Source organism: Miscanthus floridulus, chromosome 18 (assembly GCF_019320115.1).
Source record: "Miscanthus floridulus cultivar M001 chromosome 18, ASM1932011v1, whole genome shotgun sequence".
Classification (NCBI taxonomy): domain Eukaryota; kingdom Viridiplantae; phylum Streptophyta; class Magnoliopsida; order Poales; family Poaceae; genus Miscanthus; species Miscanthus floridulus.
In genome coordinates this window covers 111077124-111149212 of record NC_089597.1, presented here as the reverse complement: position 1 = coordinate 111149212, position 72089 = coordinate 111077124, and the positions used below count along the sequence as shown (strand labels likewise).

General features: G+C 47.4%; 2 protein-coding genes and 1 pseudogene across 2 annotated transcripts; 2 read left to right on the top strand and 1 right to left on the bottom strand.

Annotated features, from left to right (window-relative positions):
* Nucleotides 1-12281: 12281 nt before the first annotated feature.
* On the top strand, nt 12282-13568 carry LOC136524379 (F-box only protein 7-like). Its single transcript, XM_066517777.1, has one exon. The coding sequence runs from the start codon at nt 12282-12284 to the stop codon at nt 13566-13568; it is 1287 nt and encodes a 428-aa protein (XP_066373874.1).
* Nucleotides 13569-31518: 17950 nt separating this feature from the next.
* LOC136524377 (F-box only protein 7-like) lies at nt 31519-32805 on the top strand. Its single transcript, XM_066517776.1, has one exon. It carries the CDS (start codon nt 31519-31521, stop codon nt 32803-32805), a length of 1287 nt encoding a protein of 428 aa, XP_066373873.1.
* Nucleotides 32806-60764: 27959 nt separating this feature from the next.
* LOC136519870 (protein STRICTOSIDINE SYNTHASE-LIKE 10-like) lies at nt 60765-61706 on the bottom strand (annotated as a pseudogene).
* Nucleotides 61707-72089: the final 10383 nt, after the last annotated feature.

Genomic DNA, 72089 nt, shown 5'->3' with positions numbered 1-72089 from the left:
TGAGGTCCAGTGCATGTTCCAAGTCATCCGTCACGGTCGCCATTGGAGATGGGCAGTCGGCTCGGTTCTGGACCGTGAAAGAATCAAGATGCCCAAGAGGGGTGGTGAATTAGGGCTAATTCTAAATTTCTTTGCAATAATTAAACATCTACGGTTAGCTCAATTAACCACTTGTGCCTAGAAAGTGTTTCTATTGATCTAACGTACAAAAGTTTAGCACCCTAGGTTCCAATCCTACTCTAGCATGGCAATTCTAGGAATATAAAAGACAAGAATTGAATTGCTCAAAGTAAATGCTCAAAGTAAAGAGAGAAGGAGGAACGCAGCGATGTTTTGCCGAGGTATCGGAGAGTCGCCACTCCCCACTAGTCCTCGTTGGAGCACCCGCGCAAGGGTGTAGCTCCCCCTTGATCCGCGCAAGGATCAAGTGCTCTCTACGGGTTGATTCTTCGACACTCCGTCGCGGTGAATCACCCACAACCGCTCACAACTTGAGTTGGGTCATCCACAAGCTCCGCCGGATAATCACCAAGCTCCCAATCACCACCAAGCCGTCTAGGTGATGGCAATCACCAAGAGTAACAAGCACGAACTCTCACTTGACCACGACAAGCCTAATGAGAAGGATGGATGCACACTTTGCTACTCTTGATCTCACTAATGAGGGCTCTCTCTGGGATTCTCAAATCTCAATCATCTCACTAGGACCTTGCTCTTCTTAGCACTCTCAAAGGTGTTTCTCAGCTGTTGGAATGAGCAAAAGTACCCCCACACACGAATGGAGGAAGTATTTATAACATGGGCTGAAAAACGAACCGTTATGTGCCTCTGCGGGGTGACCGGACGCTCCGGTCATGTTGACCGGATGCGCCGGTCAGTTCACCCCAAACTCCAGTGTTTACAGTGTGACCGAATGTTGGCCTGCGTCCGGTCAGCACTGACCGGACACGTCCTGTCGTGATTTTCCCTCTCTGGAACCTTACTGGAGTCGACCGGACGCTGGCCCTCAGCGTCCGGTCACTTGACCTCTCAGCGTCCGGTCGCACTAGACGAAAATACCTTGGTCAAATGAACTGACCGGACCCTGAGCCAGTGTCCGGTCACACCGGAGCCAGCGTCCGGTCAGTATTTGACCCTCCATTCACTTCCAACTCTCGATCATACGTGAATGAAGTTTGCTCCATTGGAACTGAGGGCTATTTTAGAGCTACCTAGTGCTAGATTTAGCAAGTGTGCACCACACCTAACTCACTAGACTCACCTAGGTCAAGCTACCCGTCCATACCCCCCTTAATAGTACGGCCAAAGAAAAAACAAAGTCCTAAACTACTCTAAGTGTCTCTTCAACTCCAAACGACACTTAGAACTAGTCCATCCTTAACCTTGTCGTCCATCCTTTGAAAACCAAAACGATTTCCATCGTAGGGGCATGACCACCATGATTGCCCAATCGATCTCCATTACCGTGACCTAACTTAATTGCCTTTGCAAAACACATGTTAGTCACAGTAATCACATATTGTCATTAATCACCGAAACCCAACTAGGGGCCTAGATGTTTTCAATCTCCCCTTTTTGGTGATTGATGACAATACTACCTCGAGTATGTGAAAGAGATGAGGTTTTTAAACATGCTTGGTTCATATAAGCTTTTGGTAATAAGAACAAAAGTGTTAGGCAAGCTTATATGACCCAAGCCAACATGATGTACTCAAAAGATATGAAATAAGCATGAGTACAAGTAATGAGACTCATTTGCATCGGAGTGAAATGCGGAAGCAAAGCAAATGAGCATGGCACAAGTGATATGACATAACTAATTCAAAGTAGAGAGCACACATGTCAAATATCACGATTACGTAGATATCACTATCACGTAGATATAGTTTGATGCATAAAAGTAAACACACAAATGCATAATAGTGTATCACACATAAAAACCAAATATAATAGATAGTCTAAGTGAACTAAGCTCCCCTTAAGTCACTCCCCCTAAGTCTAGCATACTCGATCTCTCTTCCCCTTTGGCGTCAAACACCAAAACCTAAGGGTCGGTCGGTGGGGCTGCATCGAACGAGTCAGGCGCTGAGGTACGAGGAACAAGCTAGAACTGAGTGCCATCATCATCTAAACTAGAGCTCTGAGCTGTCTGGCCCTCTGTAGCTAGAAGCGATGCTGAAGCAGTCTGGGTCAGATCAACAACTGGAGCTGCTGTAGACTGTGCAGGTATGACTGGAGCAGCTGACTCTGATGATGCCACTGATGAAGGGAGCATCTCTATAGTCCTGGTAATAGGTGCAATGATAGAAGGACCTTGGACATGCACATATGGCGGAGTAGGCTGCCCTGTCAACTCACTGAAAGAGGCACCAAGGCTCCTGGACACTATAGTCTCTGGCACTAGCAGCGAAGAAGTCTGAGCCAATGTAAAGCCCATCTAGAGAGGTGTGAACTACGGGGCTATCACGGGCGAAGCAAACAACTAGGACACCTGCTCTGTAGGTAAAGCAAACTATGCTTGTGACTGTCCCTGACTATAAAGCCCACTAGGCTGTAACGCTGGAGTCATAGAATTGGTGGCAGGCTGACCAAACTAGGGTGAAGGTTGTGGCGGTGGAACCCCAATAGCTGTCACTACATGCTGCATAAATCTAAGGAGCTGCTGCTGCATGAGGAGCTGCTGCTGATGCATGGCCTACTGCTGCTGCTGTATGGCCTGCTGCTGCTGCTGAAACTCATCCTGTCGAGCCTAGAACTATGCAAAGGTAGCGGCGGTCTCCTGAGCCTGGCGAGCCTGATCCTGCCTCATCCGCTCAAGTATGGCAAGTAGAGCGGGGTCTGTCTGCTGTGCAGATGGAGCTGAACTAGAGCTACCGGCCTTATGATCATGTCGTCGAGGAGGCATCTGAGGGATATCGTGGTAGTCCTCATCTGAGCTGTCACTGGGGTCGCTCTCGACCATCCCCTCCTGCTGAGCATCTAACTGCTCCTCCTCTATAGCTGATATGCCCCTAATAGTATCATCCTGCTGGGCTGCTGTCTCTAGCACATCTGGAAGATAGGGATGAAAACGGATTGGATACGGACGGATATCACCGATATTACATTTGTTTTCATATTTATGTCCGGATTTAGATTCGAATACGGATAGTGTCAACTATGTCGGATAGGATACGATTGGATATCGACATCATAAATATGCGATTTGAGTATTCGGATATGGATACGGTATCGGATGTTGGATATCCGGACTCAGATACGGACAGATCTCAACCCCTCTAAACGGATTCAGTTTTCAATACGGTCAAAAAATATCCGTACTGTTTTCATCCCTACTGGAAGACGACACGGCTGACTATGTGCAGTCGGTGTACTATGGTAGATCATCTGAGTCAGGTTATATGCAGGGAACTCTATCATAGCACCACTATACTCAGCTAGCATCTTAGGAGGTCTCACTGTAACTGCCCTGTGAATAAGAAACGTGATCCAGTGGGCATAGGGCAACTGTCGGTGACCTCTAAACCCCTCAGCAATAGTGTCCTCCATCTCTGATAGAAGGAGATCTGATGTGTACAGGCCCGATCTTCCGAGAGGTAGCCGGTAAGTTCGATTTGTGGAGATCTCGACGTTGGCGATCCGGCTTCAAATCAGACACGATTCGAACCCTGCAACCGTTACACCACTGCTCCGTTGGTTATCAACCAAGCACAACTTGATTGACCTCGCCAAGAAGGCTTTTCCTGCAAGCGAATCGAAGAGCACAAGCAAGAAGGTAAAACACGCAATCTGAAATTGCAAATATGAATGACGCGAATATCAATAGAGGGTTCAAGAACTCGATTCCAAAGGACTAATCGACACAGTGGAGGAGATCAAGAACGGGGGCCCTGGATCACTGTAAAAGGATTTGTCACCACAGTTACAATGAATGATTCAGTTTCTCGATGGAAAACTAAACTCTAAACAAAACCCAATTGTGTAGCAGCGGCGGCGGCTGTGTTTATAGTCTAAGACTCGACCTACGGTTGGGGACGGCCAGGGGTTGGGCGCCCACAACTTGGGCTTAAGGCCCGACACGATACATGGCCAAGTTGGCCCAAATAGGTGACGCAGCACCTTGCCGTGGTCACACAGAATAATCCACGAACCTTCTGGAGCTGGGACCAGATCCAAAACGACGGCGTCGTCGTCCCCTTTCCAACGCATCCAAGAACGGCCCGTTTCGATGTCGTATGAGAGAGTTATGACCGAAACAGTGACGACGTGTCTGCTGAATCCGAGGGCGACGTGGCAGTTGAGTTGGAAACGAATTGCAACTTGGGGAAGACCATGGCGTCGGTGTGTCCAGCGTGGCGATGTCCTCATCATCCTCCCCTTCTTGAATTAGAGTTGTCCTCGACTCCATCTTGACGATGTCCTCATCATCCCCTCCTTGTAGAATTGGAGTCGTCCTCGACTCCATCCCATCATCATCGAACTCCTGCAAAAGGTTAGTGACAGCAGGCAATGCACCAGACATAAAAGGTTGACAAAACATAGTATAACATGGTGCATCAGGATTATCACATAACTCAGCAGTAGCAGGAGTTGTAGCAAGAAAAGCACCTCCTTTTAACTTAATCCCATTATTTTTAGCAATGTCTGTTGGAGGTTTATTTTTGATCTCATTAGCATGTTTAATAATATCCGTAGGAGACAAAGGCAGCAATGTAATTTTCTTGTCCTTATGTATGATAGTGTATGTATTAGTTCTACCATGGTGTAAAGCATCATTATCAAATTCCCATGGGCGACCTAACAAAATGGAGCAAGCTTGCATAGGGACAACATCAAAATCAGCAGTATCATGATAAGAGCCTGTGAAAAAGCTAATGCGTGCTGATTTAGTTACCTTAGTCTTAGCACTATTATTGAACCATTGAAGTTTATATGGATACGAATGTTGTCGTGTGGTCAAGCCAAGCTTATCAACCAAATCTGAACTCACCAAGTTGTTGCAACTCCCGCTATCAATGATAGTGAGAACACGACAACCCTGCACAATGAGAAACATGTGGAACAAATTGTGGCGTTGGATCTTCATCTCTTCTTCATGTCCCACACGTGTACTCAACACACGCTGCACAAGAAGGCTAGGGTAGTCCGCGGCAGCAGCCACAGAGTCAATGGTGATGGCCTCCTTGTCTTGATCGCTCTCGGTGGGATCTGCATCAATGTTAGCAGCAAGGGCTAAATCATCTTCAACATCACTAGCACTTACATATCCATCCTCGGTAGCAATGAAAGCGCGACGACTGGGGCATTCCTTCATGACATGTCCCATGCCTTTGCATCGGTGGCAAATGATTTTAGAACTAGACGAGGAGGAGCTAGTAGAAGCACCCGGAGTGCCACCTTTCTTGAGCTGTGGAAACTGCACATTAGACAATTTACTTACCCCAGAAGAAAATGGAGGTGGAGACGACTGTGGTGCAACAGGAAGCTTGGGCGTCTCCGGCTCGGAACGCTGCTGAAAAGTCCTCCCATTGTTAGACCTGAAAAGCTGGTGTTGTTTGCGTCCCTGTACTTCTCGTTCTGCCTTAATAGCAAGATGATACAATTGGGAAAAATTGCGCCATTCTTTGTAATCAAGTATGTTCTGTATATCATGGTTTAAACCACCAAAAAATCTAGCACTAGCATCATGATCATCTTCATTTATACCACAACGTGCTAAACCAATAAGCAATTCTTGATAGTATGCTTCTACTCCTTTATCACCTTGTTTTAAAGTTTATAGTTTCAAACGTAAATCACGTTGGTAATAAGGAGGAACAAAACGAGATGTCATACGTTGCTTTAAAACATTCCAAGTTTGTGGCACAGCAGCAGCATTATTGGCATTGCAAAGATCACTCCACCAGAACAAAGCAAAATTAGTAAACTCACTAGTAGCAAGTCTAACTCTATGCTCAGCAGGAACATTATGAGAATCAAATTTTTGTTGAACAGCAAGCTCCCAATCTAAATATGCCTCTGGATCAACATTACCAGCAAAAGGAGGTAGACTAAATTTAATTTTAGCAAAAGGATCATTATTACCATGATTATTACCTGCCATACCGCGACGATTGAAGTTGAGGCGGCGACGGGCACCACCGTCAGCATACGCATCTTCATCACCAAAAGCATCCATATCTTCATCATCAGCACGATAAGGTGGAGGGCGTTGCTCAAGCTGTTCAATGCGGGGTGACCAGATTGTTCACGTTGCGCGTCAGCTCGGTCATAAGATTACGTTGTTCAGTCATGAACGTTGCAAGCTCGCTCTTGGACACGCACTCATTGAAGTCCGTCGGAGTTCCTGCCATGGTTAGAAGATAGAAAAAGACAACACCAAAGTATTATCCCTATCAACTAAAAGGAAACAAGTGGTGGTGATGGTGGTGAAAGTGGAATGCAAAATCACAAGCGGCTTACCACCGTCTTGCCTATATTCTTACCAACGCCAAACAGGAGCAAGACCAAAGTGGCGAAGCAATCTGTTGTTGAGCGTGGGTAACAGTTGCAAGATGAACCTGTGCTGACAGAAGAATATGTGGAGCTATGGGTAGGCACACAATATGACAGCAAGGATTAGCAATTAACGAGTGCAGAGTAGCGATTGTTCAATCTGGATCCAAAGTACAAATTACAGGTGCTGGCTAAGACGTGTCGAGACGTAGCGCAACAAGGTGAAAACAAAGGACGATCGAAAGAACTCACAGAACAAGCAAATAGCCCGGATTTCTCCTTTTTTCTGAATTTTTCCCGGATTTTGCCAAAAGGCACTAGTAGGAAACAAACTTTTTTTTTCACTATTTTTTTTATACTTTTCTCCGAACAAGGATCACAAAAGATGCAACCACAAAAATTGGCACCTACAACTGAGGTGGGATGTGGTCTACAGAAATTCAGCACGTTCTCTGAAAAGCGTGCAAAAACTTTGACAATTTTTTTTCTATATTTTCCCGAATTTTTTTGGCAATTCTGATGAAACCAAACAAGGCGAAGCCAAGTTTGGGTCGGGTCCAAATGGTGTCAAGAAGCTGCTGAAAAAATTTCAGATTTTTCTGATAAACGAGCGAAAAGTTATGCCTGTTTTACCGAAGGTATCTCAAGGTATGTTTTCTGGGAGGCACAACACGGCGGCGGCAGTTAGGGCAAAGCGTCCCTAAACTCTAACACCGATCACAGCAGTAGGTATTCGCCTGATGATATAAGGAGGGCTGCGATGCAGGCAAAATAAGAGCGGCTGGCAACCTATCTAGGGTTTGCGCGGCGGCGAGAAGTTACACAAGGCGGCTAGCGGGGCAAGTCGAGTAATGTGGTGGCTTCGACTTGTTGTTTGGGAACGGTGGATGGGATAGCGGCGGAAAACAAAAATCACAGCAACGGGCGATTGAACTACGACCACGAACACAATCCTAAACCAGCAACAATACAGGCCCGATCTTCCGAGAGGTAGCCGGTAAGTTCGATTTGTGGAGATCTCGACGTTGGCGATCCGGCTTCAAATCAGACACGATTCGAACCCTGCAACCGTTACACCACTGCTCCGTTGGTTATCAACCAAGCACAACTTGATTGACCTCGCCAAGAAGGCTTTTCCTGCAAGCGAATCGAAGAGCACAAGCAAGAAGGTAAAACACGCAATCTGAAATTGCACATATGAATGACGCGAATATCAATAGAGGGTTCAAGAACTCGGTTCCAAAGGACTAATCGACACAGTGGAGGAGATTAAGAACGGGGGCCCTGGATCAGTGTAAAAGGATTTGTCACCACAGTTACAATGAACGATTCAGTTTCTCGATGGAAAACTAAACTCTAAACAAAACCCAATTGTGTAGCAGCGGCGGCGGCTGTGTTTATAGTCTAAGACTCGACCTACGGTTGGGGACGGCCAGGGGTTGGGCGCCCACAACTTGGGCTTAAGGCCCGACACGATACATGGCCAAGTTGGCCCAAATAGGTGGCGCAGCACCTTGCCGTGGTCACACAGAATAATCCACGAACCTTCTGGAGCTGGGACCAGATCCAAAACGACGACGTCGTCGTCCCCTTTCCAACGCATCCAAGAACGGCCCGTTTCGATGTCGTATGAGAGAGTTATGACCGAAACAGTGACGACGTGTCTACTGAATCCGAGGGCGACGTGGCAGTTGAGTTGGAAACGAATTGCAACTTGGGGAAGACCATGGCGTCGGTGTGTCCAGCGTGGCGATGTCCTCATCAAGATCCCAAATATCAAACATTGTCCGCTGCATCAGACAGTTCTGTTGCCACAACTGGATGCGAGTCAAGCCCTCATGATACCCTATCCTCAGAAGCAGTGTCCTCCTCATAATGGCATCAAGTACTCTAGCAGTGAGAGTAAGATCACTGGGTGTCCTGCTTGATCCCTCGCCGAATGGCTCTATGAAGCAGTGGCGGACTAGATCTGTAGGGGGCACCATCCCGCCATGAGGACATCTGGGGGGCGCTGTCTGTCCATAGCAAACCTCATGTAGCCGGACGGGCTGCTCCTAAAGCCTGAGTATCTCTCTGACCCTGGTGCTCGTCAGCCTGTAATCTCTGCCACTGAATGCAAAGTGTATGAATCTGTGTTACAGAGATGCTGGCCAGCGTCTGGTCAGCACTGACCGGACGCGTCCGGTCGTGATTTTTCCTCTCTGGAACCTTACTAGAGTCAACCGGACGCTGGCCCTCAGCGTCCGGTCACTTGACCTCTCAGCGTCCGGTCGCACCAGAAGAAAATACCTCGGTCAAATGAACTGACCGGACCCTGAGCCAGCGTCCGGTCACACCGGAGCCAGCGTCCAGTCAGTATTTGACCCTCTATTCACTTCCAACTCTCGATCATACGTGAATGAAGTTTGCTCCATTGGATCTAAGGGCTATTTTGGAGCTACCTAGTGCTTGATTTAGCAAGTGTGCACCACACCTAACTCACTAGACTCACCTAGGTCAAGCTACCCGTCCATACCCCCTTAATAGTACGGCCAAAGGAAAAACAAAGTCCTAAACTACTCTAAGTGTCTCTTCAACTCCAAACGACACTTAGAACTAGTTCATCCTTAACCTTGTCGTCCATCCTTTGAAAACCGAAATGATTTCCATCGTAGGGGCATGACCACCATGATTGCCCAATCGATCTCCATTACCGTGACCTAACTTAATTGCCTCTGCAAAACACACGTTAGTCACAGTAATCACGTATTGTCATTAATCACCGAAACCCAACTAGGGGCCTAGATGCTTTTAGACCGACTCATGGCTTTCTGACGGGCCGATTTGTCTCTTTGCTCCTCACTTGTTCGCCGCCATTGGCAGACGATGCCGTCAGAAATCAGTGCGAGAAGCTATCACCAACAGAAGCTATCAGTGACATCCAAGGGCCACACACCGCCGAAGTCCTCTGTGACTATGTCGTCATATGGGAAAAGGTCGTCGGGGTGGATCTTGACTACCTTACAAGCAACAGGTTCATCTGGCGCTGGACTGTAGATGGGACATACTCTGCTTCCTCTGCATACAGAGCCTTCTTCATTGGAATGACATCCCTTAGAGGCGCAAAGGCGCTATGGAAAGCTCGGGCTCCGCCCAAGTGCAAGTGATCGACTTTGGATAGCGATGAGAAGGAAGCGTCGCGGACTGCGGGATGATGATGTATGGGCTCTCTGTGACCAGGAGCAGGAAACAACGCAGCACCTGGCGGGAGTTTGTGTGTTCGCTAGAGAAGTGTGGTACAGGGTGCTTGCACCCATCGACCTTGATCATCTCGCGCCACAGCCTAGGACATCATTTCTTGATTGGTGGCTGCAGAGCCGACACCAGCTCAGGGACGGCGCGTCGCAAAGGTTTCGACTCTCTCATAATCCTTGGAGTGTGGTGTCTCTGGAAGGAGCGTCGCGGTTGCTATCACTGTTGAGGAGGAAGCGGATCGCTGGTCTTAGGCGGGGTACTGCCACCTCGCCGCGCTATGGGCGACCACATATAGCGGTTGATCCTCGACTGCCCAAATCGTCGCAAAATTTTCTTTTATGTAATATCAGTTTAGTTGCGCCGCTGCTAGTTGCATGGTTAACTCTGTTTAGCCATAGAGTGCCACTCGCGTCCTAGGCCAACCGGCGTTTACCTTTGTAACAACTCCTTTTCCTACTTTATGATATACATGCCAAGCATATGGTCGCGAAAAAAAACCATATAGGACCTATATCGTTGTAATGTTGCTGCAACACTGTACAATTCAATCCACCAAAGTATTCCGCTAAATCCTGACTCATCAATCCAATGCTGTGTCATAGACACCACCACGAAAACACTGTACACAGGGCCTCTCCACATCCGCCGGTAGACACCGCTCCACGCTCTGGTCACCTCAAAATAGCAAGGGCCACGCACGCCACATTCGCCAAGGATCTGTTTTTTGTATCACCGTCAGGAGCGTGTGCAAAGCCGTCGTACAACCTCAAGATGATCTCTTCGCTTTTCTAATAAGCCGCCACCAAAATCTGAATCAACTACACCACCAGCACACACCAGAAGCCTCTGGAGACACTATGCACATGATCACCATTGTAAGAGCATGCCGGCAAACCATTCACTTGCGCCTTCTCTCGATGAACGAAGACCCGCACCAAAGTAGCCCCGGCTATATATTCCGGGCGCTACGCCATTACAAGCTCTTTGCTGACACATTGTTGTTGTTGCCACAAGCACCGTCTTCTGACATTGTACCGCATGCACCGAATTAGCTAGCCCCCTCCTAAGCAGAGTCGGCCACCGTTAATCCACTACAAGCAACCTAGCCAGCACATGTGTGCCACACATATTTTTGGTTTTCCCATCTCATGTAGGGATAGGCGTATAATTAATTAGTTTTAATTTATAAGAGGGTGCATCCAGAGAAGCGTCAATGATGGTATGTCGCGGTTGCCACTGCGAGTACGTACGGCCGGTGATGACTGACGAGGGGCTCTCGCTCTCGCTTACCGGCCGGCCGCGTGCAGACTGCAGAGGCACACTGAATCATTTGGTCCGGCACATGCCGTGTACGTCGACCTGACCATGCGCCGTTGTACCCTCCCCCCCCCCCCCCCCCCCCCCCCCCCCCCCCCCTGTACTTTGGTCCTGCCTGCTTACTGGATGTACATGCATGCATATGGACTTGATTGCGCTGAATTCGCGCAGCAAAGGTGGTCACACCATTTACCATACTGGGCCAAATTCCATCTGGTCCTCGAGAGAATTTCGAGATGTTTAAAAAGGAAGGAATCGAAGCCTGATTTCGACGGAATTTCGTGGCGTTGGAACTGCCATCTTTTCATCATATATGGAAAAGTGCTACTGTTGTTGTTTAGCTTTTGTTTTCACGGGCTGAAAAAGAAGCCGACTTTTTTTCACCCTTTGAGTAGGGCGTAGGCCCTTCGATTCTCCATGACTCTGCGTGTTTGTTCCTATTCATTTGTTGCCTTTTGATGATTTCAACTTTGATGGGTGAAGCTGTTAAAGCGAAGGAAGGAATTGTGGAGTTCAACTTTAACTACTTTGTTCGGGGCTGGAAATTACTCACTAGGAGCACTATTAGCAGCCCGCATGCATCTTGTCAGCCTAGGCTTTGCGTAGGCCGGTTTTAGGCCCAAAAGGCTCTCTGGCTTGACAACCCACTTTCGGCTTTTGTCACCATGAGATAACGAGATAACTAGGCCTAGTGTTGTAGGCCCAACCTGGGAGTAGTAAAATAGTATGATTCGAGTAATTTCGGCCCGTCCAATCCGTCCGAGCAGCAGCCACAACAACAGCTCGATCTGACCGAGCGATCGTGATGCACTTTTTTTTTTTTTTCTGAAAGAACGGCATAAGCTTTGCCGCGGATTTTAGTAGAGGATATAAAGAGAAAAAAGAGCAAATACAACTCCCTATTTACCCCCAGCGTCATCTGCTAATCAAAACGGAAACCAATAAAACGGCAGAAAAAACAACTATACAGGTAAAAAGACTTAGACTAGGGACACTCCGAAAACAAAAACTCTGGCCCAACTGAAGAAGAGGTCTACTGCTAGTTCGCCATACTATGAATTGGAGCCGTAGCCAAAGAAAACTGACTTATATCATCTTTGCACAAACTTGCGACTTGTCTTGGGCTCAAACTTTTTTCGTTGGAAAGTTCGCCTATTCCTTATTCCAAAAACGTGATGCATTCCAAAATCCGAAAGAACTGCCGGAGCCGTGGAAGAATCGATCAAATCGTCGCCATGGGAAGCAGAAGCAGCAATGACTTGCGCGGCTCCGCCAGCTGGTCGGAGTTGCGGGCGGACGTCCTGGTCACGGTCCTCAAGGGGCTCGCGATCCGTGACCTGTGCCGCGCTGGCGCCGTGTGCCGCTGGTGGAACGCCGCGTCGTCGTCCGTCCGGGCCCAGCACCGCGCGTTGTCGCGCCCCCGCACGCCCTGCTTGCTCTACGCGGCGGCCGCTGGCCCATCGTCGCTGTCCGACCCGCCGGCCGCTTCCGCCACGCTCTTCAGCGTCACGAACGGCAGGTCCTACTCCGTGCCGCTCGCCGCCGGCGCCTCCATCCGCGAGGGCTTCTGGCTGGGCGCCTCGCACGGCTGGCTCGTCACGGTGGACGACCACGCGGAGCCTCACCTCGTGAACCCGGTCACCGGGCAGCGGATCGACACCCTCCCCTCGGTGGCCACCGTCGAGCAGGTGCGGCGCGTGCACGACGAGGGCGGCGCCGTCGTCGCCGACACGTACACGGTGTACCAGTACGACTCGTCGCTGTGGGTGTACGATCCCGCCAACGCGGCCACGACGCTGGACGCGCGTGAGCTCATCGACTACCTCTACGTCCAGGCGATCATCTCGTCGGACCCATCGGACGGCGACTGCGTCGTCGTGCTCGTCTACTGCCCAGATTACCAGCTGTGCTTCGCGACGCCGGGAGACGCGCACTGGACGTGGATACGGCCTCCGACGGAGAACACCCAGTACTGCGACTGCGCCTTCGACGGCGACGGCAGGACGCTCTACGCGATGCGCCACGACGGCGCGATCCACGCGTTCGACCTCCTCGGCCGGCCGGCGCTCGAGAGGGAGGTCGTGCTCCGTTCTCAGGTCCAGGGCGGGAGGACAGCGACCAACTACCTCGTCCACGCGCCATGGCTACGCGGCGCCGGCGGCTGGCTTCAGGTGTGGAGGAGGATGGGCGCCACTGAGCCTGTGACGCCAGCTGCGGTGGCACAAGAATCTGCGTGGCGGACAGAATCGATCACGGTTTATCAGGTGGATCTGGCCGCGCAGACGCTGGTTGAGATCAAGAACCTGGGCGATCACGCCCTGTTCGTGGGGTGCAACTACTCCTTCGCTCTCTACTACACGGACAATGAGGAGCATTATGCACTCTACTCGCCGCAGTGCCCAAGGGACATTGGTATCTACAATGTGGGTGATGGCAGCTTTCACCAAGTCCAAACTCCTTGCCCATGGTTGAATTGGCCCCTTCCCACCTGGATTATGCCAAGTCTTCACTACAAAGGATAGCACATCCCTTCTACTGTCTATTTAATTTGTACAACCCCCATAAACTCGTGCAGTCGTGCTCCTGCACGTACGGGCTCTATAGTTGCTGTATATGTGATGGTAAGTTTTATTTGGTCCTTGGACTAGACATTAATTAGATCTGTGTCTTTATTGGCAAAGACTTCATACTCGGCGCATCGCATGGCCACCTGCCCTATCTCCCTCCCCACGCCCGCGCCGGCTAGGTCGTCTTCCACCTCACGCATCTTCCCCAACTCCGGCGGCAGGTTCAGCGGCGGTGAGGTGTGTCCTCCTCCTCTCGCGTTCAAGCACTCCCGAGTTAGGGTCCCGACGGGCCCCTCTCTTCTTCCTAACTCCAGTGGACTCAGAAGAGAAGGGGTTCAGGGGAGGCAGGGCGTCCAGACGGTGGGAGGGCGGCTTTAGGGTCCTGGCGGTGGTGGAGGTGGCCGGGCCAGGTAGGGGCGAGGGCGCCCATGGCCATGGCGGCGATGGGAGGGGGATGGGAAGGAGGAGGTCGCCGCAGGCGGTAGGGTGTCACCGGAGCACGGCGGCCGTGCCCACGGCCGCGGAGCTCCGGTGAGACCCTACCACCCGCGGCGGGCGTGGTTGGCAGATAGTGGAGCTTCGGGCAGATCTAGCGTCGGCAGCCATGGATGACGTGGCATCGGGCAGATCCGATGTCGGCGGCCATAGGCGTTAGCAGCGAGGAGGAAGAACACGAGGCGGCCATGCGGCTGGCCGTAAATTAGGCATGTCCGTCTTTATTTCATCGATTTTGCAAGATTTCAATAGTTTTTGCAAGTTTGCATACATCCTGAAAGGCAAGGATCACATGTAGGTTTGTTAGGCATGGACCTTCTTAAGCTAGCCACCCGGCCAACGTACTTTTCGGCCTCATCAACAAAAAAAAAAGTATGAATTGCAAAAACTATGAATATAAAAAAAAACCAAAATGTCTTATAATTTGGAAATAACGGAGTATTCTGCTTCTTTATGTACAAAGAGCCCAAGAGCAAGGAGGAGATATCACTTTTGTCCATTTGCTTTCTTGTTCACTTCCTCTCCTAAACTTCTCATTCTTGTTTGGGATAGAATCCTGACGACACCCACCGTGGTTTTTTATTGAAGCCAGTAGAGGAGTCTCCGACCTATTTTTTTTATACCAGGAAAAAAATATTTCAAATTATAAGGCCCTAGGCTTAAAGGGCTTTACCTGCTGATGAATCAGTCGGGAAAACTCCTCCTTGAACAAAATCTTCCATGGAGCTGAATTAAGATATTGTTCCTCCGCCAAAGATGATAGCATTTCGATGCTTCCAGATGATCCAGTAGGCTACAATAACAGAAAATACAAGACCTGAAAGCTCTCCTTGCTGAAGTGATCATATCATAAGACTATAGTCTACGGTGTAATATCCCAGTATCTTTATAATAGGAATCCTACACAAAGAGCGGGCATCCGATAGGACCACATCACCTGTTAACACGCTAACCGTCCAATCTAACCAACTCGTGATATAGTCCGTTCGGTTTGAAACAATTCGGGCCTCTGCACGAATCGAAAATTCACGAAACTTGTTGAGCTCAACCCGTTAAGGCCTTGTTTGGATATTGTTGAATTCACCTCAATCCAGATGTGTTTAGTTAGGTTGGAATGGAATTTAATTTAAGTTCTACTTTAATCCACCCAACCCACGTGGATTCATGTAAATCAAGCTGCACATCCAGATAGGGCCTAAGCGAGTGGCAGGGCAGCTGCCACGAGCGAGGTGGTGCGGATGAGCCTAGGGCGGCGTAGCACAGGTGTGCGGTCTCCAGCGGCAGCAGGCGCGGCCACCATCGTGGACGACAAGCGCGGGCGCACCTAAGCCGATGAGGCGGCGCGGTGAACCAAGCACGACACAGGACGGCATGGGCGTGGACCACCAACGAGGCGGTCCCGGCGAGCCGAGCGCATCGTGTCACGGCCTCACGGGTGTAGCTCTCCATCCTCCTCGTCGATCCCTGCAACTGTGCAAAAGCAATGGGGAGGTTCCTGTTACCGGTTCCATATTCTTGCTCCCCTTTTCTGCTTAGGGGGTGTTTGGTTCAACTAGCACCTCCTAAATTTAGAAGCTTTTAGTCCCTTTTAGTAACTTTTTTGCCAAACACCTTTACTAAAAGAGACTAAACAACCTTTAGTCAGCTAGTCACCCAAACCTTAGTAGCAGCTCCTAAAACCACGTCTGGACAGGGCTTGCCCTTCATCAATGCGCACCGATACCCCCTCACTCACACCTCGCTCTCTCAGCTCGCTCACTCTCTCCCTCTCACGCTCGCTCTCCTCTGCTTTCCCCGCCGCCGCCACCACTTCGCTCCACGCCGCTACCGCTCCTCCCAACCCCTCCGCCGGCGTAGCAGCTCCTCCGCTCACCGCTTCCACCATGGACGGCCACGGGTCCGAGTATCCAGACTATTACTCGCAGTCCTCTTCTTCGGTGGATCTGAATGGCTCCGGTCTATCCTCCCCCCCCCCCCCGTCGCCGGTGACTTCGGCGTCTTCTCCCAAGCGCCATCGTATGGTGCGGGCTCCTCCACTCAACGCGGCATGGAGGGGCTAGATCTGAACACCGACGCCGCCGGCTTCCCCTACATGGGCTCTTACCAGGGGCTCCTCTAAGGTGACTTCACTCCCGGCGGTAGAGGGCTTCTTCCTCTTCGCATTGGTGCCAGATCTGGTGCTGGAGGGTTCGTTCCTCCTCGGCCGACCATAGGAGCGGCCGAATCTAGGAAACGCCTGGCTTCTCGCGCTGCTGTGCGCCGCTCTAGGGTGGGAACCGGCAGTAGCCGTGCCCGCGCGCCGACAGCTAGGATGCGTGGAACAGTTGCTTCGAGCAGCTCGGCTCCTCCAACTGAAGGAATAGAGCCAGAAGATGACGACGACATCCCGCCCGAGGTGAGCTTGTTCTCTGATCTGATTCGTACTTTGCTCTATTTATTATTTATGTTATGCATGTCTTATTTATGGTTCTGCATGTCTGCTTTTTAACTAGATTCTCATACTTTTCATTGATCTGATGTGTTAGGTTTTATTTGTTTGATAGACATATCTTTATTTGTCTAATCTGTTTGATCTATAGGTGTGTGTTAGGTTGTATTTGTTTGATCTACAAGTTTGTATGAACTACTACTATTTAGTTATTTGTTATTGAAGTGTGTACATGTTTTATGTAGTATTGTGTATTTGTTTGATCTATATCTGTCTATTTCAATTTTTGTCTCTTGTTCTCTGATATGCTTCTCTACTAGTTTGACCAGGCAAATTGGTCCGATGCAAATACATTTGTGTTCTCTTGTCTTGCTGTTGATGAAATGAGAAAGGGCAACTCAAGTAAGGGGACAATGACAAGGAGAGGTTATGATAATTTGAGAGATTTCTATGAGCAACAGACTGGCCTAAAGCATGATCTTAGATGTATGAAGAATAGATTCAGCCAGCTCAAGACCATGTACAGTTCTATAAGTGGGCACAACTACAAACAGGTGTTGGCCGCCAAGAAAACGAAGGGATAGATACACCTCTATCTTGGTGGGATAGGCATACCAGGGTAATCTTTGTGCCTAATAATTTGTTTGCTTGTTCTACTTTCATGTTGGTTTGTGCTAACAGTGGATTCTTATGAGTGTAGGAAATTCATGTATGGGTTGCCTAGATTCTTTCCTCAGATGGTTGAGCTCTTCCAGAACACTGCTATTGATGGCTCAACTGCCACCATCCCTGGTCTGTCATGACATGACCAAGACAAAGGGATAGATGAGGATGATGAAGATGGTGCTGCTACTCTAGACGACTGTGGCTTACAGACTAGTTCACCAAGTATCACAAACAGCCGCAAGAGGGCAAGTAGCACAACTTACACAGCCTCAAGTCCTAGCAAGAACAAAAAAGTTCCAATGAATGTTATCATGCAGGGGCTGGTCACTCAATTGGATATTGCTGCTGAGAAAGAAGTTAATGCATTGGAGCAAATAGCACAAAGCAAGAGAGGGGAAGCTACAAAAGCAAAGCAAGCCAGAGTTGATGATGTTGCTAGGTGCCTCAATTTGGCTGTGGAGGCTGGGGCAGACAAAGCTTCAAATGAATACTATGTGGCTACCATGATGTTTAGAAGTAGCTACAACATGTTGGTCTTTAGTGGCCCTGATACAAATGAGCAAAGGATGGCATGGCTGAGGAGGGCTGCCCACAATACTTGAGGAGGATATGATAGAATGGTAGATGGAGTCTCCAGTTTGGTAGCCTTAATTTTATTTTGCTTAGGACCTTAAATTTATGATGAACTATGTAATCGTAATGAACCATGGTCTATGTTTGGACCTTGTAATGCTTGTTGAACAATATAATGGGTGTTGCTGCCATTGTTGTTGATGTTGTTGTGATGCTGCCCAAGTATTTTTGTTCATGTCAACATTCAATGCTCTTTTAACATCTATTTCTTATGATGACCAGGGAGCATATGAAGTGGGATTTGCTACTAGAGTGGATCATGCTGGACTTTCTGATGCTGGTGTAGGGGCTGCTGCTGGAGTGGCTGATGCTGGTGTAGGGGCTGCTGTGGAGTGGCTGATGCTGGTGTAGGGGCTGCTGCTGGAGTGGCTGATGCTGGTGTAGGATCTGATGATGATTGGTGGAGTACTACTGATGATGGTGCCCCTACTAAAGACTTAGATGACAAGTGGACTATTGATGATGATTGGTCAGATGTTGATGATGAAGGGGACTACACTAATGATGAGGAAGCAGGTTTGATGATGCATGCTGATAGGTGTCAGCAGAAGAGGAGAAGGATTGCTACTGCTGTCATGCTGCTAGGTATGTACCACTGTGATAAGTTCATGAACAAGGCTGGTTATAGAGTCCCACATGAAACTAGATATTATTGGACTATGAGAATCCTAGGACATAGGACACAATGCTATAACATGTTTAGGATGCACACGATATTTTTTATAGCCTTCACACTTTGCTAGTTGAGAGATATGGTCTGCAGTCCACTACAAAAATGACTTCTATAGAGGCTCTAGCAATGTTTTTGTGGATGTGTGGTGCCCCTCAGTCCATGAGACAAGCTGATAATAGATTTGAGAGGTCACTAGGGACATGTAGCAACAAGTTTGATAAGCTACTGTCTAGTGTGATGAAGCTAGCAATTGATATCATTAGGTTAAAGGATCCACAATTTTTAACTATTCATAGAAGGTTACAATCTCCTCGGTTTGCTCCGTACTTTGATAAATGCATTGGAGCTATAGATGGGACACATGTACCCATCACTGTGCCAACTGAGAAGGTAGTCCAGTATATAGGAAGGAAAGGAATTGTAGGGGATCGTGATGCCTAAGAGGGGGGTAAATTAGGCAACTTAAAATTCTACTTAAAACTATGGCCTCTTTTTCTACCCTGAGCGAAACCAATGCAAAAGATAAACAATCTAAATGTGCAACTATGATTTTGCTAGTGTGTTGCTATCTCTACCGTAAAAAGGAGTAATGTAAACAATGTAAATGCGGAAGCTAAAGAGCAAGGTAGAGATATACAAACTCCCGTCGACGACTTCGATATTTTTATCGAGGTATCGAGAAGCGCGCAATCTTTCCCCTAGTCCTCATTGGAGCCCCTCACAAGGAATCCCTCGCAAGGGCCAAGCTCCTGGTCGAGTAACTCTGTGGATAGCCTCGGGCCTTCCCCACATGCAAGTGGGTCTCCAACGTGCCTTCCGGCAAGTCTCTCCCGAATGCTCCTCGTCGTCTTCACTATCAAGCTTCTGGCTGAAACGCCGTGGGCCTTGTTCCCTTTGGTACACGGTTGTGACATCCGGCCCAGTTTGGAATTTGGCCTATAGTGTCCCATATGCAAGTTAATGAGATATTGTAGAGAGTTTAGTCCCACCTTTGTTGTTAAAGGTGGGATAGACCAATATATAAGGCTTCTAGAGTCCATCCCACCATCCCCGGGTTAATCCTTTTACGCGAAGCGAGGACGAAAGCGTAAGTGGGATGGTGGTAGGTGTGGTTCGCTCAACGTGCAGAGTGGATCTAAGCCGTTTGGACTCTGGGGCATTACAAATGGTACCAGAGCTGACCTTCGTGGCCACCGGCGCGTGCGGGTCAGGTGTGCGGACATGGGGTTCATTGCGCGTGTAGGCCCTGCGGGGTGCACGGCATGGCACATGTGCCGGCACTGGACGTACGGTCGTGTGTGCTAAGAGGGAACGTTCCTGGTCATTGTTTGCCCGGTTGTGGGTGTGTTGGGCCGACGAAGACGTCGGTTCCTTTGAGGGGGGTGTATGTGACATCCGACCCAGTTTGGAATTTGGCCCATAGTGGCCCATATGCAAGTTAATGAGATATTATATAGAGTTTAGTCCCACCTTGGTTGTTAAAGGTGGGATAGACCAACATATAAGGCTTCTAGAGTCCATCCCACCATCCTCGGGTTAATCCTTTTACGCAAAGCGAGGATGAAAGCATAAGTGGGATGGTGGTAGGTGTGGTTCGCTCAACATGCAGAGTGGATCTGAGCCGTTTGGACTCTGGGACATTACAACAGTGGCGGCCACACCACAACCGTAGTTGGTGTGATCTTGCAAGACTACAAGCCCCTCCGATGTACAACGATGGTGCGTGCAAGCACCGAGTGATAAGAGATATGCAAACCTCACTAAACACTAGGCCTAAACCTAGGGCAAGCGCATAAGCGGTGGTCTAATCAACCTAAGCACTTCGCAAAGCACCTATGCTAATCACCTAATGAATCACGAAGCACTATGCAAGTGGAGATCACTAAAATGGTGTATCAATACCCTTGGTATGTTTCCTCAGCTCCACACACTTCATTTGGCCAGTTGGGGGGTGTATTTATAAGCCCCACCGAGAAAGTTGCCATTGGGGACGAAATCCCGCTTTTTGCTACTGATCAGACGCTGATCACGTCCTGACCGGATGCGTCCGAGCGTCCCGACCGTTAGAGCCACGATCAACTGATCGGACACTGCCAGCGTCCGGTCACTTGCCATCGGACGCGTCCGGTCACAATTTCGCTGCTCTAGAACCTTTCTGTACTCAATCGGACGCTGTTGTTCTGCGTTCGGTCAATTTGCCGCCAGTGTCTGATCACTGCTGATGCCTTCTATTGTCGAGCCTCTTGATCAGAGCGTCCAGTCGCTATACGCCAGCGTCTGGTCCAGCGTTCGGTCACCTTTATGAGCTCGTTTCTTCATGATCTTGCATTCGGCTAGGCTCCTATCTTCGTGCTTGGACTTTGCTTGATATCTTAGATCTTCTCTTGTGCACCTAGGGTCTTGCTTATGGTGTTGATCATCAGATCATCACATTGCCTTCGTCCAAGTCACGTCTTGCACCCTATTGAACTACAAAACAATCACTTGCAAATTCATTAGTCCAACTTAGTTGTGTTGGTCATCAAACACCAAAATCCAAAGTAAATGGGCCTAGGGTCCATTTTCCTAACAATCTCCTCCTTTTTGGTGATTGATGACAACACGACCAAAGCAAGCAAATAATAGAATTTTGAAATTTGAAAACTACCTACTTGCTAGGATGCAATGTGAAAGGATCAAGATGCCCAAGAGGGGGGGTGAATTGGGCTAATTCGAAATTCTCTTGCAATAAACAAATCCTACGGATAGCCCAATTAACCCCTTGTGCCTAGAAAAGTGTTTCTATCAAACTAATGCACAACGAACTCACAACCTATGTTCCAACCTTACTCTAGCAAGCAATTCTATGGATGTAAAACAAGTATTGAATTGCTCAAAGTAAATACTCAAAGTAAGTGCTCAAAGTAAATAGGGAGAGAAGGGAACGCGGCGATGTTTTGCCGAGGTATCGGAGAGTCGCCACTCCCCACTAGTCCTCGTTGGAGCACCCGCGCAAGGGTGTAGCTCCCCCTTGATCCGCGCAAGGATCAAGTGCTCTCTACGGGTTGATTCTTCGACACTCCGTCGCGGCGAATCACCCAAAGCCGCTCACAACTTGAGTTGGGTCACCCACAAGCTCCGCCGGGTGAACACCAAACTCCCAATCACCACCAAGCCGTCTAGGTGATGGCGATCACCAAGAGTAACAAGCACGAACTCTCACTTGACCACGCGAAGCCTAATGAGAAGATGGATGCACACTTTGCTACTCTTGATTTGCTAGTGAGGCTGCTCTCTAGGATTCTCAAATCACAAACACCTCACTAGGACCTTGCTCTTTTTGGCACTCACAAACGTGTTTCTCAGCTGTTGGAATGAGCAAAAGTAACTCCACTCACGAGTGGAGCTTCTATTTATAAGCCAGCCTGAAAAACGAACCGTTATGAGCTTCTGCGGGATGACCGGACGCTCCGATCGTGATGACCGGACGCTCCGGTCAGTTCAACCCGCGAACCAGTAGTAACGAGTTGACCGGACGCTGGCAGGGTCCGGTCAGCACTGACCGGACGTGTCCGGTCGCATAAAACCCTTACTGGAACCTTACTGGACTCGACTGGACGTTGAACCCTCAGGGTCCGGTCAGCACTGACCGGACGCGTCCGGTCACTCTTTCCCAAGTCTGGACCCTTACTGGAGTCGACCGGACGCTGGCCCTCAGCGTCCGGTCACATGACCTTCCAGCGTCCGGTCACACCAGGCTTGTTCACCTCAGTCAAATGAACTGACCGGACCCTGCGGCCAGCGTCCGGTTGCACCGGAGCCAGCGTCCGGTCAGTGTTTGACCCTCCATTCACTTTCAACTTCCGAACATATGTGAATGAAGTTTGCTCCATAGGATCTTAGGCATTCATAGGAGCTACCTAGAGCTAGTTTTAACAAGTGTGCACCACACCTAACTCACTAGACTCAACTAGGTCAAGCTACCCGTTCATACCCCCCTTCATAGTACGGCCAAAGGAAAAACAAAGTCCTAAACTACTCTAAGTGTCTCTCCAACTCCAATCGACACTTAGAACTAGTTATCCTTAACCTTGTCGTCCATCCTTTGAAAACCGAAACGATTTCCATCGTAGGGGCATGACAACCTCGATTGCCCAATCGATCTCCATTACCATGACCTAACTTAATTGCCTCTGCAAAACACACGTTAGTCATAGTAATCTTGTATTGACATTAATCACCGAAATCCAACTAGGGGCCTAGATGCTTTCAATCTCCCCCTTTTTGGTGATTGATGACAATACCACCTCGAGTATGTTATGGAGTGAGGTTTTTGACGGGCTTGGTTCATATAAGCTTTTGTCAATAAGAACAAAAGAGTTAGTCAAGCTTATATGACCCAAGCCAACACAATGTACTCAAAGGATATGAATTAGGCATGACTACAAATAACAAGGCTCATTTGCTTCGAAGTATAAACGCGGAAGCAAAAGCAAATGAGCATTACACAAGTGGTATGACATATAGATAAAGCAAAGTTGAAGTCACATATGTCAAATATCACAACCACGTAGATAGCACTATCACATATATATATAATAGTATGCATGAAAGTAAACACACGAATGCATAAGTAATAGTGTATCACACAAATAAAACTCCAAATGTATATAATAAGCTAATACTAGATAACTAGCTCCCCCTAAAACTCGCTCCCCCTAAGTCTACATACTCAAACCCTCTCCCCCTTTGGCGTCAAACACCAAAACCTAAGGGTCGGTCGGCGGGGCTGCAGTGGACGAGTCAGGCGCTGAAGTACGTGGAGCAAGATGGAACTGGGCGCCATCATCATCTGACCCTGAGCTCTGAACTGACTGACCCTCTAAAGCAGGAAGTGTCGCTGAAGCGGTCTGGGTCTGAGCTGGGGCTGGTGCTGCCTGTGAAGCTACAAGTATGTCTGTCGTAGGATCTAACGAGGCGACAGACGAGGGGAGCCTCTGAGTAGTCATGATAGCTGGAGCTGCTGTAGATGGACCGGCAGTATGCATGTGAGGCAGAGTAGGCATGCCGGTCAACTCACTGAATGATGCTCCAAGACTCCTGGAGACTGATGTCTCAGGCACGAATAGCGAGGAAGTCTGCTATGGGGAGAAACCCGTGTGATAAGGAGTGAACTGCGGGGCTACACCAGGTGAAGCTAACCACTGGGACACCTATACAGGAGGTGACGTGAACTGAACTGGAGGCTGTCCCTGACTCTGAAGCCCGATGGGCTGTACTGCTGGAGTCGTCGAAGTGGTAGGAGGCTGTGCTAGCTGGGGCGAAGGCTGTGGCATTGGGACCCCAATGGCTGTCACTACATGCTGCATGAATCCCATGAGCTGCTGCTGCATAAGTAACTACTGGTGCTGAAGGAGCTGCTGCTGCCGCTGGAACTCGTCCTGACGGGCCTGAAACTGTGCGAAGTTGGCAGCTGTCTCCTGTGCCTGTCGTGTTTGATCCTGCTGCATCCGCTCAAGAATAGCAATGAGAGCGGGGTCGGTCTGTGGAGCAGGTGGAGCAGAACTGGAGCTACCGGCCTCTGCATCATGTCTGCGTGGAGGCATCTGAGGTATAGGCTGGTAGTCGTCGTCGGAGCTATCACTGTACTCGCTCACCTCCTGCTGTGCCTCTAGCTCCTCCTCCTCAGTAGCTGCAATCCCTCTGATGATCTCATCCTGCTGAGCTGTGGACTCTGGCACGTCGGGACGACGGCTAGGCTGTCTGGGTGCCTAAGGAGTGGTGTGTCTGATCCTCTGTGATAGGTTGTAGGCTGGGAACTCTGTAGTGGCACCTGTATACTCATCCATCATGCTAGGGGGCTTATCAAGCACAACTCTGCGGATGAGGAACGTGATCCAGTGAGCATAGGGAAGCTGCCTGCGACCCTTGAATCCCTCAGCTATAGTATCCTCCATCTCTGAAAGAAGGAGGTCCCAGATGTCAAACACTGTCATCTGCATGATGGCATTGAGAAGCCAGAGCTGTAAGCGAGTCAGGCCCTCCCTGTATCCCAACCTAGGAAGCAGTGTCCTCCTGATGATGGCCTCTAGTATCCTCGCTGTAGGAGTCAAGTCACTGGGGTTCCTGCTCAACCCCTCTCCAAACGGCTCCTTGAAGCAACGCCACACTAAGTCTGTAGGGGGCACTTGCCCTCCATGAGGACGCCTGGGAGGCTCCTGATGTCCATAGCAAACCTCATGCATCTTAACAGGCTGCTCCTGTAGCCTCAGTATCTCCCTGGCTCTGCCACTAGTCACTCTGTAGTCTTTGCCTTTGAAAGCAAAGTGAATGTATCTGTGATGAGGATCGATGTAGAGCGAGGCATAAAACTGACGGACCCAAGAAGGTACATATATGCCCGTCCGTCCAATCAGATCTGACAATCCTGGCAAATATGACAAGTATTGCCGAATGCTCTCTCCGGCTGCTGCCACAATGGACTCTATCTGACAGACCCTCTGTGATCTGAACACTGCCCCACTGTTAAGATATGCATTGTAGAAATCCTCCTGCAGTGGCGTGTAGAACCCCTCAGCTGCTCTCTCATCCCTCCTCGGAGGAAACCAGATCTCAAACTCAACAAACCGCAGCTGCTGAACCTGCCTGGCTGTAGCGGCCCTCAAGTCGAGGTGAACCACTGGAGGCGGACCCTGTGGTCTGGGCGGAGGGCGTGAACCCCTGCGCCGTGTAACTGGCCTCGGTGGAACTGCAGCACTGGTACGACTCGAGCGGCGTAGCTGAGGTGCCGGCTCGGTCTCCTGACCCTCCTGAGTCTCCTGGGCTGGCTGAGGCTCTGCTAGTGGGGGCTGCTGCTGTGCTGACGGACCCTCCTCAATGGCAACCCATCATCCTGCAAGCGTGGCAGTCCCAGCTGGACTACCAAGAAGACGCTCAACATCCTCAATCGCAGCTCTGGCTGCAGGTGAAACTGGCTGACCTGCAATGACAACTCCGCTGCGGGTACCACCCCTCTCGGCACGCTCTACGGCCTCTACAACAGCTGCTGCTCTCGCTGTCTCGGCGTCAGGGTACTTTCGCTTCTTGGATGTCAGCTGCTTGGTTGACTTGCCCTTGGATCCGGCTGGCTGACGAGGCGGGGGCCTCCGATCATCATCACCTGGGCCACCACCAACATTCTTGGTGCGAGCCATCTGAGCTGACAAGATGGTGAACTGCCGCTGATGAAGATCAACTGTCAAACTGCCGCTTTCGAGGCTTGGCCTCGATCCTTACTCGCAAGCTTGGCTCCGAGTTTACTGCCAACTGCCAGACGAAACACAACGGAACCGACTCGCTGCACGATAGAATAGATGGATATACAAATAAATACCATATGTCTAATAGATGCGAAACCCTAATGGAGAAAGCAATGTAGATGCGAAATTGAATCGAATGGCTTTCTACCTGACGATCCGCGAACCAAGAATAGATAAGATGTCACGCGGGGGATCCTCGGAACCGGCTAGGTTTAGGTCAAACGCCCTGAATGTAATGGGGAATCAGTGCATTTAGAATTTGATCTAGGTCACAATTGGAGATCAAGATTGAAACACAAAACTTGCCTTACCAATCAAGGGATGGTAGGGCTAGTGCACTCGGCGTGAAGACGGGCAGCCTTGGCAACGGCGGAGCGGCGAGCTTGGGCGCGAGGTGGCCGGTGCGGTGCTGCAGATCGCGGCAGGGCTGGAGCTCGGCGGCGCTTCGAGATGAGCTGGCGCGGGTGAGGCTCGGTGGCGCGGCGAGGTACGTCGGCGTGCGGCTGGCAAGGAGGCCGAGCACGGTGGCGCGCGGGACGGCGGCGCGTGGCTCGGCTGCGGGCTTGGCTGGAGCGCGGCTGGCGAGCGGGGGCCGAGCGCGGTGGCGGGCGCGAGATGACCGGTGCAGGTGGCTACGGCGGAGATGCGGCGGCGGCTCGGGCTAGGGTTCGACGGGAGACAGGGGTTGCGGGCAGTTAAGTAATCCCCCAACTCGTGACAGAAAAGGAAACGGGAAAAGAGTCCTTAAGACGCGCGAGATCCACTGACCGGACGCTCCGGTGGTAGCGACCGGACGCTACCACCCAGCGTCCGGTCGATTCCAGAGAGGTCCAAATCCTCTGGAATCGCGACCGGACGCGTCCGGTGGTCCATGACCGGACGCAGGCAGGGTCCGGTCAGTACAACTTGATCTTCCTCCGATCGACCGGATGCTGAACCCTTCCTGACCGGACGCACAGACGCAGCGTCCGGTCACTCCTTCAATAGCAGTTCACCTCCTGTGAACTGACCGGACGCTGGACAGCAGCGTCCGGTGCAGCGTCCGGTGCACCTTTTCCAGTAAACCTTCAAACTTCCTTCGCGCTGCCTGTTCCCAATCAAGTCCCAACTTGAATAAGATTCAAATAAACACCAATTGGGACTGATGTGAGTGACCTCTCTCAAACCCTCATATTTTTCAAAATATTTTGCCTTAGGCTATAATTCTTTTTAAGAAAATAGGCAACAAGAGGGCAAATGGAACAAACTGACAAAACAACATTCATGCATATGTAATGCTTGTAAGTAAATCTAGTTGCTTGTCAAGTTTGATCCAAAGTTAAGCTTCTTCACACGCTTTTCGGCGGTTATCTTAACCATGTTAGACAAGCCCTATATGCATTGCCACAAATTACACATGTTGTATATTACAATGAATGCAAGGGACAACACAAGCTCAATTTTTAGTGAAGTTACTAAAATCAAGTACATTGAGCTCATTCCGCAATCTACAAAATGTAGCCTCATCTAGCGGTTTAGTGAAGATATCCGCTAATTGATCTTCGGATCTTACACCTTCTAGTGATATATCATTTTTAGCTACATGATCTCTTAGAAAGTGATGGCGGATATCTATATGTTTGGTGCGAGAGTGTTGAACCGGATTATTTGCAAGTTTTACCGCACTTTCATTGTCGCACAAAAGAGGTACTTTCTCTAGAGCTACTCCATAGTCTAGTAAAGTTTGTTTCATGTATAATATTTGTGCACAACAAGCACCCGCGGCAATGTATTCCGCTTCGGCGGTGGACAAAGCCACACTATTTTGTTTCTTGGAGGACCAAGACACAAGTGATCTACCAAGCAAATGGCACCCTCCGGATGTGCTCTTTCTATCAACTTTGCATCCGGCGTAATCCGAATCGGAATAGCCAACTAATTCAAATAAAGCTCCTTTGGGATACCAAAGGCCAATGCTTGGTGTGTGCTTAAGATACCTAAGGATTCTTTTTACGGCAATTAAATGTGTTTCCTTAGGACTAGCTTGAAATCTAGCACACATACACACACTAAACATGATGTCGGGCCTAGATGCGGTTAAATATAACAAGCTACCAATCATGGAACGGTAGAGAGTTTGATCAACCGAGTTACCTCCCTCATCTAGGTCGAGATGTCCATTGGTAGGCATTGGGGTCTTGATTGGCTTACATTCATCCATCTTGAATCTCTTGAGAAGATCTTTTGTGTATTTCTCTTGAGAGATGAAGATGCCTTCTTTCATTTGCTTGACTTGAAAACCAAGAAAGAATGTAAGCTCACCAATCATTGACATCTCGAACTCCTTGGACATCAATTCACCAAATTCTTTGCATGAGTCTTCATTTGATGATCCAAAGATGATATCATCAACATATACTTGACAAATGAAGATATGCCCATCAAGCTTCTTGGTGAATAGTGTGGTGTCGACCTTCCCAATAGTGAAGCCCTTCTCAATAAGGAAATCCCGAAGGCGCTCATACCAAGCTCTTGGGGCTTGCTTAAGCCCATATAATGCCTTGGACAACCTATAAACATGATTAGGATATCTAGGGTCTTCAAACCCGGGAGGTTGATCAACATAGACTAGTTCATTAATAAAGCCATTTAAGAATGCACTTTTCACATCCATTTGATATAGTTTCATTTCATGATGTGATGCATATGCAAGAAGGATACGGATGGCTTCTAATCTTGCAACCGGTGCAAAGGTTTCTCCAAAATCTAAACCTTCAACTTGAGAGAACACCTTTGCAACTAGTCTTGCCTTGTTCCTCACAACAACACCTTGATCATCTTGCTTGTTGCGGAACACCCACTTCGTTCCAATGACTCTTGCACCTTTTGGTCGCTCTTCAAGATTCCAAACTTCATTGCGAGTGAAGTTGTTCAACTCTTCATGCATGGCATTGATCCAATCCGGATCTTTAAGAGCTTCTTCTACCTTGGTAGGCTCATAGCAAGAGACAAAAGAGTGATGAGCAATAAATGAAGTAAGTTTTTGAGATCGAGTCATCACCCCCTTTGTTGGACTCCCGATGATGAGATCTTGTGGATGATCTTGTAGGAGAGGTGTATTTCTTCTATTGACCACTTGAGGAGGAGGTTGTGGAGCATCAACATCTTGTGCTTGTACCACCATTTGCTCATGGGAGATATGAGTATCTTCATTTTCTACTCTCCCAACTTTTTCACCATCTTGTGGTACATTTGATGAAGAAGGTTGGTTAATGACTTGTACATCATCTTCATCATCTTTTGGCTTAATGTCTCCCACCGGAATATTCTTCATAGCCTCCCTCAATGGTTCATCACCTACATCATCAAGATTCTCATGTGCTCCTTGGGAGCCGTTAGATTCATCAAATTCCACATCATATGTTTCTTCAACCAAGCCGGTGGCATGATTAAATACTCTATATGCTTTGGACTTCAATGAGTAACCAACAAGAAAACCTATATCACAACGCCTTTGAAACTTCCCTAGGTGTTGCCGCTTCTTGTAGATGTAGCACTTGCAACCAAACACCCTAAAGAAGGAGACGTCCGGCTTCTTCCCATTGAGCAACTCATATGGTGTCTTGACAAGGAACTTTTGAAGAAATAGGCGGTTGGATGCATAACATGCGGTGTTGATTGCTTCCGCCCATAGAGCTTCGGGAGTGTTGTACTCATCTAGCATTGTCCTTGCAAGAGTGATCAAAGTCCGGTTCTTCCTCTCAACTACACCATTTTGTTGAGGAGTATAGGTTGCGGAGACTTCATGTTTGATTCCAACTTCATCACAATAAGCTTCTATGTTTGTGTTGTCAAACTCTTTGCCATTGTCACTTCTTATCTTCTTGAGCTTCACTTCAAATTCATTTTGAGCTCTCTTGGCAAACTTCTTGAAACAAGATGCAACTTCGGATTTGTCATGAAGGAAGAACACCCATGTATATCTTGAATAGTCATCCACAATCACAAGACAATAAAGATTTCCTCCCAAACTCTTGTATGTTGTTGGTCCAAATAAATCCATGTGTAGGAGTTCTAGCACTCTTGTGGTTGACATGAAAGCTTTGGTTGGATGAGTGTTTGCAACTTGCTTGCCGGGTTGACATGCACTACAAAGCTTGTCCTTCTCAAACTTGACATCCTTCAATCCTCTCACCAAATCATTCTTCATAAGCTTCTTGAGTGAGCTCATCCCAACATGAGCAAGTCTTCTATGCCATAGCCACCCAAGTGTTGTTTTGGTGAATAGGCAAGTCTTCAAGTTTGCATCTTCGGAGGTGAAGTCAACTAGATATAAGTTGTTGTATCTAAATCCATTGAATATCACTAGATTGTCATCTACCTTTGATACAACAACCTCCTTCTCGGTGAATAAGCATTGAAAGCCAAGATCACACAATTGCCCAACGGATAGCAAGTTGAAGCTCAATGAAGCAACATAGAGCACATTGGAGATGGAATGATCATTTGATATTGCCACTTTGCCCAATCCTTTAACCTTGCCCTTTGAATTATCTCCAAATGTTATTTTCTCTTGTCCATCTACCTCTTCATCTAGTGAGGTGAACATCCCCCCCCCTGTACTTTGGTCCTGCCTGCTTACTGGATGTACATGCATGCATATGGACTTGATTGCGCTGAATTCGCGCAGCAAAGGTGGTCACACCATTTACCATACTGGGCCAAATTCCATCTGGTCCTCGAGAGAATTTCGAGATGTTTAAAAAGGAAGGAATCGAAGCCTGATTTCGACGGAATTTCGTGGCGTTGGAACTGCCATCTTTTCATCATATATGGAAAAGTGCTACTGTTGTTGTTTAGCTTTTGTTTTCACGGGCTGAAAAAGAAGCCGACTTTTTTTCACCCTTTGAGTAGGGCGTAGGCCCTTCGATTCTCCATGACTCTGCGTGTTTGTTCCTATTCATTTGTTGCCTTTTGATGATTTCAACTTTGATGGGTGAAGCTGTTAAAGCGAAGGAAGGAATTGTGGAGTTCAACTTTAACTACTTTGTTCGGGGCTGGAAATTACTCACTAGGAGCACTATTAGCAGCCCGCATGCATCTTGTCAGCCTAGGCTTTGCGTAGGCCGGTTTTAGGCCCAAAAGGCTCTCTGGCTTGACAACCCACTTTCGGCTTTTGTCACCATGAGATAACGAGATAACTAGGCCTAGTGTTGTAGGCCCAACCTGGGAGTAGTAAAATAGTATGATTCGAGTAATTTCGGCCCGTCCAATCCGTCCGAGCAGCAGCCACAACAACAGCTCGATCTGACCGAGCGATCGTGATGCACTTTTTTTTTTTTTTCTGAAAGAACGGCATAAGCTTTGCCGCGGATTTTAGTAGAGGATATAAAGAGAAAAAAGAGCAAATACAACTCCCTATTTACCCCCAGCGTCATCTGCTAATCAAAACGGAAACCAATAAAACGGCAGAAAAAACAACTATACAGGTAAAAAGACTTAGACTAGGGACACTCCGAAAACAAAAACTCTGGCCCAACTGAAGAAGAGGTCTACTGCTAGTTCGCCATACTATGAATTGGAGCCGTAGCCAAAGAAAACTGACTTATATCATCTTTGCACAAACTTGCGACTTGTCTTGGGCTCAAACTTTTTTCGTTGGAAAGTTCGCCTATTCCTTATTCCAAAAACGTGATGCATTCCAAAATCCGAAAGAACTGCCGGAGCCGTGGAAGAATCGATCAAATCGTCGCCATGGGAAGCAGAAGCAGCAATGACTTGCGCGGCTCCGCCAGCTGGTCGGAGTTGCGGGCGGACGTCCTGGTCACGGTCCTCAAGGGGCTCGCGATCCGTGACCTGTGCCGCGCTGGCGCCGTGTGCCGCTGGTGGAACGCCGCGTCGTCGTCCGTCCGGGCCCAGCACCGCGCGTTGTCGCGCCCCCGCACGCCCTGCTTGCTCTACGCGGCGGCCGCTGGCCCATCGTCGCTGTCCGACCCGCCGGCCGCTTCCGCCACGCTCTTCAGCGTCACGAACGGCAGGTCCTACTCCGTGCCGCTCGCCGCCGGCGCCTCCATCCGCGAGGGCTTCTGGCTGGGCGCCTCGCACGGCTGGCTCGTCACGGTGGACGACCACGCGGAGCCTCACCTCGTGAACCCGGTCACCGGGCAGCGGATCGACACCCTCCCCTCGGTGGCCACCGTCGAGCAGGTGCGGCGCGTGCACGACGAGGGCGGCGCCGTCGTCGCCGACACGTACACGGTGTACCAGTACGACTCGTCGCTGTGGGTGTACGATCCCGCCAACGCGGCCACGACGCTGGACGCGCGTGAGCTCATCGACTACCTCTACGTCCAGGCGATCATCTCGTCGGACCCATCGGACGGCGACTGCGTCGTCGTGCTCGTCTACTGCCCAGATTACCAGCTGTGCTTCGCGACGCCGGGAGACGCGCACTGGACGTGGATACGGCCTCCGACGGAGAACACCCAGTACTGCGACTGCGCCTTCGACGGCGACGGCAGGACGCTCTACGCGATGCGCCACGACGGCGCGATCCACGCGTTCGACCTCCTCGGCCGGCCGGCGCTCGAGAGGGAGGTCGTGCTCCGTTCTCAGGTCCAGGGCGGGAGGACAGCGACCAACTACCTCGTCCACGCGCCATGGCTACGCGGCGCCGGCGGCTGGCTTCAGGTGTGGAGGAGGATGGGCGCCACTGAGCCTGTGACGCCAGCTGCGGTGGCACAAGAATCTGCGTGGCGGACAGAATCGATCACGGTTTATCAGGTGGATCTGGCCGCGCAGACGCTGGTTGAGATCAAGAACCTGGGCGATCACGCCCTGTTCGTGGGGTGCAACTACTCCTTCGCTCTCTACTACACGGACAATGAGGAGCATTATGCACTCTACTCGCCGCAGTGCCCAAGGGACATTGGTATCTACAATGTGGGTGATGGCAGCTTTCACCAAGTCCAAACTCCTTGCCCATGGTTGAATTGGCCCCTTCCCACCTGGATTATGCCAAGTCTTCACTACAAAGGATAGCACATCCCTTCTACTGTCTATTTAATTTGTACAACCCCCATAAACTCGTGCAGTCGTGCTCCTGCACGTACGGGCTCTATAGTTGCTGTATATGTGATGGTAAGTTTTATTTGGTCCTTGGACTAGACATTAATTAGATCTGTGTCTTTATTGGCAAAGACTTCATACTCGGCGCATCGCATGGCCACCTGCCCTATCTCCCTCCCCACGCCCGCGCCGGCTAGGTCGTCTTCCACCTCACGCATCTTCCCCAACTCCGGCGGCAGGTTCAGCGGCGGTGAGGTGTGTCCTCCTCCTCTCGCGTTCAAGCACTCCCGAGTTAGGGTCCCGACGGGCCCCTCTCTTCTTCCTAACTCCAGTGGACTCAGAAGAGAAGGGGTTCAGGGGAGGCAGGGCGTCCAGACGGTGGGAGGGCGGCTTTAGGGTCCTGGCGGTGGTGGAGGTGGCCGGGCCAGGTAGGGGCGAGGGCGCCCATGGCCATGGCGGCGATGGGAGGGGGATGGGAAGGAGGAGGTCGCCGCAGGCGGTAGGGTGTCACCGGAGCACGGCGGCCGTGCCCACGGCCGCGGAGCTCCGGTGAGACCCTACCACCCGCGGCGGGCGTGGTTGGCAGATAGTGGAGCTTCGGGCAGATCTAGCGTCGGCAGCCATGGATGACGTGGCATCGGGCAGATCCGATGTCGGCGGCCATAGGCGTTAGCAGCGAGGAGGAAGAACACGAGGCGGCCATGCGGCTGGCCGTAAATTAGGCATGTCCGTCTTTATTTCATCGATTTTGCAAGATTTCAATAGTTTTTGCAAGTTTGCATACATCCTGAAAGGCAAGGATCACATGTAGGTTTGTTAGGCATGGACCTTCTTAAGCTAGCCACCCGGCCAACGTACTTTTCGGCCTCATCAACAAAAAAAAAAGTATGAATTGCAAAAACTATGAATATAAAAAAAAACCAAAATGTCTTATAATTTGGAAATAACGGAGTATTCTGCTTCTTTATGTACAAAGAGCCCAAGAGCAAGGAGGAGATATCACTTTTGTCCATTTGCTTTCTTGTTCACTTCCTCTCCTAAACTTCTCATTCTTGTTTGGGATAGAATCCTGACGACACCCACCGTGGTTTTTTATTGAAGCCAGTAGAGGAGTCTCCGACCTATTTTTTTTATACCAGGAAAAAAATATTTCAAATTATAAGGCCCTAGGCTTAAAGGGCTTTACCTGCTGATGAATCAGTCGGGAAAACTCCTCCTTGAACAAAATCTTCCATGGAGCTGAATTAAGATATTGTTCCTCCGCCAAAGATGATAGCATTTCGATGCTTCCAGATGATCCAGTAGGCTACAATAACAGAAAATACAAGACCTGAAAGCTCTCCTTGCTGAAGTGATCATATCATAAGACTATAGTCTACGGTGTAATATCCCAGTATCTTTATAATAGGAATCCTACACAAAGAGCGGGCATCCGATAGGACCACATCACCTGTTAACACGCTAACCGTCCAATCTAACCAACTCGTGATATAGTCCGTTCGGTTTGAAACAATTCGGGCCTCTGCACGAATCGAAAATTCACGAAACTTGTTGAGCTCAACCCGTTAAGGCCTTGTTTGGATATTGTTGAATTCACCTCAATCCAGATGTGTTTAGTTAGGTTGGAATGGAATTTAATTTAAGTTCTACTTTAATCCACCCAACCCACGTGGATTCATGTAAATCAAGCTGCACATCCAGATAGGGCCTAAGCGAGTGGCAGGGCAGCTGCCACGAGCGAGGTGGTGCGGATGAGCCTAGGGCGGCGTAGCACAGGTGTGCGGTCTCCAGCGGCAGCAGGCGCGGCCACCATCGTGGACGACAAGCGCGGGCGCACCTAAGCCGATGAGGCGGCGCGGTGAACCAAGCACGACACAGGACGGCATGGGCGTGGACCACCAACGAGGCGGTCCCGGCGAGCCGAGCGCATCGTGTCACGGCCTCACGGGTGTAGCTCTCCATCCTCCTCGTCGATCCCTGCAACTGTGCAAAAGCAATGGGGAGGTTCCTGTTACCGGTTCCATATTCTTGCTCCCCTTTTCTGCTTAGGGGGTGTTTGGTTCAACTAGCACCTCCTAAATTTAGAAGCTTTTAGTCCCTTTTAGTAACTTTTTTGCCAAACACCTTTACTAAAAGAGACTAAACAACCTTTAGTCAGCTAGTCACCCAAACCTTAGTAGCAGCTCCTAAAACCACGTCTGGACAGGGCTTGCCCTTCATCAATGCGCACCGATACCCCCTCACTCACACCTCGCTCTCTCAGCTCGCTCACTCTCTCCCTCTCACGCTCGCTCTCCTCTGCTTTCCCCGCCGCCGCCACCACTTCGCTCCACGCCGCTACCGCTCCTCCCAACCCCTCCGCCGGCGTAGCAGCTCCTCCGCTCACCGCTTCCACCATGGACGGCCACGGGTCCGAGTATCCAGACTATTACTCGCAGTCCTCTTCTTCGGTGGATCTGAATGGCTCCGGTCTATCCTCCCCCCCCCCCCCGTCGCCGGTGACTTCGGCGTCTTCTCCCAAGCGCCATCGTATGGTGCGGGCTCCTCCACTCAACGCGGCATGGAGGGGCTAGATCTGAACACCGACGCCGCCGGCTTCCCCTACATGGGCTCTTACCAGGGGCTCCTCTAAGGTGACTTCACTCCCGGCGGTAGAGGGCTTCTTCCTCTTCGCATTGGTGCCAGATCTGGTGCTGGAGGGTTCGTTCCTCCTCGGCCGACCATAGGAGCGGCCGAATCTAGGAAACGCCTGGCTTCTCGCGCTGCTGTGCGCCGCTCTAGGGTGGGAACCGGCAGTAGCCGTGCCCGCGCGCCGACAGCTAGGATGCGTGGAACAGTTGCTTCGAGCAGCTCGGCTCCTCCAACTGAAGGAATAGAGCCAGAAGATGACGACGACATCCCGCCCGAGGTGAGCTTGTTCTCTGATCTGATTCGTACTTTGCTCTATTTATTATTTATGTTATGCATGTCTTATTTATGGTTCTGCATGTCTGCTTTTTAACTAGATTCTCATACTTTTCATTGATCTGATGTGTTAGGTTTTATTTGTTTGATAGACATATCTTTATTTGTCTAATCTGTTTGATCTATAGGTGTGTGTTAGGTTGTATTTGTTTGATCTACAAGTTTGTATGAACTACTACTATTTAGTTATTTGTTATTGAAGTGTGTACATGTTTTATGTAGTATTGTGTATTTGTTTGATCTATATCTGTCTATTTCAATTTTTGTCTCTTGTTCTCTGATATGCTTCTCTACTAGTTTGACCAGGCAAATTGGTCCGATGCAAATACATTTGTGTTCTCTTGTCTTGCTGTTGATGAAATGAGAAAGGGCAACTCAAGTAAGGGGACAATGACAAGGAGAGGTTATGATAATTTGAGAGATTTCTATGAGCAACAGACTGGCCTAAAGCATGATCTTAGATGTATGAAGAATAGATTCAGCCAGCTCAAGACCATGTACAGTTCTATAAGTGGGCACAACTACAAACAGGTGTTGGCCGCCAAGAAAACGAAGGGATAGATACACCTCTATCTTGGTGGGATAGGCATACCAGGGTAATCTTTGTGCCTAATAATTTGTTTGCTTGTTCTACTTTCATGTTGGTTTGTGCTAACAGTGGATTCTTATGAGTGTAGGAAATTCATGTATGGGTTGCCTAGATTCTTTCCTCAGATGGTTGAGCTCTTCCAGAACACTGCTATTGATGGCTCAACTGCCACCATCCCTGGTCTGTCATGACATGACCAAGACAAAGGGATAGATGAGGATGATGAAGATGGTGCTGCTACTCTAGACGACTGTGGCTTACAGACTAGTTCACCAAGTATCACAAACAGCCGCAAGAGGGCAAGTAGCACAACTTACACAGCCTCAAGTCCTAGCAAGAACAAAAAAGTTCCAATGAATGTTATCATGCAGGGGCTGGTCACTCAATTGGATATTGCTGCTGAGAAAGAAGTTAATGCATTGGAGCAAATAGCACAAAGCAAGAGAGGGGAAGCTACAAAAGCAAAGCAAGCCAGAGTTGATGATGTTGCTAGGTGCCTCAATTTGGCTGTGGAGGCTGGGGCAGACAAAGCTTCAAATGAATACTATGTGGCTACCATGATGTTTAGAAGTAGCTACAACATGTTGGTCTTTAGTGGCCCTGATACAAATGAGCAAAGGATGGCATGGCTGAGGAGGGCTGCCCACAATACTTGAGGAGGATATGATAGAATGGTAGATGGAGTCTCCAGTTTGGTAGCCTTAATTTTATTTTGCTTAGGACCTTAAATTTATGATGAACTATGTAATCGTAATGAACCATGGTCTATGTTTGGACCTTGTAATGCTTGTTGAACAATATAATGGGTGTTGCTGCCATTGTTGTTGATGTTGTTGTGATGCTGCCCAAGTATTTTTGTTCATGTCAACATTCAATGCTCTTTTAACATCTATTTCTTATGATGACCAGGGAGCATATGAAGTGGGATTTGCTACTAGAGTGGATCATGCTGGACTTTCTGATGCTGGTGTAGGGGCTGCTGCTGGAGTGGCTGATGCTGGTGTAGGGGCTGCTGTGGAGTGGCTGATGCTGGTGTAGGGGCTGCTGCTGGAGTGGCTGATGCTGGTGTAGGATCTGATGATGATTGGTGGAGTACTACTGATGATGGTGCCCCTACTAAAGACTTAGATGACAAGTGGACTATTGATGATGATTGGTCAGATGTTGATGATGAAGGGGACTACACTAATGATGAGGAAGCAGGTTTGATGATGCATGCTGATAGGTGTCAGCAGAAGAGGAGAAGGATTGCTACTGCTGTCATGCTGCTAGGTATGTACCACTGTGATAAGTTCATGAACAAGGCTGGTTATAGAGTCCCACATGAAACTAGATATTATTGGACTATGAGAATCCTAGGACATAGGACACAATGCTATAACATGTTTAGGATGCACACGATATTTTTTATAGCCTTCACACTTTGCTAGTTGAGAGATATGGTCTGCAGTCCACTACAAAAATGACTTCTATAGAGGCTCTAGCAATGTTTTTGTGGATGTGTGGTGCCCCTCAGTCCATGAGACAAGCTGATAATAGATTTGAGAGGTCACTAGGGACATGTAGCAACAAGTTTGATAAGCTACTGTCTAGTGTGATGAAGCTAGCAATTGATATCATTAGGTTAAAGGATCCACAATTTTTAACTATTCATAGAAGGTTACAATCTCCTCGGTTTGCTCCGTACTTTGATAAATGCATTGGAGCTATAGATGGGACACATGTACCCATCACTGTGCCAACTGAGAAGGTAGTCCAGTATATAGGAAGGAAAGGAATTGTAGGGGATCGTGATGCCTAAGAGGGGGGTAAATTAGGCAACTTAAAATTCTACTTAAAACTATGGCCTCTTTTTCTACCCTGAGCGAAACCAATGCAAAAGATAAACAATCTAAATGTGCAACTATGATTTTGCTAGTGTGTTGCTATCTCTACCGTAAAAAGGAGTAATGTAAACAATGTAAATGCGGAAGCTAAAGAGCAAGGTAGAGATATACAAACTCCCGTCGACGACTTCGATATTTTTATCGAGGTATCGAGAAGCGCGCAATCTTTCCCCTAGTCCTCATTGGAGCCCCTCACAAGGAATCCCTCGCAAGGGCCAAGCTCCTGGTCGAGTAACTCTGTGGATAGCCTCGGGCCTTCCCCACATGCAAGTGGGTCTCCAACGTGCCTTCCGGCAAGTCTCTCCCGAATGCTCCTCGTCGTCTTCACTATCAAGCTTCTGGCTGAAACGCCGTGGGCCTTGTTCCCTTTGGTACACGGTTGTGACATCCGGCCCAGTTTGGAATTTGGCCTATAGTGTCCCATATGCAAGTTAATGAGATATTGTAGAGAGTTTAGTCCCACCTTTGTTGTTAAAGGTGGGATAGACCAATATATAAGGCTTCTAGAGTCCATCCCACCATCCCCGGGTTAATCCTTTTACGCGAAGCGAGGACGAAAGCGTAAGTGGGATGGTGGTAGGTGTGGTTCGCTCAACGTGCAGAGTGGATCTAAGCCGTTTGGACTCTGGGGCATTACAAATGGTACCAGAGCTGACCTTCGTGGCCACCGGCGCGTGCGGGTCAGGTGTGCGGACATGGGGTTCATTGCGCGTGTAGGCCCTGCGGGGTGCACGGCATGGCACATGTGCCGGCACTGGACGTACGGTCGTGTGTGCTAAGAGGGAACGTTCCTGGTCATTGTTTGCCCGGTTGTGGGTGTGTTGGGCCGACGAAGACGTCGGTTCCTTTGAGGGGGGTGTATGTGACATCCGACCCAGTTTGGAATTTGGCCCATAGTGGCCCATATGCAAGTTAATGAGATATTATATAGAGTTTAGTCCCACCTTGGTTGTTAAAGGTGGGATAGACCAACATATAAGGCTTCTAGAGTCCATCCCACCATCCTCGGGTTAATCCTTTTACGCAAAGCGAGGATGAAAGCATAAGTGGGATGGTGGTAGGTGTGGTTCGCTCAACATGCAGAGTGGATCTGAGCCGTTTGGACTCTGGGACATTACAACAGTGGCGGCCACACCACAACCGTAGTTGGTGTGATCTTGCAAGACTACAAGCCCCTCCGATGTACAACGATGGTGCGTGCAAGCACCGAGTGATAAGAGATATGCAAACCTCACTAAACACTAGGCCTAAACCTAGGGCAAGCGCATAAGCGGTGGTCTAATCAACCTAAGCACTTCGCAAAGCACCTATGCTAATCACCTAATGAATCACGAAGCACTATGCAAGTGGAGATCACTAAAATGGTGTATCAATACCCTTGGTATGTTTCCTCAGCTCCACACACTTCATTTGGCCAGTTGGGGGGTGTATTTATAAGCCCCACCGAGAAAGTTGCCATTGGGGACGAAATCCCGCTTTTTGCTACTGATCAGACGCTGATCACGTCCTGACCGGATGCGTCCGAGCGTCCCGACCGTTAGAGCCACGATCAACTGATCGGACACTGCCAGCGTCCGGTCACTTGCCATCGGACGCGTCCGGTCACAATTTCGCTGCTCTAGAACCTTTCTGTACTCAATCGGACGCTGTTGTTCTGCGTTCGGTCAATTTGCCGCCAGTGTCTGATCACTGCTGATGCCTTCTATTGTCGAGCCTCTTGATCAGAGCGTCCAGTCGCTATACGCCAGCGTCTGGTCCAGCGTTCGGTCACCTTTATGAGCTCGTTTCTTCATGATCTTGCATTCGGCTAGGCTCCTATCTTCGTGCTTGGACTTTGCTTGATATCTTAGATCTTCTCTTGTGCACCTAGGGTCTTGCTTATGGTGTTGATCATCAGATCATCACATTGCCTTCGTCCAAGTCACGTCTTGCACCCTATTGAACTACAAAACAATCACTTGCAAATTCATTAGTCCAACTTAGTTGTGTTGGTCATCAAACACCAAAATCCAAAGTAAATGGGCCTAGGGTCCATTTTCCTAACAATCTCCTCCTTTTTGGTGATTGATGACAACACGACCAAAGCAAGCAAATAATAGAATTTTGAAATTTGAAAACTACCTACTTGCTAGGATGCAATGTGAAAGGATCAAGATGCCCAAGAGGGGGGGTGAATTGGGCTAATTCGAAATTCTCTTGCAATAAACAAATCCTACGGATAGCCCAATTAACCCCTTGTGCCTAGAAAAGTGTTTCTATCAAACTAATGCACAACGAACTCACAACCTATGTTCCAACCTTACTCTAGCAAGCAATTCTATGGATGTAAAACAAGTATTGAATTGCTCAAAGTAAATACTCAAAGTAAGTGCTCAAAGTAAATAGGGAGAGAAGGGAACGCGGCGATGTTTTGCCGAGGTATCGGAGAGTCGCCACTCCCCACTAGTCCTCGTTGGAGCACCCGCGCAAGGGTGTAGCTCCCCCTTGATCCGCGCAAGGATCAAGTGCTCTCTACGGGTTGATTCTTCGACACTCCGTCGCGGCGAATCACCCAAAGCCGCTCACAACTTGAGTTGGGTCACCCACAAGCTCCGCCGGGTGAACACCAAACTCCCAATCACCACCAAGCCGTCTAGGTGATGGCGATCACCAAGAGTAACAAGCACGAACTCTCACTTGACCACGCGAAGCCTAATGAGAAGATGGATGCACACTTTGCTACTCTTGATTTGCTAGTGAGGCTGCTCTCTAGGATTCTCAAATCACAAACACCTCACTAGGACCTTGCTCTTTTTGGCACTCACAAACGTGTTTCTCAGCTGTTGGAATGAGCAAAAGTAACTCCACTCACGAGTGGAGCTTCTATTTATAAGCCAGCCTGAAAAACGAACCGTTATGAGCTTCTGCGGGATGACCGGACGCTCCGATCGTGATGACCGGACGCTCCGGTCAGTTCAACCCGCGAACCAGTAGTAACGAGTTGACCGGACGCTGGCAGGGTCCGGTCAGCACTGACCGGACGTGTCCGGTCGCATAAAACCCTTACTGGAACCTTACTGGACTCGACTGGACGTTGAACCCTCAGGGTCCGGTCAGCACTGACCGGACGCGTCCGGTCACTCTTTCCCAAGTCTGGACCCTTACTGGAGTCGACCGGACGCTGGCCCTCAGCGTCCGGTCACATGACCTTCCAGCGTCCGGTCACACCAGGCTTGTTCACCTCAGTCAAATGAACTGACCGGACCCTGCGGCCAGCGTCCGGTTGCACCGGAGCCAGCGTCCGGTCAGTGTTTGACCCTCCATTCACTTTCAACTTCCGAACATATGTGAATGAAGTTTGCTCCATAGGATCTTAGGCATTCATAGGAGCTACCTAGAGCTAGTTTTAACAAGTGTGCACCACACCTAACTCACTAGACTCAACTAGGTCAAGCTACCCGTTCATACCCCCCTTCATAGTACGGCCAAAGGAAAAACAAAGTCCTAAACTACTCTAAGTGTCTCTCCAACTCCAATCGACACTTAGAACTAGTTATCCTTAACCTTGTCGTCCATCCTTTGAAAACCGAAACGATTTCCATCGTAGGGGCATGACAACCTCGATTGCCCAATCGATCTCCATTACCATGACCTAACTTAATTGCCTCTGCAAAACACACGTTAGTCATAGTAATCTTGTATTGACATTAATCACCGAAATCCAACTAGGGGCCTAGATGCTTTCAATCTCCCCCTTTTTGGTGATTGATGACAATACCACCTCGAGTATGTTATGGAGTGAGGTTTTTGACGGGCTTGGTTCATATAAGCTTTTGTCAATAAGAACAAAAGAGTTAGTCAAGCTTATATGACCCAAGCCAACACAATGTACTCAAAGGATATGAATTAGGCATGACTACAAATAACAAGGCTCATTTGCTTCGAAGTATAAACGCGGAAGCAAAAGCAAATGAGCATTACACAAGTGGTATGACATATAGATAAAGCAAAGTTGAAGTCACATATGTCAAATATCACAACCACGTAGATAGCACTATCACATATATATATAATAGTATGCATGAAAGTAAACACACGAATGCATAAGTAATAGTGTATCACACAAATAAAACTCCAAATGTATATAATAAGCTAATACTAGATAACTAGCTCCCCCTAAAACTCGCTCCCCCTAAGTCTACATACTCAAACCCTCTCCCCCTTTGGCGTCAAACACCAAAACCTAAGGGTCGGTCGGCGGGGCTGCAGTGGACGAGTCAGGCGCTGAAGTACGTGGAGCAAGATGGAACTGGGCGCCATCATCATCTGACCCTGAGCTCTGAACTGACTGACCCTCTAAAGCAGGAAGTGTCGCTGAAGCGGTCTGGGTCTGAGCTGGGGCTGGTGCTGCCTGTGAAGCTACAAGTATGTCTGTCGTAGGATCTAACGAGGCGACAGACGAGGGGAGCCTCTGAGTAGTCATGATAGCTGGAGCTGCTGTAGATGGACCGGCAGTATGCATGTGAGGCAGAGTAGGCATGCCGGTCAACTCACTGAATGATGCTCCAAGACTCCTGGAGACTGATGTCTCAGGCACGAATAGCGAGGAAGTCTGCTATGGGGAGAAACCCGTGTGATAAGGAGTGAACTGCGGGGCTACACCAGGTGAAGCTAACCACTGGGACACCTATACAGGAGGTGACGTGAACTGAACTGGAGGCTGTCCCTGACTCTGAAGCCCGATGGGCTGTACTGCTGGAGTCGTCGAAGTGGTAGGAGGCTGTGCTAGCTGGGGCGAAGGCTGTGGCATTGGGACCCCAATGGCTGTCACTACATGCTGCATGAATCCCATGAGCTGCTGCTGCATAAGTAACTACTGGTGCTGAAGGAGCTGCTGCTGCCGCTGGAACTCGTCCTGACGGGCCTGAAACTGTGCGAAGTTGGCAGCTGTCTCCTGTGCCTGTCGTGTTTGATCCTGCTGCATCCGCTCAAGAATAGCAATGAGAGCGGGGTCGGTCTGTGGAGCAGGTGGAGCAGAACTGGAGCTACCGGCCTCTGCATCATGTCTGCGTGGAGGCATCTGAGGTATAGGCTGGTAGTCGTCGTCGGAGCTATCACTGTACTCGCTCACCTCCTGCTGTGCCTCTAGCTCCTCCTCCTCAGTAGCTGCAATCCCTCTGATGATCTCATCCTGCTGAGCTGTGGACTCTGGCACGTCGGGACGACGGCTAGGCTGTCTGGGTGCCTAAGGAGTGGTGTGTCTGATCCTCTGTGATAGGTTGTAGGCTGGGAACTCTGTAGTGGCACCTGTATACTCATCCATCATGCTAGGGGGCTTATCAAGCACAACTCTGCGGATGAGGAACGTGATCCAGTGAGCATAGGGAAGCTGCCTGCGACCCTTGAATCCCTCAGCTATAGTATCCTCCATCTCTGAAAGAAGGAGGTCCCAGATGTCAAACACTGTCATCTGCATGATGGCATTGAGAAGCCAGAGCTGTAAGCGAGTCAGGCCCTCCCTGTATCCCAACCTAGGAAGCAGTGTCCTCCTGATGATGGCCTCTAGTATCCTCGCTGTAGGAGTCAAGTCACTGGGGTTCCTGCTCAACCCCTCTCCAAACGGCTCCTTGAAGCAACGCCACACTAAGTCTGTAGGGGGCACTTGCCCTCCATGAGGACGCCTGGGAGGCTCCTGATGTCCATAGCAAACCTCATGCATCTTAACAGGCTGCTCCTGTAGCCTCAGTATCTCCCTGGCTCTGCCACTAGTCACTCTGTAGTCTTTGCCTTTGAAAGCAAAGTGAATGTATCTGTGATGAGGATCGATGTAGAGCGAGGCATAAAACTGACGGACCCAAGAAGGTACATATATGCCCGTCCGTCCAATCAGATCTGACAATCCTGGCAAATATGACAAGTATTGCCGAATGCTCTCTCCGGCTGCTGCCACAATGGACTCTATCTGACAGACCCTCTGTGATCTGAACACTGCCCCACTGTTAAGATATGCATTGTAGAAATCCTCCTGCAGTGGCGTGTAGAACCCCTCAGCTGCTCTCTCATCCCTCCTCGGAGGAAACCAGATCTCAAACTCAACAAACCGCAGCTGCTGAACCTGCCTGGCTGTAGCGGCCCTCAAGTCGAGGTGAACCACTGGAGGCGGACCCTGTGGTCTGGGCGGAGGGCGTGAACCCCTGCGCCGTGTAACTGGCCTCGGTGGAACTGCAGCACTGGTACGACTCGAGCGGCGTAGCTGAGGTGCCGGCTCGGTCTCCTGACCCTCCTGAGTCTCCTGGGCTGGCTGAGGCTCTGCTAGTGGGGGCTGCTGCTGTGCTGACGGACCCTCCTCAATGGCAACCCATCATCCTGCAAGCGTGGCAGTCCCAGCTGGACTACCAAGAAGACGCTCAACATCCTCAATCGCAGCTCTGGCTGCAGGTGAAACTGGCTGACCTGCAATGACAACTCCGCTGCGGGTACCACCCCTCTCGGCACGCTCTACGGCCTCTACAACAGCTGCTGCTCTCGCTGTCTCGGCGTCAGGGTACTTTCGCTTCTTGGATGTCAGCTGCTTGGTTGACTTGCCCTTGGATCCGGCTGGCTGACGAGGCGGGGGCCTCCGATCATCATCACCTGGGCCACCACCAACATTCTTGGTGCGAGCCATCTGAGCTGACAAGATGGTGAACTGCCGCTGATGAAGATCAACTGTCAAACTGCCGCTTTCGAGGCTTGGCCTCGATCCTTACTCGCAAGCTTGGCTCCGAGTTTACTGCCAACTGCCAGACGAAACACAACGGAACCGACTCGCTGCACGATAGAATAGATGGATATACAAATAAATACCATATGTCTAATAGATGCGAAACCCTAATGGAGAAAGCAATGTAGATGCGAAATTGAATCGAATGGCTTTCTACCTGACGATCCGCGAACCAAGAATAGATAAGATGTCACGCGGGGGATCCTCGGAACCGGCTAGGTTTAGGTCAAACGCCCTGAATGTAATGGGGAATCAGTGCATTTAGAATTTGATCTAGGTCACAATTGGAGATCAAGATTGAAACACAAAACTTGCCTTACCAATCAAGGGATGGTAGGGCTAGTGCACTCGGCGTGAAGACGGGCAGCCTTGGCAACGGCGGAGCGGCGAGCTTGGGCGCGAGGTGGCCGGTGCGGTGCTGCAGATCGCGGCAGGGCTGGAGCTCGGCGGCGCTTCGAGATGAGCTGGCGCGGGTGAGGCTCGGTGGCGCGGCGAGGTACGTCGGCGTGCGGCTGGCAAGGAGGCCGAGCACGGTGGCGCGCGGGACGGCGGCGCGTGGCTCGGCTGCGGGCTTGGCTGGAGCGCGGCTGGCGAGCGGGGGCCGAGCGCGGTGGCGGGCGCGAGATGACCGGTGCAGGTGGCTACGGCGGAGATGCGGCGGCGGCTCGGGCTAGGGTTCGACGGGAGACAGGGGTTGCGGGCAGTTAAGTAATCCCCCAACTCGTGACAGAAAAGGAAACGGGAAAAGAGTCCTTAAGACGCGCGAGATCCACTGACCGGACGCTCCGGTGGTAGCGACCGGACGCTACCACCCAGCGTCCGGTCGATTCCAGAGAGGTCCAAATCCTCTGGAATCGCGACCGGACGCGTCCGGTGGTCCATGACCGGACGCAGGCAGGGTCCGGTCAGTACAACTTGATCTTCCTCCGATCGACCGGATGCTGAACCCTTCCTGACCGGACGCACAGACGCAGCGTCCGGTCACTCCTTCAATAGCAGTTCACCTCCTGTGAACTGACCGGACGCTGGACAGCAGCGTCCGGTGCAGCGTCCGGTGCACCTTTTCCAGTAAACCTTCAAACTTCCTTCGCGCTGCCTGTTCCCAATCAAGTCCCAACTTGAATAAGATTCAAATAAACACCAATTGGGACTGATGTGAGTGACCTCTCTCAAACCCTCATATTTTTCAAAATATTTTGCCTTAGGCTATAATTCTTTTTAAGAAAATAGGCAACAAGAGGGCAAATGGAACAAACTGACAAAACAACATTCATGCATATGTAATGCTTGTAAGTAAATCTAGTTGCTTGTCAAGTTTGATCCAAAGTTAAGCTTCTTCACACGCTTTTCGGCGGTTATCTTAACCATGTTAGACAAGCCCTATATGCATTGCCACAAATTACACATGTTGTATATTACAATGAATGCAAGGGACAACACAAGCTCAATTTTTAGTGAAGTTACTAAAATCAAGTACATTGAGCTCATTCCGCAATCTACAAAATGTAGCCTCATCTAGCGGTTTAGTGAAGATATCCGCTAATTGATCTTCGGATCTTACACCTTCTAGTGATATATCATTTTTAGCTACATGATCTCTTAGAAAGTGATGGCGGATATCTATATGTTTGGTGCGAGAGTGTTGAACCGGATTATTTGCAAGTTTTACCGCACTTTCATTGTCGCACAAAAGAGGTACTTTCTCTAGAGCTACTCCATAGTCTAGTAAAGTTTGTTTCATGTATAATATTTGTGCACAACAAGCACCCGCGGCAATGTATTCCGCTTCGGCGGTGGACAAAGCCACACTATTTTGTTTCTTGGAGGACCAAGACACAAGTGATCTACCAAGCAAATGGCACCCTCCGGATGTGCTCTTTCTATCAACTTTGCATCCGGCGTAATCCGAATCGGAATAGCCAACTAATTCAAATAAAGCTCCTTTGGGATACCAAAGGCCAATGCTTGGTGTGTGCTTAAGATACCTAAGGATTCTTTTTACGGCAATTAAATGTGTTTCCTTAGGACTAGCTTGAAATCTAGCACACATACACACACTAAACATGATGTCGGGCCTAGATGCGGTTAAATATAACAAGCTACCAATCATGGAACGGTAGAGAGTTTGATCAACCGAGTTACCTCCCTCATCTAGGTCGAGATGTCCATTGGTAGGCATTGGGGTCTTGATTGGCTTACATTCATCCATCTTGAATCTCTTGAGAAGATCTTTTGTGTATTTCTCTTGAGAGATGAAGATGCCTTCTTTCATTTGCTTGACTTGAAAACCAAGAAAGAATGTAAGCTCACCAATCATTGACATCTCGAACTCCTTGGACATCAATTCACCAAATTCTTTGCATGAGTCTTCATTTGATGATCCAAAGATGATATCATCAACATATACTTGACAAATGAAGATATGCCCATCAAGCTTCTTGGTGAATAGTGTGGTGTCGACCTTCCCAATAGTGAAGCCCTTCTCAATAAGGAAATCCCGAAGGCGCTCATACCAAGCTCTTGGGGCTTGCTTAAGCCCATATAATGCCTTGGACAACCTATAAACATGATTAGGATATCTAGGGTCTTCAAACCCGGGAGGTTGATCAACATAGACTAGTTCATTAATAAAGCCATTTAAGAATGCACTTTTCACATCCATTTGATATAGTTTCATTTCATGATGTGATGCATATGCAAGAAGGATACGGATGGCTTCTAATCTTGCAACCGGTGCAAAGGTTTCTCCAAAATCTAAACCTTCAACTTGAGAGAACACCTTTGCAACTAGTCTTGCCTTGTTCCTCACAACAACACCTTGATCATCTTGCTTGTTGCGGAACACCCACTTCGTTCCAATGACTCTTGCACCTTTTGGTCGCTCTTCAAGATTCCAAACTTCATTGCGAGTGAAGTTGTTCAACTCTTCATGCATGGCATTGATCCAATCCGGATCTTTAAGAGCTTCTTCTACCTTGGTAGGCTCATAGCAAGAGACAAAAGAGTGATGAGCAATAAATGAAGTAAGTTTTTGAGATCGAGTCATCACCCCCTTTGTTGGACTCCCGATGATGAGATCTTGTGGATGATCTTGTAGGAGAGGTGTATTTCTTCTATTGACCACTTGAGGAGGAGGTTGTGGAGCATCAACATCTTGTGCTTGTACCACCATTTGCTCATGGGAGATATGAGTATCTTCATTTTCTACTCTCCCAACTTTTTCACCATCTTGTGGTACATTTGATGAAGAAGGTTGGTTAATGACTTGTACATCATCTTCATCATCTTTTGGCTTAATGTCTCCCACCGGAATATTCTTCATAGCCTCCCTCAATGGTTCATCACCTACATCATCAAGATTCTCATGTGCTCCTTGGGAGCCGTTAGATTCATCAAATTCCACATCATATGTTTCTTCAACCAAGCCGGTGGCATGATTAAATACTCTATATGCTTTGGACTTCAATGAGTAACCAACAAGAAAACCTATATCACAACGCCTTTGAAACTTCCCTAGGTGTTGCCGCTTCTTGTAGATGTAGCACTTGCAACCAAACACCCTAAAGAAGGAGACGTCCGGCTTCTTCCCATTGAGCAACTCATATGGTGTCTTGACAAGGAACTTTTGAAGAAATAGGCGGTTGGATGCATAACATGCGGTGTTGATTGCTTCCGCCCATAGAGCTTCGGGAGTGTTGTACTCATCTAGCATTGTCCTTGCAAGAGTGATCAAAGTCCGGTTCTTCCTCTCAACTACACCATTTTGTTGAGGAGTATAGGTTGCGGAGACTTCATGTTTGATTCCAACTTCATCACAATAAGCTTCTATGTTTGTGTTGTCAAACTCTTTGCCATTGTCACTTCTTATCTTCTTGAGCTTCACTTCAAATTCATTTTGAGCTCTCTTGGCAAACTTCTTGAAACAAGATGCAACTTCGGATTTGTCATGAAGGAAGAACACCCATGTATATCTTGAATAGTCATCCACAATCACAAGACAATAAAGATTTCCTCCCAAACTCTTGTATGTTGTTGGTCCAAATAAATCCATGTGTAGGAGTTCTAGCACTCTTGTGGTTGACATGAAAGCTTTGGTTGGATGAGTGTTTGCAACTTGCTTGCCGGGTTGACATGCACTACAAAGCTTGTCCTTCTCAAACTTGACATCCTTCAATCCTCTCACCAAATCATTCTTCATAAGCTTCTTGAGTGAGCTCATCCCAACATGAGCAAGTCTTCTATGCCATAGCCACCCAAGTGTTGTTTTGGTGAATAGGCAAGTCTTCAAGTTTGCATCTTCGGAGGTGAAGTCAACTAGATATAAGTTGTTGTATCTAAATCCATTGAATATCACTAGATTGTCATCTACCTTTGATACAACAACCTCCTTCTCGGTGAATAAGCATTGAAAGCCAAGATCACACAATTGCCCAACGGATAGCAAGTTGAAGCTCAATGAAGCAACATAGAGCACATTGGAGATGGAATGATCATTTGATATTGCCACTTTGCCCAATCCTTTAACCTTGCCCTTTGAATTATCTCCAAATGTTATTTTCTCTTGTCCATCTACCTCTTCATCTAGTGAGGTGAACATACGAGGATCACCGGTCATATGTTGAGTGCAACCACTATCAATAACCCAATGACTTCCACCGGTCTTGTAGTTCACCTACACACAAGAGATTCAAGCTTTAGGGATCCAAGCTTGTTGAGGGCCCTTCACCTTCTCAACAAGTGACTTAGCCACCCAAATTTTCTTAGGCCTACTCTTGTTGGGGGGACCTAAGAACATGACTTTCATCTTTCCACTCGAATCTTTTCTAAGCATGTAGTGAGCATTGAAAGCAAAGGGTCTAGCATGCTTGGGCAAGGGTTGTGGTGGTGGAGTTTGACACTCATGAGCAAAGTGGCCTTCTTGTCCACACTCAAAACATCTCTTTGGCTTTGGCTTTGGCTTTGATTGTTGGTGTTGAGCTTGAGCCTTCTTCTTCTCTACACTTGCCATGTATCCAATGCCACTTCTATCCATCTTCATGACGGTATTCATGAGTAGCTCACTTTGGAGATGCTTGCCTCTAGCAAACTTGCTCAATCCCACCTTGAGATGCTCTTTCTCCATCTTGAGCTTCTTGTTCTCTTCCTTGAGAATATCATTGTTCTTCTCCTCCTTGAGTTTCTTGATTTCTTCTTTTAGCTTCTCATTCTCAAGGATCACCTTTTTGTCATGATCAAGAGTTTCTAGCACAATGGTGTTGTGACTTTTCATCTCTTCAAAATCTTTCATGAGCTTCTCATTGTCACTCTTGAGCTTGACATACTCATCATAGTCATTGCACTCAACCACTTGCTTGCCCTTGCTACTAGATCCATGCTCAATGCTTTCATCAATTAAATCATCACATGAGGTAGCTATATCAATCTTAACAACATGGTTAGTAGCATCATGTGGCTCATTTGGTAAGAATTCTTGTGCAATAATAAGAGTATCATAATTAATCTTTAGAGTTGTATATTCATCTTTTAGCTTATTGTGACTAGTGATAAGCTCATTGTGCACCCACTCAAGTTTATCATTTTTATCTTTAAGCTCTTTCTTAGAAGATTTGAGCTCCTTGAGTTTGGATGATATAGAATCATTTGTTTCTTTAAGCTCACCATTAGCCTTTTCTAATGTATCACACTTAGCTAAGAGTGAATCATTTTTAGCATCAAGTTTTTCATTTGTAGCTCTACTCTTTCTAATGATCTTAGTATATTTTCTTAGTATTTTGACAAGATCATCATATGTAGGTGAGTCATCATCATCGCTATCACTATCATCATCACTAGCATGTTCGTCATCACTACTATCATCACCCTTAGTTACCTTGCGTTCACCTTTGGCCATAAGGCATAGGTGTGTAGAGGATGATGGCGATGGTGGCGGTGAAGATGCAAGATCAATAGCAATGGCGGCCACCTTTTCATCATCACTATCATCATCGGATGATCCACTTGATGAATCAATGTCCGTGAGCCAATCACCGACAATGTAGGCCTTGCCACTCTTCTTCTTCTTGTAGAAGTCCCTCTTTTTGCCATCTCTCTTCTTGTATGGCTTGTTCTTTTTCTTTTCATCTTCATCGCTTGACTCATCTTTCTTGCCCTTGTTCTTGAACTTGTCTTTCTTGGGCTTTGTGCATTGATGAGCTAGGTGGCCAAGTTCGCCACAATTGTAGCAATCCATCTCGGAGATTGGCTTTCTTCTTGAGCTCGTGAAGAACTTCTTCTTCTTGCCATCAAACTTGATGCCACTCTTATTTAGCCTTTTTAGCATCTTGGTGGTCTTCTTCACCATGAGGGCAAGGCTTTCTTCATCATCTTCATCACTTGAGCTCTCATACTCAAGTCTTGCTTTGCCCTTGTCTTGGCTAGCTTTGAATGCTAAGTCCTTCTCTTTCTTCTTTGTAGAGGATGAGCCATCTTGTGGTGTGATGTGCATGTACATCTCATGAGCATTGATCTTTCCCAAGATTTGTGTCGGTGTAGCGGTGGAAAGATCACCTTGATGTAGCACGGTCACAATGTGCCCATATTTATCAATGGGGAGGACACTCAAGATTTTTCTCACAACATCGGATGGTGACATTTGAGTAAGTCCAAGCCCATTGACTTCCTCTACAAGAACATTTAATCGAGAATACATCTCATTAGCACTTTCTTTGGGAAACATCTCAAAAGAATTTAGCTTTTTAATCACAAGATGATAGCGTTCCTCACGCTCACTCTTGGTTCCCTCATGGAGCGCACAAACGTCCGACCATAGTGCATGGGCGTCTTTGTGGTTCCTTACACAATTGAACACCTCTTTGCAAAGGCCTCTAAAAATGGTGTTGCGAGCCTTTGCATTCCATTTTTCATAATTCACTTCATCGCCTTGAAGTTGTGCGGCATTCCTAGGTGCTGGGAACCCTTGAGAGGCGGCTCTAAGAATTCCAACATCTAGAGCTTCTAAGTATGCCTCCATGCGGATTTTCCAATATGGAAAATCATCTCCCTCAAAGATAGGAGGAGGTCCATCCCCATGAGACATCTTGCTCTAAGCGATTAAGCTTAAAAACGTGAGCACGAGGCTCTGATATCAATTGAAAGGATCAAGATGCCCAAGAGGGGGGGGTGAATTGGGCTAATTCGAAATTCTCTTGCAATAAACAAATCCTACGGATAGCCCAATTAACCCCTTGTGCCTAGAAAAGTGTTCCTATCAAACTAATGCACAACGAACTCACAACCTATGTTCCAACCTTACTCTAGCAAGCAATTCTATGGATGTAAAACAAGTATTGAATTGCTCAAAGTAAATACTCAAAGTAAGTGCTCAAAGTAAATAGGGAGAGAAGGGAACGCGGCGATGTTTTGCCGAGGTATCGGAGAGTCGCCACTCCCCACTAGTCCTTGTTGGAGCACCCGCGCAAGGGTGTAGCTCCCCCTTGATCCGCGCAAGGATCAAGTGCTCTCTACGGGTTGATTCTTCGACACTCCGTCGTGGCGAATCACCCAAAGCCGCTCACAACTTGAGTTGGGTCACCCACAAGCTCCGCCGGGTGAACACCAAACTCCCAATCACCACCAAGCCATCTAGGTGATGGCGATCACCAAGAGTAACAAGCACGAACTCTCACTTGACCACGCGAAGCCTAATGAGAAGATGGATGCACACTTTGCTACTCTTGATTTGCTAGTGAGGCTGCTCTCTAGGATTCTCAAATCACAAACACCTCACTAGGACCTTGCTCTTTTTGGCACTCACAAACGTGTTTCTCAGCTGTTGGAATGAGCAAAAGTAACTCCACTCACGAGTGGAGCTTCTATTTATAAGCCAGCCTGAAAAACGAACCGTTATGAGCTTCTGCGGGATGACCGGACGCTCCGGTCAGTTCAACCCGCGAACCAGTAGTAACGAGTTGACCGGACGCTGGCAGGGTCCGGTCAGCACTGACCGGACGTGTCCGGTCGCATAAAACCCTTACTGGAACCTTACTGGACTCGACCGGACGTTGAACCCTCAGGGTCCGGTCAGCATTGACCGGACGCGTCCGGTCACTCTTTCCCAAGTCTGGACCCTTACTGGAGTCGACCGGACGCTGGCCCTCAGCGTCCGGTCACATGACCTTCCAGCATCCGGTCACACCAGGCTTGTTCACCTCAGTCAAATGAACTGACCGGACCCTGCGGCCAGCGTCCGGTTGCACCGGAGCCAGCGTCCGGTCAGTGTTTGACCCTCCATTCACTTTCAACTTCCGAACATATGTGAATGAAGTTTGCTCCATAGGATCTTAGGCATTCATAGGAGCTACCTAGAGCTAGTTTTAACAAGTGTGCACCACACCTAACTCACTAGACTCAACTAGGTCAAGCTACCCGTTCATACCCCCCTTCATAGTACGGCCAAAGGAAAAACAAAGTCCTAAACTACTCTAAGTGTCTCTCCAACTCCAATCGACACTTAGAACTAGTTATCCTTAACCTTGTCGTCCATCCTTTGAAAACCGAAACGATTTCCATCGTAGGGGCATGACAACCTCGATTGCCCAATCGATCTCCATTACCATGACCTAACTTAATTGCCTCTGCAAAACACACGTTAGTCATAGTAATCTTGTATTGACATTAATCACCGAAATCCAACTAGGGGCCTAGATGCTTTCACAATGCAAGGGACAAGTTTATATGATGCTAAAAGATACTACTTGTAAGACTAAAAGATACTATATAAAAACTTATCTTGCCCTTGCAAATGTCCTCATGTGACATTATGGATTTAAGCCTTGCTTCCTACAAATACTCCCCATTACATAGGCTAATCCATAATCCACTATCCTCCCTTTCTCGGACCATTACCACTTGTAGACCATTACCACTTGTAAATTATTATGATCTAGCTTTTGGTCCTACACATTAATGCTTGCTTTTGGTCCTCTAAATTCTCCCCCTTTGGAATCAAACACCGAAAAGGAAGACATTAATAGCACAAGGGAGGGTCAAACTTTGTGATCCTTTGTATGTAGAGTGGAATCGGTCACAAAATTTGACTCTCACATTATATAGACTAAGCTCCCCCTAAATATATGCATACATATGGTAGAAGACAAAGCATATGCATAATTGGTAAATTATTGCTCAAGGGAATTTAATCTATATAATGCATGGAGAAAGCATATAAATATCAAAATAAAATCAACATGATGATATCGGTTTAGAAATACCACATGTGGAAACCAATTTGATTTCTACCACTTGCAATTGGTGGTGGATATTTGAAGTATGATGCTTAACTCCAGCAAACTCCATTTTCCTTGCAATGAGACTACTACACACATGATAAGCTTGAAAAGATGTTAGTCTCAAAGCATCCAACTTGTAGAGTAACCTCCCCCTAAATTTGTGCACACAAGTATGGAATACTTGTAGGAAACATGCACATTGATTTTAGAATAAAAAATACCACTTGAAAGATGACATCACATGAGTGTGAGAGTCATTTTCGAAGGCGATATTTGGAAGAAATTATCTACAATTTGGACTTTGGCACATATTAGATGAATAATCAAAAGACAAGCTATGTACCGTGCTTCCAAACAATTTTAAACCATGTAGGTTTGCTCCAAGGGTTAAGAATAAAACCGAGCAAGCCTACCATAAGATATACCTAGTGTATGCATGACAAAGGATATAAGCATGTAAATGCAAACATAGGCATGAAAAATAACTAGATGTTTAAAGATACCAATTTAAAGTAATAATATCTAGTTACATAACATGGAAAGGGGAGTTTTGGTCCATAGTATTCACTAACCCATTTGGCAATGACTTTATCCATAATGATGCACCCCATGAAATACACCCATACTTTTGCCAAGTCTCCAAATTCCCCGACGTCCATTGGACTTCTCACTTCTCTTTTGGGATCCAAACCTTCTTGGTGCTCTTCGTATTGGAAATGATCTCCTTTGGCACCCAAAAGCGTTTGACCCCATTGTTGGCTTGCTTGTTCACCTTGATGGCCACCACCTTGTCATTTTTCTTCTTCAAGAGAGATAAGGTGTGGAGGCCTTTTTGTCCACCTTGTTGGTATAGGTGTTGGAGAGCTTGCTTGTTTGCTTTTTCTCTTTCTTCTTTGCTCCTCCCCCATTCTTCACCTTGCACTCATAGGACTTGTGACCTTCCTTGTGGCACATGTAGTAAACCACGGTTTGTCCTTCATCAAGCTTCTTCACTCCCTTGATGGTGTTATCTTGATGAAGTTGGGCTTGCTCCGCCTTGCCTTTCACTTGTGTCAAGTCCTTGGTGAGGCGAGCCACTTCTTGCTTGAGTTTCTCATTCTCCATTGCAACCTCTTGTGTGCATGTATCTACAACAACTTTCTCAACACAAACTTGGTTGCACAAAGGGTGAGTCTAAATATAAATCATTGTAAGAAGTAGAGGCATCCTTTTCAGGCATGTTAAAGATAGAACTTTTCTTTTTAGATGCCTTGATGGGGGTTATACCAACGGCTTCAAGATTAGCAACTTTTTTAGTTAGCTCATCACAATATTTGCACATGGTCTCCATTTTAGCAAGCAAACTTTCATAAGCATTTTGTGAGCTAGCTAACTTTTCTTTTAATTTTTTATTTTTCTTTACAAGTTGCTCATCATTGATTGCGCATGCATTTGTTGTTACACTAGCCTCAATTTGTTCAATTTTAGTAGATAGTTCAATATTGAGATTAGCAAATATCTCATATTGTTCAAGCAAAGTTTTATATACTTCTTGTGAACTATCTAGCTTTTCTTTTAATTTTTCGAGCTTCTTTTGTTGACTAGTGCAAACTTTAGCATAATTAAGATTTTGTTGCACAATTTCATCATAAGAAGACATTTCATCATCACTATCACTCTCACTAGAGGATGAGCTTTTGTTACCTCGTGCCATAAGACACACACGAGAAGAGCTTGATGATGAGTGCTTGTGGCCTCGCCTCTTGTGATGGTGTTCTTCTTCACTTGAAGAATCATCCCATGACCTTATTGATGTGAGGGCTTGGTTTTTGCACGCCTTCTTCTTTGTCTTGGGTGTGGGCTTGTTTGGACAAACTTTCACAAAGTGCCCTAACTCGCCGTATCCATAGGATCCTCTCTTTCTTTGCTCACTTCTTTGGTTGGTGAAGATGATATCTTGAATTTGGATGGGCACACCCTTGACATTGAGCCTTTGGATCATCTTCTCCATCTTATTGATAAGTTTGATTGATTCTTCATCAAGGTCGGAGGTGGAGGAGGAAGATTGATTATCATCACTTGAATCTTCATCATCCTCATCCTCATCCTCATCCTCATCTTCTTCTTCATCTTCACTTGAGGACCTTGAGCTTGAGCTTGTCTCAACTTGCTTGCCCTTCATCTTCTTTTTCTCGCTACATGCAAGAGTTTTGCCTTTGCTTGATGAAGAGGCTTCTTCTTGACCCATCTTGCATGACATTTCAAATGTTACTATCTTGCCAATGACTATGGCTGGGGTCATGGTGCTCAAGTCCTCCATGTTGTGAAGGATGATGACGATTCTTGCATATTTCTTTTGTGGAAGCACGGAGATGATCTTCCTCACGATGTCCACATCATCTAGCTTTGTTAATCCTATTGAATGGAGCTCATTGATAATTAGATTCAAACGAGAATACATATCACGAACAAGCTCATCATGATTCATTGTAAAGGAATCATAATTTTGTTTAGCTAGACAATGTTTTTGCTCACAAACATTAGATGTGCCATCATGGAGCTCTTGAAGTTTTAACCAAATTTCATGCGCCGTATTTAAATTGAACACTTGGTTAAACACATCCATGCTAAATGATTCAAACAAGCAATTCTTAGCTCTAGCATTGAAATGCATTTCCTTTTCTTCACTCTTTGTGGGTTTATCGAGATTTTTAATGGGTTTCGTCCCGTCACGAGTGACTCTCCAAACACCCAAATCAACTGCCTCAAGGTGGCAAGCTATTCTAGCTTTATAATTGGCGAAGTTAGTGCCGTCAAAGTGCGGAGGCCTAGAGGTATCCATCCCAACAACTCTTAATAGCGTCGGCTCAACGGCGGTTAAGCCAAAGGTCCTAATTGAGCCAACCTCTCTCTGATACCACTTGTAGGGGATCGTGACACCTAAGAGGGGGAGGGGGTGAATTAGGCAACTTAAAATTCTACTTAAAACTATGGCCTCTTTTTCTACCCTTAGCAAAACCTATGCAAAAGATAAACTATCTAAATGTGCAACTACGATTTTGCTAATGTATTGCTATCTCTACCGTAAAAAGGAGTAATGTAAACAATGTAAATGCGGAAGCTAAAGAGCAAGGTAGAGATATGCAAACTCCCATCGACGACTTCGGTATTTTTACCAAGGTATCGAGAAGCATGCAAGCTTTCCCCTAGTCCTCGTTAGAGCCTCTCGTAAGGAATCCCTCGCAAGGGCCAAGCTCCCAGTCAGGTAACTCTGTGGATAGCCTCGGGCCTTCCCCACGCGTAAGTGGGTCTCCGACGTGCCTTCCGACAAGCCTGTCCCGGATGCTCCCCGCCGTCTTCATAATCAAGCTTCCAGCCGAAACGCCGCAGGCCTTGTTTCCTCTGGTACACGGTGGCGGCCACACCACAACCGTGGTTGGTGTGATCTCACAAGACTACAAGCCCCTCCAATATACAATGATGGTGCGTGCAAGCACCGAGTGGTAAGAGGTATGCAAACCTCACTAAACACTAGGCCTAAACCTAGGGCAAGCGCATAAGCGGTGGTCTAATCAACCTAAGCACTTCGCAAAGCACCTATGCTAATCACCTAATGAATCACTAAACACTATGCAAGTGGAGATCACTAAAATAGTGTATCAACACCCTTGGTATGTTTCCTCAGCTCCACACACTTCATTTGGTCGGTTGGGGGTGTATTTATAAGCCCCACCGAGAAAGTAGCCGTTGGGATGAAATCCCACTTTTCTGCTACTGACCGGACGCGTCCGGTCGTCCCGACTTTTAGAGCCGCGATCAATTGATCGGACGTTGCCAGCGTCCGGTCACTTGCCACCGGACGCGTCCGGTCTGAATTTCGCCACTCTATAACCTTCTATACTCGATCGAACGCTGTTGTTCTGCGTCCGGTCGATTTGCCGCCAGTGTTCAATCGCTGCTGATGCCTTCTGTTGTCGAGCCTCTTAATCGGAGCGTCTGTTCGCTATACGCCAGTGTCCGGTCCAGCGTCCGATCACCTTTGTGAGCTCGTTTCTTCGCGATCTTGCGTTCGGCTAGGTTCCTATCTTCGTGCTTGGACTTTGCTTGATATCTTAGGTCTTCTCTTGTGCTCCTAGGGTCTTGCTTATGGTGTTGATCATCAGATCATCGCATCGCCTTCGTCCAAGTCACGTCTTGTACCCTATTGAACTACAAAACAATCACTTGCAAATTTATTAGTCCAACTTGGTTGTGTTGGTCATCAAACACCAAAATCCAAAGTAAATGGGCCTAGGGTCCATTTTTCTTACAGGAATCACCACACAGAATGTGTTTGCCGTATGCGACTTTGATATGAGATTTACTTTTGTTCTAGCTGGATCGTCAGGATCAGTTCATGGTATGAGGGTGTTCAATGATGCACTTGAGAAATTTGATGATAAGTTTCCACATCCACCTGTAGATATGTATGGGCTTTTACATTTCTTCATTGTCTTTGTCATAGTATTTGTCATGTTACTTACACAAGTATTGTGTTGTGTAGATAAATTTTATCTTGTTGACTTGGGGTACCCAAATTGACCAGGTTTTCTTGCACCGTACAGAGGTACAAAATACCATGTGCCCGAATGGAGAGAAGGGCCCGCACCTAGAGGTACAAAAGAGCTCTTCAATTACACACATTCTTCACTTAGAAATGTTATAGAGAGGTCTTTTGGAGTCCTAAAGATGAAGTGGAGAATTTTGTTGGATTGGCCTAGTTTTCCCATGGCAAAGCAAAATAATAATGGCATGCATGGCACTGCACAATTTCATTAGACAGAGTGGTATGATGGATGACCTCTTTGACTTGTGTGATCAAGATGAAAACTATATACCAATAGAGGAAGAAACTTCAACTCAAGCAACTAGAGGCACCACACGTTTTGGAGACAAAGATGAAAACATGAATCAATTTCGTGATTGGATAGCGAATGGTTTGTTTGCAAGGTCATAGCAGCGCCATGGTTTGTAATAATGAAGTTTTTTTGTAAACCATTTGAACATTATTTTGTGAGAATGTACATTGCGACAAACAACTACCATAACAGTCAAGCAGAGCTGCAAGGAATGGCGCTAGCGTGCAGTCAAGCATCTAGCAGAGCAGCCAAGCAGAGTAGCAAGCCAGGCATGCATTTGGCGCCAAGGCCACACGCGGTAGGCTGCGGCGCTAGCAGGAGCCAACAACACGGCACTGTTGGCGCCAAATGCCAGGGGCACCAAGTTAGCATTAATGAGGGGTGTTTTGGTCTTTATAAACATATATATGTTAGGTTTAGTCACCTAACCAAACATGACCTTACTAAAATTTAGGAGGTAGTTTAACTGCCTAGATTTAGGAGCTGGGAACCAAACAGACCCTTACTGGCTTATTGCATCCTGTAGTGAAGCTATGGTGTTTGATGAAACGTGCATGTGGCAGTTTCATTCCATTTTATATTTGTAATGCTGCGTTCATCACCAATAGGTGAAGTTGCTGCTGAAATGATAACAGATAAAATGCTCAGTTCTCAAGTTTGTGCAAATGTCCTTTCAATCCGGAGCTAAAGCGAGGATGATGTATATCTCAAGTTTGTGGCTACTGGGTCGCGGTGCGGTGGAGGCGGCCCTCGCGTATGCTGCGTGGCGGCGAGCGGCTGCAGGGGCGACGGCAATGGTGCGCAGCCGGCCGGGGAGGACACGACGGCGACCTGCTGCTGCGCGAGGATGGGCAGTGCCGGCGGAGGCGACGCTCCTCCTTGAGCTCCGCGGCCAGGTCCAGCAGCCGCTGTTGCTGCGCTCGACATTGGGCTATGGCTGTGGTTGGGCTTGTAAATTTTGACATATATTTGACATATATTTCTCTGATATCTGTAATTCATAAAAATAATTTGTAAATTTTGAAAAATTTGGCGTATATTTCTCTGAGATCCGCAATCCATAGAAATATAAGTTGTTTTATATTTTTAAATTACATCACTTTATCCAATAAATTACAGTGAATAAATCATTGTAAATATAGTAATAAGACAATGTAAATATAGTTAAAAGACAGTGTAAATGCATAGAAAAAATCAGGTGCCAGAAACTTTCAAAACACTCGGTTATTGGGTAGAGAGTTCCTTAACTATTCATGGAAAACGTTGGCCCCATTCGGCTTATCCCATATCCGGCTTGTTCGACTTCTTTTTTTAGTCGGAATAGTATTTTTCTCTTATAACAATTCAGCCAGAACAGTGTTTTTCAGTCAGTTTCAGCTAAAATTCTGCCAGCCGAACAGGGACTACTTGTTTCCAATCGGGCAACCCAGTCATTGCAGGACAAAATCTAATTAGTTTTGTCTATTTCTCCAACAAAGTCTCAAAGCTCTAGGATCCCAGTAAAAATCACCAATAACCATCTCAGTAATGGCGCGGCGTCCAATTCCTAATTCCTAATCTTGCTAACATGACCATAGCTAACGTTGGCACAGTTTGACACACAGCCGCTCAAGCAACGAGGCCGATGTACTCGAGCTCCACGGAGCCCAGCCACAGCTTCCCCCTCCTCTCCGCCACGTCGCTCAGTGTGACACCCTTGGCCGCCGTAAGCTCCTCGACCTCCACCCCGTGGGCGTCCAGGAGGACCCCGACCAGGTGCTTCGCGGGAGCCGTCGCCGGAGCCGCGTCCAGCCGCTGCTTCTCCTGGTTCAACGCCACCCAGTAGCCACCCTTGCCGTCCCGCCTCACGTTGTCCGGGTAGCCCGGCAGGTCCGCCGTCGCCACGTCGTTCGGGTACGGCAGGCCGGCCTTGAGCACGGTGACGCTCTTCGTCTGCGCGTCGTACTTGAGCAGCCGCCCCGTTGCGTCCGCGTTCATCATGATCTCCGTGTTAAACCTCCTCGGGTACGTGCTGCTCGAGTCAGTAAAGTACTAAAGTATACGTCGCCGGTGGCCGGTTGACGTCGAGGCCGTTGACGAAGTTGAACGGGACGCCGTCCGCACCGGTCGCCAGCACCTCGGCCTCGCCGCCGCCCGGCCCGACCCTCATGAGCCCCAAGTAGGCGTCGTCAATATAGAGGTTGCCGGTCTTGAAGTGGAACTGGAGGCCCAGGGCCGGCCGCACATGCTCTCGGTCTCCACCGACGGCACCGCGTCCGCCGTGCACAGGGGTATCCTCCTGTAGTTGGCGCTGTGCGCGAACGTGGTCCAGCCGACGGCGCTGCCGCCCCACTTGAGGACGCGGCCGTCCGAGACGCCGGCGTAGGGCCCTTCGGCCTTGCCGTCGAAGGCAAGGCTCTCGGCGCCGCTGATGCCGCTGGGTAAAGGGAGGTGGAAGCTCCAGCGTGTGTCGGTTGTCTTGACCTGCGCGGAGGCACACGGCGGGGCGAAAAGGGGTAGGACGACGACGGCGAGGAGCCACGTCACCAGATTGAGCTGCCGCGCCCCCATGCTGTGCAGTGCGTCACCCAACTAGCTAGCTTCCTCGCGATGATCTCCGACGCGTGCAGCGCTCTCGCAATCTCGTGCAGTGTGTGCTGGATTTGTCGTGTGTTCTTATGTTGCTCTAGCCGCGCCGTGGGCTCGCGTTTTATGGCGCTGAAACCTGCCCGTCGCGCCTTCGGACTCGGCCGCTTTGGCGGGAGATTTTGTTTACGAGCCGGACCGCCGATCACGAGACGGCGCTGTTGGTGTTGGGATTTCGGAAGCTGGCTTGCGCAAAAAAAATATAATTTGATATGATATATATATATATCTTAAAAAAATTATATCTTTTTTTTGTGGAATTAAATAAAGATAGTTTTTATATAAAAATTATAGATCTCGAGGAGATTTACAACTTTCTAGTTTTGAGTTTTTTCATTTGAAGTTGTTAAGATTTTAAAAAAAAATTAATGACATATTTAGACTTAAGGGTATTTTTGACTTTTCACACATACAGTTTGACGGCGTTAAAGCCTAAACTGACGACAGTGGCATTGGGAAAAAAAAAGTCAGAGCAATGACATTTAAGATCACTTCACTTTTTCAAAAACACCGAGGGCATTACGATCTTTTTTAATAGCATACGAGAAATTCACCGTTGTACCTATCACAGTTCGGATTCGGACCCAAACGTGGCGCGTGTTTCTCTCTTCGGATGGGAGGCTCGTGGGCGTAGGGGCCTCCACAAAATTTGTGCGTCAGTTTGCCGGTGCGTGACAGGGAAGGGACCTGGGCCTCGTCGCGCACAAGCTGGGTTGTGGCCTCGTGGGATTTCAGATTGATCTACGAGAACGCAGACAAACAGTACGACAATTCGGCTGTTGCGCGAGCGACAAGTCTTACATACGCACCCAACGTACACCTTGTAGTCGAAAGCAGCCATTATCCGTGCTTCCTCACACAGAAAAACTGTTTTTTTAAATGTTATATCAAAATGATCATCACAACTCCAACAGCCTGTTCGGCTGGGATTATTCCCTCATAAACGGTCGTAAATTTCGAGCCGAAACAGTATTTTTCTCTCACACCAAACTAGCCAGCGGTACTTCTTCACGATCCAGCAACGAACAAGCTCAGCCAAACGAACAGGCTGCAAGTCTTTAACGGACGAAGGGGACGAAAATCATCATCATTATCCGTCCCGGATGATGTTTGGAAAATTACACTTTTAGCTTTGTCGCTTCAATCCAAAATTCAGACGACGACGGAGCAACCCCGCTTAAACTAAAAACATTGCAGTTCCAATACACTTTCTTGGTCTTCGATCTCCAACACCACGTATCATGATCAACGGAAATGCTAGTGTCCGGACGTCCCATCATCCGGACGCCCCGTTGCCGTGGGCCATGACGGTACGAACGACTCACTATCCCGGATGCCTCGTCCGATCGGCCGTTTGATAAAAAAAAACTCCATCTGTCTTCTTCATTTATGGGTCTCTAGAAACGTCATTTCCTAATCCCCACTCGCCACCGAATTTCAATTCCACGCTCCACCATGACCGCGCTCCCGTGGCACTCTTGACCGCGGCTGGTCAGCTGCCATCCTTCATATCCACCTCACTTGAGCGCCAATGGCCGCCTTCCTCCCTCTCCACCGTAGTTCACCGACCATCGCGCGGCTTCAGTTCGTCGCTCCCGCCCAACCGCTTCCGTCCCTCTCCGACGGCATCTCGGGCTAAGAGCGGCGACTAATCGGCCTCTGCCTCTCTTCCTTTCCACAGAGCTCGGTCCGCATCCTTCCTCGGTGATGGCATCTAGCGATGTGGACGAGATCGGGCAGGGCAGCGTCGCACACCTCAGGTCGGCCCCCACCGAGCCAAGGGCACCCACGAAGCGTGGCGGTGGTGCTCGCGCGCTGCCGCTTGGCGCCGGCTCCCACTCCGAGGCAAATGTATATTTCAAGTGTTTCGATGTTATCAGAGGTATGTTGCAAGTGTTTCATATGAATGTTGCAAAAGTAGATTGGGATGTTGCATATGTTGCAAGTGTTTCAGAAGTGTGTTGCAACTTGCAAGCGTTTATTCAAAATGTTTAATCTATTTCAGGCATATTCCCTTCATCCCCAAAAGAATACAATTCTGGAACAGTGTCATGTTTTAATATACCAAGTTTGACCAATTATAAATAAAAAATATAAATATTTACAATATCAAATAAATACCATTAGATTAATTATAGAATGTATGTTCATAATAAATTGATTTGGAGCCATAAATGTAAATATTATTTACTAAAAACTTGGTCAAACGCGAAACACTTTAACTAGCACGCATACCATAGTTACATTCTTTTGGGGACAAAGGTAGTATGTTGCAAGCATTTTTATCTGGATGTTGTACATGTTTCACACTCGAAATATTTCAGTTGTTTCAGTCTTATATTGCACTAAGTGTTTTCATATTGCAAGTTGCAAGCGTTTTATCTAGATATTGCATATGTTTCACACATATGTTGTAAGTGTATGTTCTAAATATTCCATCTGCTTTCAGACTTATGTTGTATTTAAGTGTTTCATGTGTTTAGAGGTATGTTCAGAGAGTCATGGGGCATTGCCCGGGCGCTAGAGAAGGGGCACAGTGAGCCTGGGCCGGTGGATGGGGCCTGTTTACTCTTCGAATATATGGCGTGATTTGACTTGGGCCCCGTTCGCGTGCTCTTAAACCCGGCTTGATTCGCTTTTTTTTTATCCGAAACAGTATTTTCCTCTCACAAATTTCTTCAGAATTCCTCCAAACCATCCAAATTCCTCCACAACCATACCAGCCGAACACCCCTTGGTGTGATCTAAAAAATATATTTTAACCTATAATTTCTCTTATACTATATACTTTATAGGAATATAAGTTTGATCATTAGAAAGTATTTCTAAATACAAATCTAATGTAACTATTTTTATAATACAAACTTTTGATAGACTAATTATTAGTCAATGATAATAAAGCTTGAATATTGAAATATGTGCATGTCTTATATTCGGGGACGGAGGGAGTAAAGGTGAAAATTTTCTCACCCTCGAGTAAAAGCCCAAGAATAAGTAGAACTTATAACAAAATTTATTCAAGCCAAAAGCGTTTAAGTCCATAAAATTGTACAGAAGCAGTAGTAAACAAAGGCATCACAGAAATGGCTTCAATCTCAGAGGAGAGGAAATTATTCACTAGTTCTATCGTCTATGATGTTTGCTTGCCTATACCTTAATCACCAAACTAGTCAACATATTTCTTTACATTGTCTACTGTAGCTATTTAATAATGGTACACTATATACACAAACTCTACGCGAAAAAAATCCTCACAAGTAAATCATGCCATATTGGTATAATTGCCTAGTACGATTTTCTTTTTAGTTATCTATTAATTGTTGTTGGCCACTTAAGAAACAATGAAAAAGGGTAGTTATGAAAATATTGATACTTTTCATCAGATTATGTGACGATCTTTACATTAAATATATGTATGAGAGAAATTTTCTATTCTATATTATAACTAAAAAGATAAGCAAATCTACACCATCTATTTAGTGAGTCATAGTGTATACTAGTCATATGTATGAATTAAAAAGATGTATTGGCACCATACGTATTTCTTATCTACCCTACTAATGCACCAAGTTTTCTTCGCTTGGTCCACCCAGAAAAGCGTCCCCCGCTGAGATGGCCATCCTAAATGCACCCCAATAATTATACACACAAAACCAACCACATTCGAATCAACCGCCCAGATTTATCCTCAATATTCTCTCTCATTACTCACGCATGATCCAAAGCATATTTTGTATGGTATTCCTCCTCCCCCTCCATGAGTCGCGGAAAAAGGAATATTGACGCGAGAAAAATTGACGCACGAGAAATCCGCGGCTCTTTCCACGCGGAGTCCGCCTCTGCTCGATCTCCTGCCTCCGCACCTACGAAGCCTCGCCGCAGCACGTCCGCGCCGATGTGGCCGTTCCGGCGTTCTCAATTCCCGTAAGGCGTAAGGCGTAAGCCGTAATCCCGTGATCGTGATCCCCAGCGGGCGGCCGCAAACGTAGCGGCGCTGCGGTCCCTCTCTGTCCCTGAAGGCCTGACTCCCTGCCGCCCCGGTGGTAAGTGATTTGAGTTCATCAATATTCAGTTATAGGGCTCGGTGGTGTTTGTTTGATCTCATCTGACAACTTCAATTTTCTATTCGACCTTGCAATCCAATCCATACAGTACAGGCATCAAGCGACCGAAGCCAATAGTTGATCCATTAATTTAATTATTATTTAATTCATCAAGCCACATAGGAACAGGCCGTAGGCTACAGGTAATTTTTTCTAAACTCCATATTACCGTGATAGACTGATAGGGTTCTAATTTTCTATTTTTCTATTTTCAGTACTCCTCATCAGCGGAACCAGCGACAAACCCCAACCAAGAGGACTAACCTGGCAGCCGGCGTACTTCGTCAACAACATCGTCAACGGCAAGGCGTGGCCGTACCTCCGCGTGCGACGCCGCTGCTACGGCTTCTGCATCCTCATCGCCAGCAACGCGCGCATCTACCACCTGTCGCTCAGCACAGTCCCCAGGCGACCCCGGCGACAAGGCTTTGTCCACCGCCGTGATGAAGGACGTGATCGAGGTCGGCAACACCACGGAGACGGACACCTCGACCGTGTCGATGACTTGTACAGGTTATTAGTATTTCCATCTGATCTCCGCCTTATCATTTCCTGCAACCTGAATGCCCGATTAGATTGCCATTTGCAACCTGAATGCACGATTCAGGTGAATTCCTCTAAATCTTTGTACTTGTCAATTTAAACTATGTTTGGTTCCTACCTTTATTAAATTTAATCTATGTTTAATTATGCTAATCTTTTAAATTTAAGTACATTATTTAATATTGCTTTGATCATATTAAGATAATGTCGAAATAGTAGAGGGTGAGGCAACAATCGAAGCCTCTAGCCAAGAAAGGCAGAACAAAGAGAATGCCGAAATAATAGTTCCGCCTACAGACAACACTCTTTCACCCCAACTTTTGTAGTGCTACCCTCAACTTTCTATCTGAGTTCTAACATTCCATTTTTCATTGACCTGAACAGGGAAGCTATTCATCAACTTGACAATGGAGACGCCAACAGATGGACGCACTGCCTTCAGCGATATAACAAACATCCAAACCCCATGTACGTGATTAACCAAATTAACATACATACAAACAACACCATGTATATATATGACACCACCATTCCGAACAGCTTGCACTGATGAAGATCGCAAGAGGGAGGAAAGAAATAGGAAACAACGGGAGTACCGCGCAAGGAGAAGGGCTGAACAAACTGACGAGGAAAGGGAGGAAATAAATAGGAAGGCACGTGAGTATCGTGCGCGGCGGAAGGCTGAATCAAGTGCACTTTCAAACCCACCGGATCAAACACGATCTTCGGGAGGTAACAATACGCTATTTAGAACGTGGCTACATCTCCTAGCTGCGCATCTTGTTTTTAATTATGCCCCTTGACAGCAATAGAAGGACAATATCCACATACTAACACCGTTGGAGGAGGAAAGTTGACAACAAACAGGACAAATCCATCGACAGTTGTCCCGCCCTCGGCGGAAAGATTTCATCCTGCCGCAGCGGTGAATTTCTGTGACAGGGAAGCTACAGGGACCTACTCTGGAATAAGGCTACACACACCCATTCCGACTGCGGCCTCAGCAATTTTGAGTGGTGCATCTTCGCTTCAACACAAAGACAATGAAAACCCTCGTCGGTCTCCAGAATGGTTGCATCGAAATGATAATTACATCAGGAGTCATCAAATGTATGGAAATAATGCACGTCAGCAGTCTACTGAATTCCACCATGGTCCAGGTGAGTCAGCATTTTGATGACGGTTAGACATTTACATGGTACTTATTTTTTATGAATCTATTTTAATGAGTTAATAAATGCACGGAACAAACCTGAGCAGGGTCCAGTTCAAGTGGAGACAGGCTTTTGAGAAGAAGAGAGTGGTACAATAATATGGATGACTCTAAAAAACATGAAGTATTGACCAAAATGGCATTGTATACAAGGGATAATAGAAATAGTACACCTCCATCCATGCAGGCTACTCTAACCAATGCCCAATGGACAGGTTTGTACGGCACTGCTCTATTACACCCACCTTGGTCTAATAACCACAACTAACGTATGGTCCATGACCTACTGCAGGGCTACCACCGCCGCTCCAACGGTACAATGGGAACACCGATGAGGTACATGAATATGACAGTACCTTGTTTGAGCCAGCACACAATGAACAGCCTGATTCAGATGAAGAGGAAGGTGGGTTCCTTTTTAATATTAATCTAATTTAGAACACGGAAAAAGTACACTATAATATGAATCATTTTGGCTGACTGTGCAGTTCCTTACTTACAAGCGGAATACATGGAAGATCAGAGTGACGACGATGAAGCGAGGCAATTTCACGGGGAAGGTACTTACGGAAATGTACTGAAGTCCAGAATTAGTGTGTTTAAATAGTTTTACCATGTCCATTTGCATCTGATCCTTAATTTCCATGCAGATGAAGGATTCGAATCTTACCGTATACCTGGTCATACTGACACCGACGATCCTTACGACTACGTCTACAAGGATTTACCAGATCGGCACCATATTTTGAGAAAGGTACCTGATTGCAGGTATTGTGGGGCTATACGGTTCGAATATGAACCACCAGGATTTTGTTGCCGAAAGGGAAAGATTCATGTGCATATTCCTGAAGTGCCAACTGAATTAAAGAGGTTATTTACTAGCCAGGTAGATGTCGATGCAAAATATTTTAGAAAACACATACATTACTTCAACTCTCATTTCTCTTTCACAACCCTTGGGGTTACCTTGGATCGACGAGTTGCCACCGCAGCAGGCACTGGTATCTATACATTCCGGGTGCAAGGTTCTTTGTACCATCGTCTTGATCATTTGGTCCCGGGTTCCAAGGGCCCGCGACACATGCAGCTCTACTTTTACGATACGACAGATGCAGGGTTAACACACAGAACACGGAGATCTCCTGACCTTGACATAAACCTCATTAGAAATATTCTGATGATATTGGAGGACAATCCGTATGTTCAGACCTTCCAGCGGGTTGGAGCCATTCCAAATCTTGATAACTACGTCATTGAACTAAATACTAATGTCACGCCTGACCAGCGGAGGTACGCGTCTAACACACTACAATATCCTCAGATACTGTAAGTACTACCTTAATAAGTATTCTAATTGTTCTTGTTTCGTTGATCCTTGTGCCTAAGAGGTACAATGCACCAACATCCTCCCAGGTTGGTGCTATCTGGACCGAAGGAGATGACCCCCAAAGATGTTTTGATAGGAGTGTGCTTGTGTATGCAAGAGGAGACCGCCCAATGTATATCAAGGCATATCATGGTTGTTATGATCCATTGTCATATCCTTTCTTTAATCCTAGGGGTGAGACTGGTTGGAATAAATTTATGCCATATAGTGGATCATCAACCGTTCAAGCTACTACTGCTGAGCACGAGCCTACAGGTTTAATATCCTTGTATTATTATAAGAAATCAATTCAAACCTGTCTCCACTCGATACTCATTTTTTTCTAATAATTTGAAACCATACACAGATGATGCTGAACATGACGCTGACATACAGCAAGTTGAATACTTAAGTAGCCTTATGGAGGAAAATCAATCTGGAAAATTTGTGACTGCCCGAGAATACTATTGTTTCTTAATGCAAGTTAGAAGGGGTCTTTTTAACATCTTGTTATTCGGAGGACGACTTTTCCAGCAGTGGGCTGTCGACATGTATATCAAGATAGAGTCTATGAGGCTTGATTGGTATTCTAACCCGGCAAACCAGAAACTCATACGGGTTGAACTATATCAGGTGAGGGAAATGCTCTCCATACAAATTTTTATTCCTGTACATTATATATATTCATTATTATATATATCGTATATATGTTCATCCAATTAAATAATCGTTCTAACTGTGTTTATTGCACTACTTCATGTAGGGCCTTGTTGATGTAGTTTCTAACGGAGAGACTAGAGCTTTGGAAGTTGGAAAGAGAATTGTGTTGCCGCGTTCTTTCCCGGGTGGTGATCGTGACATGATGCGGCGGTACCTTAACGCAATGGCCATTGTGCAATGTTTTGGCAGACCAGATTATTTCATCACAATGACATGCAATCCGCAATGGCAAGAGATCACATAAAATCTTGAACCTGGTCAAGAGCCACAAGACAGACCAGACCTGGTTTCAAGAGTATACAGGGCCAAGTTACGATCATTGATGGATTTATTGACCAAGAAAAAATACTTTGGAGATGTTGCAGCATATGTGCATGTCATGGAATTTCAAAAAAGAGGCTTGCCCCATGAACACATCCTATTGATTATGAAATCAGGAAGTAAGTTGACAAACCCTGATGATTATGACAAGGCTATTTGTGCTGAGATACCAGACAAAGACAAGTATCCTGTGTTGCACGGACTTGTGATTAAGCATATGTTGCATGGACCGTGTGGCGTCTTGAATAGAAGGTGTCCTTGTATGGTTGATGGAGCATGTCGGTTTCAGTTTCCTCGTCAATTTTGTGATGCAACACGACAGGGGAATGATTCATATCCTTTGTATAGGAGGAGAGACGATGGACGTCGAGTGAAAATAAGAGGGGCTGAGTTAGACAACCGGTGGGTGGTTCCATACAATCTTGGACTCCTTATGAGGTATAATTGCCACATGAACGTTGAAGCATGCGCAAGCATCAAAGCTTGTAAGTACCTGTTTAAATATGTATACAAAGGCCACGACCGTGCTTCATTCTCAGTTGAACCTGCTGGAGTTATCAATGAGATCCATAGGTACCGGGATGCTAGATACATATCACCTCCTGAAGCTGTATATAGGATTTTTTGTTTTCATCTTTTTGGAGTATGTCCCTCTGTTTTGCAGCTCCAATTATATCTACCAAACATGCAATCTGTCACTATGGAGGAGTCTGAAAACCTAGAAGATGTCATCAATAAGCCATCTTCCACTATGACTACTCTCACGGAATATTTCAAGATGAATCGTGCTGACAGTTATGCAAGGACATTATTATATAGGGAGTTCCCAGAACATTATCGGTGGATCCCCAAGCGCAAGGTCTGGCAGAGAAGGAAGACCAGGCTAGGACAGATTGGGAGGATTGTGTATGCGCACCCGACAGAGGGGGAGAGATATTTCTTAAGAGTGCTTCTAAACCATGTAAGAGGTGCAACCTCGTATGAGGATTTAAGAACAGTGAATGGTATCACATACTCTACATTCAGAGAATCATGTGAAAAGAGAGGTCTCGTTGAGACAGATAAGTCCCTTGATGACGCCTTGAGTGATGGTGCCACTTTTCAAATGCTAGCTGCACTACGGAGATTATTTGCAACTATTCTTGTATTTTGTGAGGCCACCAACGTACGTGAGCTATGGGAGAAGCACAAGGATTCATTGTCTGAGGATTATAAAAGAGACAATCCTAACTCAAGTGCTGTCGAGCAAATGGTGCTGAGAGATATTAGAGAAATGATGCAGTCAATGGGCAAGGATATTGGAAAATTTGATCTTCCCAAGCTCAATGATGCAGGTAATTTTCATGCAAACGAAATTCTACTTTTAATAATTGGTTTTTTTTTCATAGCCTAATTAAAAATGTTGCATCAATGAAAACTGACGTTCTATTATTTTCTATCAAAAGCAGTTGATTTTTCCAATGACATTATGAGAGAGGTCAGAGAGGAGCTTTCCATACATGTAGACCAAGAAGATTTAGATTTATATAAATCTCTTAACATGGAACAACGAGCAGGATTTGATGAAATCATACATCATGTGTTGAATAACAAGAGCCGAGTGTTCTTCGTTGATGGTCCAGGAGGAACAGGAAAAACATTCCTATACAAGGCAATTCTCGCGAGAGTGCGCTCAGAGGGATTAATAGGAATTGCTACTGCAACTTCTGGCATAGCAGCATCAATATTGCCTGGAGGGCGGACAGCACACTCTAGATTGAAAGTCCCAATTACACTGAAGGAGAATAGCACGTGCACCTTTTCAAAGCAGGACGGCCCCGCAGAGTTGCTCCGTAGGGCGTCCTTGATTATATGGGACGAAGCTGCTATGACAAGGCGTCAAGCGGTTGAGTGTCTTGATAGGTCTCTGCAAGATCTTATGAACTATTCCGTGCCATTTGGGGGTAAGATCATGGTGTTTGGAGGAGATTTTAGATAGGTGCTTCCAGTGGTTCCACGTGGAAATAGAGCACAAGTAACTGATGCGTCATTGCAAAGATCTT

Excerpts from the sequence above, each read along its gene's own strand:
- LOC136524379 (XM_066517777.1), top strand. The coding sequence starts at position 12,282 with ATGGGAAGCAGAAGCAGCAATGACTTGCGCGGCTCCGCCAGCTGGTCG.
- LOC136524377 (XM_066517776.1), top strand. The coding sequence starts at position 31,519 with ATGGGAAGCAGAAGCAGCAATGACTTGCGCGGCTCCGCCAGCTGGTCG.